Raw genomic sequence first — 72,089 nt, 5'->3', positions numbered from 1 at the left:
CGGCAATTGCTTCCTGGAAACCCAACTGGGGTGTTATCTTGCACAGCCATCCCGAGTCCCACTAGATACATAGTTGGATCTCCTTCCTAATCCAACTGGTAAAAATGACATTTGTACATTTAGCAATAGTAATAATACTAATAATAGTAGTGGTGTAGTTCTTAGTGCTTGTACATATGATATGTGGACTTTGTACTTTGATGGTTAGAAAATGCAGGAGGACTCTAGAGTTGGTTGCATTTTATTAGACCCGCTACACAGAAAACATTTGATCTCTCGCCGCTTGTAATTTGAGTGCACAAGCAACACTACAGAATATGAAGCACTCATTTTGGGCCTGCAAAGAGCCATCGACCTCAACGTTGTGATCCTAAAGGAAATAGGTGACTCATAAATTGTGGTGCGACAAGTACGCAATACCATACATTGTGTGTCACCTCATCTTAGAAGATATCAACAAGAGGTATGGTGTTTGATTTCACATTTCCAAGCTTTTAATATCATTTTTGTTCCAAGAATGCGTAACGCAGTTGCGGATGCATTAGCAAATGTCGTTGCTAGGTTGTCACCATTTAAGGACAGTTTTTCTGTTGAAATTATTTATAGGCCATTCATCCCCGATAATATCACTAATTTACACATTTTTTATGATTACCAGCAAATACTATGCTTCATGGAGAACATTGATGTGTTCAAAGACGCAACGATCGATGAGGACGAGCACGAAAAGGCATTGCAGGAAGCAGCTAGTGTAAGTAAAGGAAATCTCATCCCAAAGGGTGTGGTATCGTTGGAAAAGTTGTATGACTTGCAAAATCACTTTTGGCGACCTGTTAATGCTAAAACCCATAGTTCCACGTTGTTGCACGAGAAGATTAACTTGGGAACAGAAAAAGATCTGAAGTACGTCAATCTTGGTACTTGTTATACACCATAAGAGTGGTAAGCTTTTATCCGCCAATTTAATCAGTACCAATATGTGTTCGCGTGGATGTACGATGAGCTTAAAACTTATGAAAGGCGAATCATCCACCATGTGATACCAATAAAAGAAGGGTTCAAGACATTCCAACAGAAATTGATAAAAGTACATCCAACGCTTAAGCCTCTTATTCAGAAAGAGTTAAGGAAATTATTGGATGCCCGTATCATATACAAATTGTAGCACTCAACTTGGGTCTCAAATTTAGTCCCAGTAAGAAAGAAGTCCGTGGAAATTCGCTTCTATGTCGATTTCCGAAATCTCAATCGTGCCTCGAACAAGGACAACTACCCTGTGTCTTCCGTAGAACAAATACTACAAAAATTATCAGGGTTAGAAACGTTTTCTTTGCTAGATGGTTACTCAAGAAAAATGAAGTTCTGGTTTTAGAGCCTGACAAACTTAAGACCACCTTTCGCACGAGTGGGGCACATTCACATTTAGGCGAATGTCATTTGGGTTAATCAATGTTGCTGCAACATTTCAACGCGTTATGGAAATTTATTTCTGCGGGCTAATTGGACAGAGCGTAGTGTTCTATCTTAATGACATAACAATATTCTCCAAATAGAGTTCAGACAACATATGCCACTTAAAGAAAAAATTTGACCAATGTCACAAGTACGGGATATCCTTAAATCCCAAGAAAAGTATCTTCACGGTGTCCGAGGGTAATCTCTTAGGCCACATTATTTCCAAAAGTGGGATTAAGGTAGACCCAAACAGGGTCAAAGAAATCACACAGATTCCCTTCCCAATGAACAAAAAGGCCATGCACTCCTTCTTGGGGAAAATTAATTTCCTCCGCAAGTTCATCTCTGACTACGCTCAAATTGTTCAGCTGATATAGGAGATGGTGAAGAATGATGTAAACTACAAATGGGATAAGAGGGAATAGGGTGTGTTTTTCGATATTAAATAAGTTATCGCAAAAGAACCCACATTGTACATCCTAGACTTCAATAAATATTTTTTCTCTACACCTTTGCTTCTGACACTTCTCTCGTTGTTGTACTCACCCAAAAGGATGATCTGAAAAATGAGCGTCTTATTTCTTTCATGAGCGTGAGTATGCAAGGACCCGAACTTAACTATCCCACCATGGATAAACAATCTTATGCAGTATACAAGACAGTAAAGCACTTTGAGCCCTATTTGAAAATTCATTGCATCATATTTGTTCTACAACTTGGAGTCAGATCACTGCTCGTCAACAAGACTTAGGTGAAAGGAGAGCGAACTGGACAATTGTTTTCAAGAATATGATCTAGATATCAAGGTAGTTCATACAATCAAGGGCCATGGTCTTTGTCGACTAGTGGGAGAAGTTGTGAACACAAAGGGAGAAGAAGAAGATCTTTTAGGACGGGAGCAAGAAATTGAGATGTACAATGTCAAGTGAGCCTCCCCCACTACTAGAACAAACTCTTGGTATGCTAATGTGTGCCAATACCTTGAGAACGAGATTGTGCCCTCCCACTTTCCCACATGGCAGAAGAGGGCACTCATACTTAAAGCATTATCCTACTAGTTGGTTCATAAGGTGATTTTTAGAAAGCACCGCAACATAGTACTGCTCAGGTGTTTGAAGCACATGATTCAGAAAAGGTATTGCATGATCTCCACAATGGACCAACTGAGGGACACTTTTTGGGCAACACGACGACGCATAAGGTCATGTAGGCCAGTTTTACTAGACTACATTATTCAAATATTCTCATGCTTACGCCTACAAGTGTCTGGTCTGTGAGAGGTGTTTCGACATAAAGAAGAAGTCAGTCGCCCCATTACATCCCATTGTAGTGGAAAAACCTTTTCAACAGTGGGGCTTGGATCTTACTGGAGAAATATTTCCGCATTCATCAAAGTAGCACCGCTACATCCTTACTACCATAGATTACTTCACACGGTGGACATAAGAAATTCCGCTCAAACAGGTGAATGTTCAGGAAGTCATAAATTTTCTTGAGAAGAACGTTATTTCCAGGTTTGGCATTACTACTTAACTTGTGTTCTACAATGCAACATACTTATCATCACTAATACTTTACAATTTTTCATTGGAAAATGGTATTATATTGAAGCATTCATCTAATTATTATCTGCAGGGGAATGGTCTTGTTGAATCCACGAATAAGAACCTAATCTGCATCATCAAAAATACCATATTCTATGTGCAGCGACACTGACACTCCGCTTTGGTAAATGCCTTATGGGCTGACCTATTCATGCTAAAGCTTTTCCTAAACACCTCCACTTACTTCCTGGTATATGGAAAAGAATCCATCCTCCTGCCCAACATCTACTTGCCTACCCTTCAACTCTCACAAGAATCCCAAGGCAAGTTGTGTCTGTTAGTGCAACGTAGGATGGACACCCTTCGCAAGCTACAAGAAGAAAGGTTAAAAGTGAAAGAAAAATGTTCACTTCATCAGAATTGTATCAAGAGGTGGTTCGAAAAGAAGTCTGAAGGGAAGAACAACTTTAGTGTGGGTGACTTGGTCTTGAAGTGGGACAAAGCCCATGAGGACAAAGGCAAACACACTAAGTTTCAATCCCTGTGGATTGTACCATTCATAGTACACGAAAGGCTTGGCCAACACACTTATCATATTCAATCACTTGAAAAGAAGATTTACTCTCTCCATGTCAACGGCCAAGACTTAAAACATTACTTCCAATGAAGATATGGGGTTGTTCCCTACACTGTGTACATAGTCTTTTATTTCTTCTTTACTTGAGTTTTGTTTTTTTTGTCTTGTGAATAACTATTGTGCATGTATAATTTGTGGCTTCTAAGTATGTGTAGGTCTTAACCCCGTAGAGAAATTACCTGCATACGAATCCTATAAACAAAAAATAAACAATGCGAGAGCATAACACACAAAACACATATACACAGAGATTTTCCCCTGGATCCCAAAACCGGGACTACCAGCTTGATTTTTCATTATGTTCCTTTCAATGTTACAATACATATTTATGCATGCCGAAGCATCCAATACCATGGATCGAAAATCATCGCGTCCAAAACCATGTGCGAAAAATCAACCTAATATAGGGTCCAAAAAAGAATTCCCCAGGGACCCTGTAAAGGGGGGCTACCCACCCCCCTCAAATCCCTGGGGACCCTGTAAAGGGGGGCTACCCGCCCCCCTCAAATCCCCTGTGACACCCCCCCCCCCCCCCCCCGCTGCGCAATTGGTGCAACAAGGGGGGGGAAATCGGTCAACTATGTGGGCTAGTCGTGGAAAGAATATAACACAACCCAACATTCTCCCACTTGTTGTTTTCTTTCCATAGGAGAGCTTAGTCATTTATCCAGCCTTGCAACGCCCATGGTTTCTCTACACCAAGAAAAATTCTTAGATCTCACAAATTTTGTCAATGCATCTGCAGTAATCTTCAAAGTGTCCACCTTTACCAGCAACACCTTTTTGTATTCTATCATATCCCTCACAAAGTGATACTGAACATCAATGTGCTTTGTCTTTGAATGGTAAGCAAGGTTCTTTGCCAGGAAAATTGCACTTTGGTTGTCACAGTCTATCCTTATAGCTCCCTATACTAACCCCATACTTGAACACAATCTTTGCAACCAAACTGCTTCCTTGCTTGCATGAGTGGATGCCTTGTATTCTGCCTCTGTAGTTGATAGTGCCACTACAAATTGTTTCTTACTCGTCCAACTGACTGCACCTCCAAATAGGTTAAACACATACCCACTTGTAGATCTTCTTTGATCTAGATCTGTAGCCCAGTCCGCATCAACAAAGACACGGATATCTAAAACTCTATCCAATCCTAGTATTCGTTGGTAGCACAAACCATAATCACTAGTGCCATGCAAATACCTGAAAACCTGCTTCATTGTTATCCAATGATCCTTCCCAGGTTTTGACATAAACCTACTCAATACTCCCACTGCATGTGCAATGTCTGGTCTAGTACAGACCATCGCATACATCAGGTTACTGACTGCACTTGCATATGGAACACGAGACATATCCTCTTCCTCTTCTTGTGTCTTGGGACACTGTTCAGCAGATAACTTTACACCTATAGGAATAGGAACCTTTGTCGGTTTACTATCCTACAAATTAAATCTCTACAATATTGTCTCGACATACTTCCTCTGATTTAACCATAGATTCCTCTTTGCCCGATCTCTTTTAATTTCCATGCCCAAAATATAGTTTGCAGCACCAAGATCTTTCATGTCGAATTTGGAGGACAATTGGGTCTTCAAATCCTGGATAATTTCTTTGTCATTTCCAACCAGCAACATATCATCCACATAGACCAGATAAATAACATGGTCACCAATTAATTTAAAATACACACAGTGATATGCCTTACTTTTGGTGAAGCCAAGTCCCTGTATAAATGTATCTTTGATACCACATCCTTGGTGATTATTTTAACCCATATAATGACTTCTTTAACTTGCATACTAGTTATTTCTTACCCTTCACCGCAAAGCCTTTAGATTGCTTCATGTAGATCTCCTCTTCCATATCCCCGTGAAGAAATGTTGTCTTCACATCCATCTATTCTACCTCAAAATCAAAAGCAGTATCAACAGATAAAAGCAATCTAATAGAAACTACCTTGGTAACAAGAGAAAAATATCACCAAAATCAATTCCTGGCACCTGGGAATAAACTTTTGCTACCAACCAAGCTTTGTATTTCTCCACCTTTCCTTCTACATTTGTCTTCTTCTTGAACACCCATTTGCTGCTAATGGGTTTCCTTCCAGCCGGCAACTCCACTAGATCCCAAGCCTCATTTTTGTGCAAAGATGCCATTTCATCGACCATGGCCCCTTTCCAGAGTTTTCCATCCTCTGAATCTACTGCTTCCTTCATAGTTCTAGGATCATCATTAGTAACAGATAAAGAAAAATTTGAACAGAAATCAAATGGACTATACCTTTTTGGTTTCCTTCTTTCTCACACTGATCTTCTCACACCCAGAGTTTGTGGCTCTTTTTCTTCTAATTCCTCCTCTGATGTAGAGTCTGATTCTTCCTCCTTAAGATCAAACTCTATCTTCTCAGGTTCCTTTGGTTGGACTTCATGTTTAATAACATCTTTCACCTCCTTGAACACCACATCTCGATTGTACACAACCTTCCTTATTACTGGGTTCCAAAGCTTATAACCCTTTAAACCATACTTAAACCCAATAAAGATGCACTTTTTAGATTTGCTATCCAACTTGGTTCTTTTCTCCTTTGGAACATGTACATATGCATCGCATCCAAATACCCTCAAATGTGAAAGAGAGGGTTTCTTACCAGTCCATATCTCTTATGGAGTCTTATCTTCCAACACTGATCAAGGTGATCTGTTGACTAGGTAACATGTTGTCTCCACTGCCTCTGCCCAAAATTCCTGTCCTAACCCGGCACCACTGAGTATGCTTCTTGCCATTTCCATCAACATCTTGTTCATTCTTTATGTAACTCCATTTTGTTGAGGTGTGTATGGAGTAGTCTTCTACTGTGCTATACCACACTTCTTACAGAATTCTTCAAATTCCTCACTGCAAAACTCTCCACCATTATCTGACCTCAACACCTTTATTTTCTTCTCTGTTTGGTTTTCCACCAGAGCCTTAAATTCTTTAAACCTGTCAAAGACTTTAGATTTCTTCTTAAGGAAATATATCCATGTATTCCTTGAGAAGTAATCTATAAATGATACATAGTACACAGACTCACCCAGTGATGGAACCTTCACAGGTCCAAACACATCACTGTGCACAAGCTCTAGTATCTATTTCGCCCTCTTACCACCAGAGGGGAAACTCACCCGATTCTGCTTCCCATATACACAATTTTCACAGAAATCAAAATCCAGAGAGCTATTACTCATACCTTATACCATACCTTTACCATGAAGTATTCGAATGCCCTTCTCTCCAATATGTCCAAGCCTTTGATGCCACAACATGGTCTTCTCTCCAGAGACCACTATATTTTCTACTCCACTTTCAGAAACCACAGAACTGTTGCACCCATCAAAAACAGTGCTACCTTGCAGCTTGTACAGAGTTATAATCCGAATTCCCTGCATCAATACCAGTGCTTCCTGAACCATCTTGCAGGTATCCTTCTCAAACATTGTTTTTACACCTGCATCATCCAGATTGATTACAGAAATCATATTTCTGGCCAATGCGGGAATATGCAGAACACTAGGAATTGTTCTAACCCTTCCACCTTGCAACTTCAACTTTACTTTTCCATGACCAACGATTCTAGCCTTCCTATCATCCCCTAAGAAGACATCACCATCATCGTATTTCTCATACTCACAGAACCACTCTCTATGGGGAGTGAATTGAAAGGATGCACCTGAGTCAATCAACCATGCCTCATGATCTACATGTGTACTTGAAGAAGCCAAGTACACATTCCCACCTTCATTTGAGGTGGTTTTCGCCTCTGCAGAAGGAGCATCATCAGATGCCTTTCCTTTGTCAGAAGCTTTAGATTTACAGTCCCTTTTGTAGTGCCCTTCCTTTCCGCATTTCCAACAAACCACCTTTACATGTTTTCCTAGAGATTTAGATCTTCCTCTAGATTTAGATCTCCCACTTGATGACTTATTTTTGTTTCTGTTCTGGGACCGTCCTCATACAGACAAGGCATCACCATTCTGGTTCTTCATATTTTTTTTGTCTCATCTCCTCCATCAACAAGGATGAGACTATTTCATCAAACTTCAAGACAGTTGCATTGCTACCTATTGCAATAACCAGACTATCCCACGAATCTGGTAGAGAACACAACAAACTGATGCACTTACCTTCATTTGAAATTTTAATATCAATAGATAAGAACTGACTTACCACAGTATTAAATGCATTCATATGCTCTATCACCAAGTTTCCATCTTTCATCCTCAGGTTATATAGCTTTTTCCGTAGGAACAATTTATTTACCAGAGACTTAGATTGGTACAAAGTCCCTAACTTGTCCCACAAGGCCTTAGATGTAGCTTCCCTGATACATTCAACAATATTGAATCTAAGACACACAATTGTATTATGCTCTTTGCCTTTCGATCTAACTTCTTCCATTCTTCATCAGACACTCGCATTGGTTTAGTACTCGTATCTACCGCAATCCACTGATCTTTATCCACGAACAGATCCTCCATCTTGAGTTTCCATAACTCAAAACTCTGACCATTAAATTTCTTGATCTCTATATTTCCACTGCTCATCATCTTCTTTCACCACCAGAATCTATCTCGCAGATCTCCCTCTGAACAGGGTCTACCACAGGCCCGAGCGAAACCCCTCAGCAACAAAGGCATCCCCTTGAAGCCAAAACAGCTCTAATACAAAATGTAAGTTTTAACCCCATACAAAAATTACCTGCATACGAATTCTATGAACAAAAAATAAACAATGCAAGAGTATAACACATATACACAGAGATTTTCCCTTGAATCCCAAAACCAGGACTACCAGCTTGATTTTTCATTATGTTCCTTTCAATGTTACAATACATATTTATACATTCCAAAGCATACAATACCATGGACCGAAAACCATTGCGTCCAAAACCATGTGTGAAAAACCACGCACAAAACCATAGGGAGGTCCGCCCAATCTAATATAGGGTCCAAAAAAAAATTCCTCAGGGCATTGTCCCGAACCCCATAGAGGGGGGTTACCCAACCCCCTGTGACCCCCCCGCTGCGCAATCGGCACAACGAAGGGGGGGCTCTGCCCCCCTTCTAACCCCCCAGTTAACTATGTGGGCTAGACGTGGAAATAATATAACACAACCCAATAGTATGTGTGTGCCCGAACTCTAAAGAGTCTTGTGACACTACAACATTTGGCTAACCTTTTTTCCATATTCCTTGTGTTGGTTATATATTTTTTCCTTTGAAGTTCCGATAGAAAATATGATCTGTCCGTAACGAGATTTTTGGTCCAACCATGAACCCATTTCTATTCCAGAAACCTCATGCCTACACTCGGTCTTTATGTTTCAGTGTTTTCATGCTTTCCAATTAGTAGAAGTAGAGAAGGGAAAAAATCTAAACGAACAAACCTAAATCAGACGTCTCTATATGCTTCTCTGAAGGAACAACCTCTTATGTTCTCAATAATTCGAGATCCCTCTCCCGCCCCAAAATAAATAAGTGTCGATGCACATTTATACTTAAAACAAACACATAAAGGAGAAAGAAGAGAAAGGCTTCCTATGCAGAGAGGTGAAGAAAGCAACTCCACTAGGTTACTCTCTAGACTCGCTGGCAATGGAGCAATGTTTGTGTTTATGCGTGACTTCATCGGGGTACTATCTAGGCCTGCTAGCAGTGGAGCAACACCAGAGATGAAAAATTATACTTGGAAAATCTTAATCTCGCAAGCTACACTACCCTTCCCAACTCGAAACATTGTGATATTGCTCAATCTTATGTTGTGTTCAACCGAGAAGGCATAAAGGGGACCATGTACATTCATGGGGTAAGTGGGGAGACCAAAGTAATATGCGTGATGAATCAATACTACCTGAAGAACTGAGGCCTTGCACAAAAGAAGTTAACCGAGATAGAGAAGTTGGAATTCAACCAGTGTGTCGCCAAGTGTTGTAGCTACTACAACACCCTCCAAATTTTTTGCTTACACTCAATTTCAAAGCCTTCCTTGGTATTGTACATTGTTGTCTCAAACATCGAAGCTTATTTCATGAGCTTCCTTGAAGTGTTTTGTCCCCTTTTACATGTTGGGTAAACTGTCATATTTTTGCATGTTTGGTTGTCGCGCAATGTGTGAAAACCTATTTTGATGGTTTCAAGGGTCTATATTTTTTATATGAGTTTTTCTAACAATGCAAACATCTACCGCACTCATTCACAAAGTTCTGAGCATTGTTTCACAAGTGTCGTCACAGTTATCCCAAAGTCTATCTTAAGTGTCACACTTGTCATAACTTGTCGTAAATTTGTGGCATGGAGGGAAATGTTTTGTTCATGTGTTTGGATTTTTGGGTTGTGTTATATTCTTTCCACGTAGTTAACAGGGGGTTTGAGGGGCACCCCTAACCCCACTTTATGGGGTCTGGGGCAACGCCCCGGAAAATTTTGGTTTTGGACCCTATGTTAGGTTGGGCAGACCCACCTATGGTTTTGTGCATGAATTTCGCACATGTTTATTGGACGCGATGGTTTTCAGTCCATGGTATTGGACGCGATGGTTTTCGTTCCATGGTATTGGATGCTTCAGCATGTATAAATATGTATTATAACATTGAAAGGAACATAATGAAAAATCAAGCTGGTAGTCTCGGTTTTGGGATCCAGGGGAAAATCTCTATGTATATGTGTTTTATGTGTTCTGCTCTCACATTATTTATTTTCTGTGTTTTAGAATTCATATGCAGGTAATTTCTGTACGGGGTTAAAACCTACATTTGGTATCAGAGCAGATTTGGCTTCAAGGGGACGCCTTTGTTGCTGAGGGGTTTCGCTCAGGCCTGTGGTAGACCCTGTTCAGTGGAAGATCTGCGAGATTGATTCTGGTGGTGAAAGAAGATGGCGAGTAGTGGAAAGATAGAGATCAAGAAATTTAATGGTCAGAGTTTTGAGTTGTGGAAACTCAAGATGGAGGATTTATTGGTGGATAAAGATCAGTGGATCGCAGTAAATCTAGGTACTAAACCAATGGGAGTGTCCGATGAAGAATGGAAGAAGTTGGATTAGAAGGCAAAGAGCACAATATGACTGTGTGTCTCAGATTCAGTATCGCTGAATGTATCAGGGGAAGCTACAACAAAGGCTTTGTGGGACAAGTTAGGGACTTTGTACCAATCTAAGTCTCTAGTGAATAAACTGTTCCTGCGGAAAAAGCTATATAACCAGAGGATGAAATATGGAGACTTGGTGACAGAGCATCTGAATGCATTTAATATTGTGGTAAGTCAGTTAGCATCCGTTGATATTAAAATTTCAGATGAAGATAAGTGCATCAGTTTGTTGTGTTCTCTACCAGATTCGTGGGATAGTCTGGTTATTGCAATAGGTAACAATGCAACTGCCTTGCAGTTTGATGAAATAGTCTCAGCCTTGCTGACAGAGGAGATGAGACGGAAAAATATGGAAAGCCAAAATCATGATGCCTTGTTTGTATGAGGATGGTCCTAGAACAGAAACAAAAATAAGTCATCGAGTGGGAGATCTAAATCTAGAGGGAGATCTAAATCTCTAGGAAAACATGTAAAGGTGGTGTGCTGGAAATGCGGAAAGCAAGGCCACTTCAAAAGGGATTGTAAATCTAAAGCTCCTGGCAAATGAAAGGGATCTGATGAGGCTCCTTCTGCAGAGGCGAAAACCACCTCAGATGAAGGCAGGGATGTGTACTTGGCTTCTTCAAGTACACATGTAGATCATGAGGCATGGTTGATTGACTCAGGTGCATCCTTTCACTTCACTCCCCATAGAGAGTGGTTATGTGAGTATGATAAATATGATGGTGGCGATGTCTTCTTGGAGGATGACAGGAAGGCTAGAATCATTGGTCGTGGAAAAGTAAAGTTGAAGCTGCAAGGTGGAAGGGTTAGAACACCTCCGGGTGTTCTGCATATTCCTGCATTATCCAGAAATCTGATTTTTGTTAGTAAGTTGGATGATGCAGGTGTAAAAACAGTGTTCGAGAAGGATACCTGCAAGATGGTTCGAGGAGCACTGGTATTGATGAGGGGAGTTCGGATTGGAAATCTGTACAAGCTGCAAGGTAGCACTGTTGTTGATGGGTGCAATAGTTTCGTGGTTCCTAAAAGTGGAGCAGAAAATCTAGTGGTCTCTAGAGAAAATACCATGTTGTGGCATCAAAGGCTTGGACATATTGGAGAGAAGGGTCTTCGAATACTTCATGGTAAAGGTATGGTAGAATGTATGACTAATAGCTCTCTGGATTTTGATTTCTGTGAAAATTGTGTATATGGGAAGAAGAATCGGGTGAGCTTCCCCTCTGGTGGTAAGAGGGTGAAACATATATTAGATCTTGTGCACAGTGATGTGTTTGGACCTGTGAAGGTTCCATCACTAGGTAAGTCTGTGTACTATGTATCATTTATAGATGGCTTCTCAAGGAATACATGGATATATTTCCTTAAGAATAAATCTGAAGTCTTTGATAAGTTTAAAGAATTTAAGGCTCTAGTGGAAAACCAGACAAAGAAGAAGATAAAGGTGTTGAGGACAGATAATGGTGGAGAGTTTTGCAGTAAGGAATTTGAAGAATTCTGCAAGAAATGTGGTATATCACAGCAGAAGACTACTCCATATACACCTCAGCAAAATGGAGTTGCAAAAAGAATGAACAAGACATTGATGGAAAGGGCAAGAAGCATGCTTAGTGGTGTCGGGTTAGGACAGGAATTCTGGGCAGAGGCGGTGGATACTGCATGTTACCTGGTCAACATGTCACCTTCATCAACGTTGGAGGATAAGACTCCACAAGAGGTATGGACTGGTAAGAAACCCTCTCTTTCACATCTGAGGGTATTTGGATGTGATGCATATGTACGTGTTCCAAAGGAGAAAAGAACAAATTTGGATAGTAAATCTGAAAAGTGCATCTTGATTGGGTATAAGGATGGTTTAAATGGTTATAAGCTTTGGAACCCAGTAACAAGGAAGGTTGTGTACCGCTGAGATGTGGTGTTCAGAGAGGTGAAATATGTTATTAAACATGAAGTCCAACCAAAGGAACCTGAGAAGATAGAGTTTGAGCTAAAGGAGGAAGAATCAAACTCTACAGCAGAGGAGGAATCAGAAGATGAAGAGCCACAAACTCCGGCTGTGAGAAGATCAGTTTGAGAAAGAAGGCAGCCAGAAAGGTATAGTCCATCTGCTTTTTGTTCAAATTTTGTTTTGTCTGTTACTGATGATGATCCCAGAACTATGAAGGAAGCAGTGGATTCAAAGGATGGAAAACTCTAGAAAGAGGCCATGGTTGATGAAATGGCATCTTTGCACAAAAATGAGGCTTGGGATCTGGTGGAGTTGCCGGCTGGAAAGAAACCCATTGGCAGCAAATGGGTGTTCAAAAAGAAGACAAATGCAGAAGGAAAAGTGGAGAAATACAAAGCTCGGTTGGTAGCAAAAGGTTATTCCTAGGTGTCGGGAGTTGATTTTAGTGATATTTTTTCTCCTGTTGCCATGGTAACTTCTATTAGATTACTTTTAGCTGTTGTTGCTGCTTTTTATTTTGAGGTAGAACAGATGGATGTGAAGATATCATTTCTTCACGGGGATCTGGAAGAGGAGATCTACATGAAGCAACCTGAAGGCTTTGCGGTGAAGGGTAAGAAAGAACTGGTATGTAAGTTAAAGAAGTCTCTATATGGGTTAAAATAGTCACCAAGGATGTGGTATCAGAAATTTGATACATTTATACGGGGACTTGGCTTCACCAGAAGCAAAGCAGATCACTGTGTGTATTTTAAATTAATTGGTGACCGTGTTATTTATCTGGTCTTGTATGTGGATAATATGTTGTTGGTTGGAAATGACAAAGAAGTTATCCAGGATTTGAAGACCCAATTGTCCTCCAAATTTGACATGAAAGATCTTGGTGCTGCAAACTATATTTTGGGCATGGAAATTAAAAGAGATCGAGCAAAGAGGAAGCTCTGGTTAAACCAGAGGAAGTACGTCGAGACAATATTGCAGAGGTTTAATATGCAGGATAGTAAACCGGTGAAGGTTCCTATTCCTATAGGTGTGAGGTTATCTGTTGAACAGTGTCCCAAGACATAAGAAGAGGAAGAGGACATGTCCCATGTTCCATATGCAAGTGCAGTCGGTAGCCTGATGTATGCAATGGTTTGTACTAGACCAAACATTGCACATGCAGTGGGAGTATTAAGCAAGTTTATGTCAAAACCCGGGAAGGAGCACTAGACAGCAGTGAAGCGGGTTTTCAGGTATTTGTGTGGCACTAGTGATTATGGTTTGTGCTACCAAGGAAGACCAGGATTGGATAGAGTGTTGGATATTCATGGCTTTGTTGATGCAGATTGGGCTGGAGATCTGGATCAGAGAAGATCTACAAGTGGGTATGTGTTTAACCTATTTGGAGGTGCAGTCAGTTGGATGAGTAAGAAACAATCTGTAGTGGCACTGTCAACTACAGAGGCAAAATACATGGCAGCCACTCATGCAAGTAAGGAATCAGTTTGGTTGCAGAGATTGTGTTCAAGTATGGGGTTAGTACAGGAAGCTATAAGGATAGACTGTGACAGCCAAAGTGCAATTTTCTTGGCAAAGAACCCCACATATCATTCAAAGACAAAGCACATTGATGTTCAGTATCACTTTCTGAGGGATATGATAGAAGACAAAAAGGTGTTGCTCGTAAAGGTGGACACTTTGAAGAATACTGCAAATGCATTGACAAAATCTGTAAGCTCTGAGAAGTTCTCTTGGTGTAGAGATACTATGGGCATTTCAGGGCTGGAAAAATGAATAAGCTCTCTTGTGGCCCCCCTTGGAAAGAAAACAACAAGTGGGAGAATGTTGGGTTGTGTTATATTCTTTCCACATAGTTAACAGGGGATTTGAGGGGCACCCGTAACCCCACTTTATGGGGTCCGGGGCAACGCCTCGGAAAATTTTGGTTTTGGACCCTATGTTAGGTTAGGCGGACCCACCTATGGTTTTGTGCATGATTTTCACACATGTTTTTTGGACGTGATGGTTTTCGATCCATGGTATTGGAAGCGATGGTTTTCAATCCATGGTATTAGACACGATGGTTTTTGGTCCATGGTATTGGATGCTTCGGCATGTATAAATATGTATTATAACATTGAAACGAACATAATGAAAAATCAAGCGGGTAGTCCTGGTTTTGGGATCCAGTGGAAAATCTCTATGTATATGTGTTTTATGTGTTCTGCTCTCGCATTATTTATTTTCTGTGTTTTAGAATTCATATGCAGGTAATTTCTGTACGGGGTTAAAACCTACATGGAGGATCTATGTTGTCGTGTTGTCAAAATATTGTAAGTGTGTGATCATAGTTAAAGTTCATCATCATTCACATTATCTCGTCGATCCCACACTTAGCCATTTTCGGAAAAACATCCCGACTAAGTAACCTAGTTCACTATGCCTCTCCTAAGTTGCGCACTACGTTGTGTTAGTCCTATAGTTTTACCTTGCTACTTGGCACTATGTAATGCACAGTTCCTGCCTCTCAAGACTGTTGCATTGCACAGTTTTTGTGCCCAAGCCCCGACCTTTACCTCCAAAATTGTGTAGTCATGTCCCCATCCTGGCTTAAACTATGCAATTTGCATCCTCAAGCCTCAATCTCGTCCCCTAAGCCCCTGAACTGCATAGATGTGCAATTTTTCAACCTTCCTTGACTCCCAAAACTATGCAGTTACCTCTCCTAGTGCCCATTCTCTTAGCATGTCCCACTGGCTCCAGAAACTGCGTAGTATTGACCCCTCAGGGCTACACTGCTACATCCTAATTGCCACAGATAACTTCATGCGGTGGACAAAATCAATTATGCTCAAACAGGTGAATGATCAGGAAGTCATAAGTTTCCTTCAACAGAACATCATTTCCAGGTTTGGCTTTCCTACTTCACTTGTTTTCGACAATGCAACATGTTTCTAATCACTAAGACTTTATGATTTTGCATTGGAAAATGGTATTATATTGAAGCATTCAACTAATTATTATCTGCAACGTAATGGTCTTATCGAATCCACGAATAATAACCGAATCCACATTATCAAAAAGACTGCATTCTCTAAGTAGTGAAACTGGCACTCTGATTTGGTAAATGCCTTATGGGCCGACCGACTCACGTCGAAGCCTTCCCTGAACACCTCCCCTTACTTTCTGGTATACAAAAAACAAGCAATCCTCCCACCCAACATCTACTTTCCTGCCTCCAATTCTTACAAGAATCCCAAGGCAAGTCATGTCTATTAATGCAGCGTAGGATGCACACCCTTCGCAAGCTACAAGAAGAAAGGTTAAAAGCAAAAGAAAAAAAATCACTTCATTAAAGTCGTATCAAGATGTGGTTCAACAAGAAGTATGCAAGGAAGAACAACTTCAATGTGGGTGAATTAGTCTTGAAGTGGAATAGATACCATGAGGACAAAGGCAAACACACTAAGTTTCAGTCCCTCTAGATTATATCATTCATAGTACATGAAAGGCTTGGCTAGAACACTTATAGTCTTCAATCACTTGACAGGAAGATTGAATCTCTCCCTATCAACGACCAAGACCTAAAAGACTACTTCCAATGAAGAGAAGGGGTTGTGCCCTACACTATGTAGATAGTATTTTATTTCTTCTTTGCTTGAGTTTTGTCTTTTTTTTCATCTTGTGAATAAGTGTTGTGCATGTGCAAGTTATGGCTTCTAAGTATGTGTGTGGCCAAACTATAAAGAGTCTTGGGACACTTCAACATTTTTCTAACCTTTTTTCCATATTCATTGTGTTGGTTATATATTTTTCCAATGAAGTTCTGACAGAAAATACGATCCGTCTGTAAGGAGAGTTTTGGTCCAACCATGAACCCATGGCTATTCTGATAACCTCATGCCTACACTCGGTCTTGATGTTTCGGTGTCTTCATGCTTTCCAATCAGTAGAAGCGGAGAAGGGGAAATTCTAAACAACGAAACCTAAATCATAGTTATCTATATGCTTCTATGAAGGATCAACCTCTTATGCTCTCAAAAAGCCAAGATACCTCTTTCGCTTCAAAATAAATAAGTGTCGATGCACAATTCTCTTTAAAATAAATACATAAAGGCAAAAAAAGAGAAGGCTTCCTATGTAAAGAGGTGAAGCAAGAAACTTCGTTGGGGTACTTTCCAGGCTCGCTGGCAGCAGAGAAATGTTTGTGTTCCTCCTTGACTTTTTTGGGGTACTTTCCAGGCCTACTAGCAATGGAGCAACACCAGAGACAAAAAATTATACTCTGAAAATCTTAAGCTCGCAAGCTACACTACCCTTCCCAACTCGAAACATTGTGATATCGCTGAATATTATGTTGTGTTCAATCAAGAAGGCATAAAGGGGACCGTGTCTATTCATGGGGTAAGTGGGAAGACCAAATTAATCTGCACGATGAATCAATACTCCCTGAAGAACTGAGGCCCTGCACAAAAGAAGTTAACCGAGATAGAGAAGTTGTAATTCAACCAGTGTGTTTCTAAGTGTTGTAGTTGCTATAACACCCTCCAAAATTTTGGCTTACACTCAATTTTGGAGCCTTCCTTAGTCTTTTACATTGTTGTCACAAACATCAAAGCTTATTTCATGAGCTTCCTTGAAGTGTTTTGTCCCCTTTTGCATGTTGGGTAAATTATCGTCTTTTGGCACGTTTTGTTATCGCACAATGTGTGAAAGCCTACTATGATGGTTTCAAGGGTATATATTTGTGTATATGAGTTGTTCTAACTATGTAAACATCTTTCGCACTCATTCACAAAGTTTTGAGCACTGTCGCATAAGTGTCATCAGGGTCGTCCAGAAGTCTATCTTAAGTGTCGCACTTGTCATAAAGTTGTCACATGAAGGGAAATGTTTTGTTCATGTGATCGAATGATCTATGTTGTCATGTCATCAAAATATTCTAAGTGTGTGATCATAGTCAAAGTGCATCACCATTCACACTGATCTCATTGATCCCACACTTAGCCATTTTCAAAAAAACTTCCCAACCAAGCAACTTAGTTTCACCGTGCCTCTCCTAAGTTGCGCATTGCACAGTCTTAGTCCTCTAATTGTGATCTTGTTGCTTGGCACTGCATAATGCACAGTTCCTACCTCTCAGGACTGTTGCAGTGCGCAATTTTTGTGCCCAAGCCTCGGCCTTGACCTCCAGAATTGTGTATTCATGTCCCCAACCCGACTTAAGTTGCACACTTCTCATCCTCAAGCCTCAAGCTCATCCCCTGAGCACTTGAACTACGCAGTTGCACATTTTTGTAGCCTTCCTTGACTCCCAAAAATGTGTATTTATCTTTCCCAGTGCCCATTCTCTTAGCTTGTCCCACTTTCTCTAGAAACTGTGCAGTCTTGACCCTCAAACCTACCTGAACTGTGCACTATGCAGTCTCAGGGTTCAAGCTTTTCCCCTGGCTACTGGAACTATGCATTGCACAGTCACTGAGTCCCTGATCCCAACCTGTCACTTGTTCTGGACTCAGTCGGTGGATTAGAATGCATCATCTTATACTAGGGAATTTTCATATTGATGTCATATCGTCATGAGTGAATTGCAGGAACAAGTACCTTATCATGTCATGACAAGATGACGGAGAAGGAGAAGGAGGGGAGCATGCTTAAATATTTTCTTATAAAGGAACTTACAAGTTGATCAATCAAGAGAAAGTGAAGGGACACTAGTTTGCGACCACTATCCAAGGCTTGAGATCATTAAAGATTCGTCATCACGAAGCCATGCAAAGGTGAAAAGAAAGCATCTTCAAGAAGACATCCAACACCCAACAACAACAGTCACTTGACATTTCCACATCATTAAGCACTCCATATCAATAATGTCATGTCATGAGTGGTCATATTCCACATCACCATTGTGGATCATGTATATTGTATTCAAAATGTATTGTAAAGTGAATGTTTGTAAGACTATTCTGCGTATGGTTGTATTTCATGTTTTCTTTCACATGTGCTAATATAGTTGAACTATTTCGGTTTCTTTAGTACTTATCTTATTGAGAATGTGTTGTAATGGTTGTCATTGTTGTCACATCCTTGTGGACTATTCCGCATGATATTAGACAAGTCTTTCTTCATTCGTTGGTTGTAACGACTGTCACATCCTCTGTGGACTATTATGTTGGATGTTAGACGGATCCTTTTAGTTCATGTGTGTCTCTTCTTGTGTGGTACTACTACCTCTCACTTAGAGGCTCACTTTTCTACCCTATCTGCAGTAAAAGAACCTCGACATATTTACAACTAAACACTCACCAAGCACACCTTCTTGCTTTTCAAAGACACCATTTAATCTCTCTCTCTTGCTGACAGTCAGATCCAAGGAAAATGTTTAAGGATTCGGCAACCTGGCCTTTATACCAGATGGGACTCTTACACCAAATGGTGTGAGTTCTAGTTGGGACTTCATTTCAGGGAGATCCCCTTAATGTTGGTGGGTCCAACATGGTCAACATCTTGAAAAATGTTTTGAAAACTATATTGAAATTCATATTTTGGTTACATGGTTCTCGAAATTAATTTTAGATATGAACACAAATTTATTTATGATTTTTCTCAAATGTAGGGACAAAATATGAATAATATCAAATGTTTAATTCTTCAAATTCCAGCTCATTCCATATTGCTAATCAAAGTCCTTCCTAGAGTTCTCCCTTTCTATCTCAAGTAAGTTCAAGTTTTATTTATACTTTGATTATCTAATTCACGTTTTTTAATCCATGTCAACTTGAATAAAAATGTATCCAAATTTGCAGGATCCTGATTCAGAATTGAGTTCAGATGCAAACAATATTTCTCCATTTTAAAAACGTTGGAAGCTTTTATCAAGAGTGGCATGTCGCAAGCAGGTGGTAGATGAAAATGTACAGCCTCTTCACCTTGCCAACTGGAACATGGAATTTTCCAGCCACAATCCTGGATCAATGATGGTAATAATTGTTTGGTATAATGTAATTTCAACAAACCAATTGCATTGACGTGCTTACTAATATCATTGATATTGTACTAATGACGTTCAATATGTTTTGAAATTAGGATTCTGGTGATGATGAGATACCTACCTACCATCTTCCGGTGCACCCCGCTACAACGAAAACTCGAGAGAAGGTTGCATTAAGATCAAGAATCAGAGAGGAAGCATACAAAGAATGGTTGAATCAACCACCTATTCAATTCCCACTATGTCCATATTCACCAATTATGAATGACTACAACAATAGTAGTTCTTCATCACAAGTTAGAAATGGAGGCACTCAAATAGAGGTTGATATGGATGATTACTTGCGTTAAACGACTGCCATGGAGGCAATGTTGTTAAATGCATTCTAGAACGATGAGTTAGGGCATGATGCTCATATCATTGTTACCTTATTCTAAACCCTGAAATCTGCTTCCACCAACCCTCTCTTTGGACCTAGTGATAAGTCAAAGTCTACTCAGTTGGGGACAATGATGTTGTTGTATAACTTGACAACAAAGTTTAGCATGTCAAATGCATGTTTCTTGGAAATGTTGAGGTAATTCACCTACATTATCAATAAAGTCCCTTATATTTTGAGAAATCTTGTCACACAATCAACACTAAAAATGGTTGATTTTACGAATGTTAAATATTGAATTTGTACAATTATATTCCTCACCAACTGCAATTATTCAAAGATAAGGTTCTTCCGAGTGATAATGTCTTGCTGGATAGTTGTGAAAAGGCAAAGCAATTGTTGAAAATGTTGGGTGTTGAGTACATATCATATCATGCATGTCTAAATGATTGTATTCTATATAGAGGAGAATATGCAGAAAAATAAACATGTCCAAAATGTGGGCATGACAAGTACCATAATTCCAAAAAAGTGGGTAAATCACATGGTCCTCCTCATAATATATTGAGGCACATGCCTATAATCCCAAGGATTCAAAGGATCTTTCATTGCAAAGAATTAGCTATGTTGCAAGGATGGCATGCCTCACACAGAAGTGAGTTGGGAGTTATGTGAATCCCAACAAATTCAATAGCCATGAAGCATATAGAGGATACATGGCCTGAAAAATTCAAGGATGAAGTACGAATTCTATGACTCAACATAGCCATGGATGGTGTCAACCCATATTCCCTCCAAAACACCAACTATTTTGTTTGGCCTGTAGTAGTGATCAATAATAATATCCCCCATGGTTGTCTATGAAAAATGAACATCTTATGTTGGCTCTCATAGTCCCTAGTAGAATACAAATGAAGAATAATAATGTCTACTTACAACCATCAATAGATGAATTAAAGGAATTATGGGAAGGGATACATGTATACGATGTATCAAGACCCATCACAACAAAGAGGAGTTTTATGTTGTATGGCATATGTTCTTACACCATACATGATTATCCAGGCTTTGGTAAATTACATTTTTATTGATTTGTTTATATATGTAACAATATTGTTTCACATATTAATTTAATTCGTTGTAATTGTTTTGATGTTCATGGTCACTAATGTGTCAGCCTGTATACAATAATTTCGCAGGTCTTTTAACAAAATGGTATCATTGATGAAAATGTTGTGTACCTTCTCTGAAGGCTAGGTGGTCCAACCACCTACAAAAGGTAGCGTGTGACTACTCTAGGGTATTCCTAATCTATACTAAATATTATTTCATAAAAATAAATACCATAATGACAACCATCTAACAAACATAAACATCATATAAGTTACACATTCAAATTCACTATCATCATCTAACTATATACAACTCTAACACATATAAACGTCATTAGCTAGCACAAAAATCTAATAATCTAACAAGGCATCATCATCGTGATCACATCTAACAAAACATAAACAATGTAATCTAACATCATCACCACACAATCCTCAAATTAATATACATCTCATGTCAAATAATTGCTATCATATACACATCTATTTGCACGCACATTAAATGAACATATCTAACATGACCTAACAATATACACATCAACACTAATTTACGTACATAAACATGAACAAAAAAAATTCTCTCTCTCTCTCTCTCTCTCTCTATATATATATATATATATATATATATATACATATATACATATACATATATATATAGATATACAAACAAGACAAATAACTGCAATCAAATATTTGATACAACAAACGTAGTAGTGGAAGCCTTGTCTATGGCAGAAGATGATGGATGGTCAACTATTGCCTCAACGTCTGTCAAACTCTGACGCAGAGGAGGAGGTTGCTCGTCTAAAGTAGAAGATGATGGATGGTCAACTATATCCTTAACGCTTATCAAACTCTGAGGTGGAGGAGGAAGTGGTTGGTCTGCTCTATTAGAAGAAACATGAAGCACTTCCTCTAGCTCTAGCATTTTCTCATCAGGCAAATGATGAGGAGGTGTACTACACCCTGACCATGATTCGATGGGGTAGTACTACCAAAAGCATGATCACCACCCTCATCATCATCATCCGATGAGGTAGCACTACGTGAAGGCTCATTTGACGTATCTGGCGTTGCATACCCTGCATCCCTCATCGCTCTCAGTAGCCTACTAGCTCTGACGATATGACACATAAGAGTCATCATCTTATGTGTACAATCCCTCGAGAGATCTTTGAACCTAGGATCTGCGTTGATGTCTTGAGCCCTTGCAGGGTGGACTCCCTCCTCAACCAAAACTCTAGCCAACTTATTGTAGTAGTCCATCCTCAATCTCATACCAGCCCTATGGGCCCGGTTTCCCACGGCCCCCTAAGGATGTGCATCACCCTCTTGGGCCTCATTCATCTCCTCATATGCTCCCTCCGGTGGGGGAGGAGGCATGTCCTCAAGGAATGTGTCGATGTCTACAAAATATATGGTACACAAAAATAATTATAGAATTTCATTAAATAATTTAATAAAACAAGTTAAAAATGTGCTAGAATAAATTTTATTCTAATTAATTAAGACAATAAAATGAAACTAGATTAATTTAAAGAAAACTCTAATATTACCTCTACCATCTGCAGGCTCATCCGGTGTGAAGAGGTGTTGGGACACTATCTCCAATCAATACTCGAGTACAAAAACAACAAAAAGATAAACGTGTGGTCACCCTCATTGGCCAGTAGCGCCAGTGCCTGGGCAGAAACCCTGGAGAGATACTCCGACAGGCCCCTCTTGGGCATCATCTGGCCCTACATGCGCATCTGCGCCTCATTTATCATCCTAGGAGGGAAATGGTCAAGTGTAGGCCTTGTTTCTAGACAACCTCTCAAAAAATAAACAAAAAAACTTTGAAGAGAAACACAAGCTCATCCTCCCATGTATCATCACAAAACATATATCTAAATCCATACAAAACTGCCTCAGAAAAATGGTAGACCATCTGATACATCGTGGTCCTTGAATCAAAGAATCGACATAATACAAAAGAGGGTAACTAATGTGTTTCCCATCACTAATAAAGTGTGCAATGGTGGTCACTAATAATGAGTTGCACCTAACCTCCTTTTCAGTAAAATAAGAAATTCGTAGTTATCCACCACACACCTAAAAATCTGCTAGACGAACTGCATGAGGCCCAACATATCTCTAAGAGTATGCAAGTTTACTCTTTGTTGCAACCCCATGGGGGACAACAGGGAATTAGGGAAAATACTTACCTCTACTGGATAGGCCAGTGATAAAATATATGTCCTCCTAAGAGATCCTATACCATGCCTCAAGGCCGACACAAAAACCCTACTCCTGGACATTGCACCAGCGAATCAGATGTGTCAACAAGATAGAGTGCGCCTTCAGGGATGTAGCCTCTTGTTGAGGCCTTGAAAGTCGTTGCTTCAACATAGGGGGGAAACCACCCGATCCTGACCTTAAGACAACTCCTTTTCTGTTTAGGTGGTGGCTCCAACTGGGGATAATGGGACCAAGTTCCCAATGAAAGGTTATTAAATGGATGTGTAATTCTTATAGTGAAGTGAAATAGATGGATTTGAAGTAATGAATTAAATGTAAAACATATGCATTAATCTACTCTATAACCTGGGATTAGTTTAACATTTATCTGGATGCAATCTATAATGATTTTCCTTAGTAAGTGACAATATAGATTGCTCAAACACCAATGGAAATGAAAATATTTCAAGATGATTACTTTGATTAAATAGTTAATCAAAATAATGTGTATAACTCATATCACATTCAGAATATCAAAGCAAATTACTTAACATGTAAAAAAAAATATACCAATGGTAGCATTATCATAAATGAATACATGTAACATTGTTCTTTAAATACCATGTAATAAGAAATCTGAAAAGATAAATTCACTATTTTTTTATGAACAAAACAGAGGTACATTGATAGAAATACCAGATGCACGTTGCTCAACTCATAAAAGAAATAACAACAGTTTATTCCTTCTCACAAAGATGATTCTAGGAGTACAGTAATGCAACTTCTCAAAATTCTTTATGAAAATTCCTAAACAATGTTCCAGTCGTTCTATTGAGAAAAGGATGAAAGTACAATAGTGCGAGATTTCGTAAGCCTTTCTTCATAAAATTCAGGACCTTTATTTCATACAAAAAGTAAGCTTAAATAGCATAAACAAAATGAATCTATTGTGTAGAGCGTTGAGGGCATTTAAACAGATCCCTTCAACAATGCTTAAAGGAAAACAATTTTTTGGTAGTAATTTCTGAAAATGATTTGTTGTCATCATCAACTTCATTTGTTCCATCGAATTCTTTGGATGTATGTCTATCTGTTTGAACTTATCAGCACAGTTGTCCTCCTCTATCATGAACCTGAACATAGAAAACAGGAATCGATAAGATAAACATAAATGAGATGATAAGCGAATTTTATTTGAAACAAATCACGTTTTGCAAGAAATCAGGAAAAACGTAGAGCACAATAAATCCCAACATAGACATCATGGAGAGGAATGTGGAGTGAGGAAGTGGACTTTACGGCTTATCGCAATCGGAAATCGAAGTTTGGGGTAGATCATAAAACAATTGCAATCGGATTAGAATCAGGGGCAGAACTCAGAAAGATCGCAATCGGTTTAGACCGGGAGTATTTCATACAAGATCCCAAAGAGGCCTTTTTTTTTAGTTGCTTATCGCATATCGCAATACACATGATTTATTGCGGGATGGCATCTATGTGACCGCAATACACATGATTTATTGCGGGATGATGTCAATTTGACATGGCAGATGACACAGCAGGTGGCATGGCGATGACATGGATCTGACGTCATTGATGACATCGTATCGCAATCAGTCATGAAAGATCATATCGCAATCACACTTGGTATAAGGCTTAACTCTTTGGAACTTTGCGATTGCGCGGACATGATATTTTATTGAATTACAATGCATAATCACGTCGGGTCTAGGCTTAATCACATATTGCAAAAGAGATAAGTAGAGGGACTTGGGCAATGGTTCTTGCGATCGCGCGCACACGGGATTTTAATGAAGTGAAGTTGATTTTTCCATCGGGTCTGGGCTTAATCGCAATCACAATCGATTAAGGCTAAGACTTAAGTTCTTTGGAACCTTTTGAGATTGCCATGGACGCGGGGACTTATGAATTGGAATGTATATTTTCCCGTCGGGTATAACCTAATCGCAATCACAATGGAGTTTGGAAGAGGGGTCTTGAGCCTTTGGAACTTTGTTTATTTGCGATGCAGGGGAGCGGGATGAGTCAGAGTTTGTTAAAATTTGACTTTTGGGAAAAACTCCGATTTATTTTGTTATTTAATTAAATAACCCATAATGTTTAATACTTAAGCCTAAGTATAATTTGGGTCTCGGGGGCTATTTAATTTGTTTTTTGGGATAATCAAGGTTTAATACTTGGGTTTTAATTAAAAAGCCTAAGTATTAAACTTTGATTATAAGATTTTATTAACAATTTTTATGTTGATTTTTTCTATTTTTCTATTTTTTGTTTGTTTTAGAAAAATCAAAGGTTTTTTAAAATTAAAGGGTCCCTATTTTAATATAATAAATTTCATAAGAAATTTATAAAATAGAAAAATGGGGGTTGTTGAATAGTACAACAATTGGTGATTCACTAGAAGAACCAGTTATCTCTGATAAATGAGATTTTCCAAAAATTCAATAAAAATAATCTAAGAAGTGAAAACTACTTTTCGAGACATTTATATAAATAAAATTACCCTGACTATAAAAGTCATTAAATTGAAATCTCTTTTAAAAAACTTTTGTGAAAGAAAAACACCTATTTACTTGTATTAGTCATTAATCATTTTATAAAAATAAAGTAGGGGGCCTTTTACGGCTTAGCTTAAAATGTACTCATTTGTCACAGGTAGAGCCACCGCTACCAGCAGGCGTTCATAGCCTCGATAGAGTTACCTTTTAACCAACAACAATCCAGTACCCAATCCATTTAATAGTGTAGTAGTTAGAGGGTTTTTTTTAATGCTAAAAAGCCATTGTCCTGGTCTAGTTGCTAGATAACGACAATGTCATTCACCGATAATAATCAAACAGAACAAGCTGGCTCCTAATGCGACCCCTTGTCTTATAATTAAAAATTGTAAGCCATTACCCTAATTTGGTGTTCAGTGTGGTAATGTCAGTTTAATTGGTTCCCTATGAACATGGTAACCAGACTCGTGGTGAGACCTCTTATCTTTTTAGATTTATTATATTTTAGAGATACACTCTAAAAATTCCCTTTTTAATGGATGGGGAGGACTAATGAATCCTTAAGGGTTTTGGATGACAAATTCGAGTTGAAATTTCTAAAGTCGTAAGACGACCTTTACTTTTTAAGGATAACTTTTTTGACTGAAACTAGAGTAAAAGGATATCATTTTTTGAAGTTTTTAAAGATTTTACAACTTCATGGAAAAGATTTTCAGAGTTCTATAATTTTTATCTAATTTTCAATTTTGGTAATCACTTCTTAAAAATTCCTACCTTCAAAATGAAAAATAAAAATAACTTCAGGAGATGTTTGAAAAGTCAATAGAGTACTATTCAACATTTTATTAACAAAATCGATAAAAGGAAAATAAATTGCAGCGGGATGTACAATGGGAGTGATTTTTTACAGATTTTATTCTTTGTTCTATTTTTTTGTAAACCTAAGAAAATAATCTTTTTAAGATGAGCCCATTTACAGTGAGAGAATCTCTTTTTCCTAATAAATCTTGAAGTATAAATGTAGATGGGTTTATCTGTTCAACAATCTGAAATGGACAAAGACATAATTTTTTAAATTTGGTAGGTTTCCCTTTTTCTTCATGTGCTTTGTCCCACTTGAGAACTAGATCTCCAACTTGGAAGGATCTTTGTGTGGCTGAACTTGCATCAAAAGAAGCTTTCACCATCTGTTGATGTTTTGTGTGTGTGAGTTTGGCTTTTTCGCTTACTTCTTCTAGTTTTAGGATTTGTGAATTTCTTAATTGCAATGAAGAAGAAGGTGTTTCATCAATACTTGAACTAGGGCTAATGAAGGAAGAGCTAAATGTGATGGAATATTGGCTTCCTTCCCATAGACTAGGTTAAATGGAGAAGTGCCTATAGAGGCCTTCTGAGTTATCTTATCAGCACATAAAGCAAATATTAAAGCTTTGTGCCAGTTTCTTTGATTTTGATCTAAAGTTCTTTTGATTATTCTAAGGAGATTTTTATTAGTGGATTTTGCCAAACCATTTCCTGCGGGATAGTAATTAGCAGAATATTTGAGTTTAAAACCTCTCCTAATTGCAAATTCAATCATACTAGTACCTGAAAAATAAGATGCATTATCAAATATAAGTGCAGAAGGAAAACAAAATCTTGTAATGATAAATTGATCAATAAATTCAATAAAATATTCAGAATTGACTACATTTAGCGGAATTGCTTCCACCCACTTAGTGAAGTAATCTGTAGTAGTCAGAATATATCTATGATGTTTAGAAGAATGAGGAACAATCTCACCTATGATGTACAGTCCCCATTGTTCAAAAGGTTGTTCGATGTTGACTAGCTACAGAGGCGAGGCTGGTTTCCTTTGTCTTCTAGAAGCAGTTTGGCATGTTTTGCTTTTTCTTACGTAGGCGTGGGTATCTTTGGAGAGAGTATGCTAGTAGTATCTAGCATGTAAGATTTTGTGTGTAGTATTATCTCTTCCAAAATGTCCACCTACTGGTCCATCGTGAAGTTCCTGCAAAATTGTTTGTGCTTCAAACTTTTCTAAGCATCTTAACAATATGGAATCATAGTTTCTCCTAAATAACACGTTATCAACAATCTCATAATGACTTGCTTTTAATCGTAAAGCCTTTTTTCTTTTATAATTGAGTTCAAGAGGAGCATATCCATTTTTCATGTAAAAAATTAGATCAACGTATTGGGAATCAACATCAATTACACTTACCTCATAAATGTGTTCATTGTTACTTTTGTCCCCTTCAGCTAGTATGTTGGATTCTCCTGTAAGCAGCTTGTAGAAACCTTGCCCTCTGACAATTTTGGCTGGTTTTATTTCAATATCGTATTCTTGCAGAGCTATTACCCAATTTGCTCTCTTTTCTCCTAATTCTTTCTGCATTAGTAATTGCCTCACTACTGGGAATGGGACTATTACTTTCATGTGTGTTTTTAAAAGAAAAGGTCTAAAATGCTTTACATATTTATATACAACAAATTCTTTTCTTTTTCTACTTTTGAATAATTCAATTCAGCACCCTGAAAATTTGAACTGAAAAATGAGATGGGTGCTTCAATTTTATGATTATTAATTTGTGTCAAAACAGCAGCATAAGACGTTGAAGAAGCAAAAGTGTATAAGATGAAATGATCGGAGAAATTTGGAGTATTTAAAGAAGGAGCATCGATAATTTCCTATTTGATTAAATCGAATGCTTGCTTTTCATGATGACCCCATTTAAAAACTGTCTTTCTTAATCATTTGTTGTAATGGCAAAATAATTTGTGAGAAATCAGGGACAAACCTTTTGACAAAATTGATCTACCCAAAAAATGAGTGCATGCTTTTTTTGTTATATGTTGGAGAAATTTCTAAAATTTCCTTTATTTTATCAGCATCAATTAAAATTCCATTTTTTGACACAATGAATCCTAAAAGTTTCCCTTCACTAAGAGCGAAAAAAGGCTTTTTCGGATTTAATGAGATGCCATATTTTCTACAGCATTCAAAAAATTATTTAAAGTCCTGCAGATAATTATTTATGTTCTTTGAATAAACAGTGATGTCATATAAATAAACAACAACTATTTTATTTAACAGACCATTGAAAGCTATATCCATGGCTCATTGGAAAGTAGCCCCTGCATTTATTAAACTGAATGGCATTTTTTGGTATGCATAAGTTCCCCATTTGGTAATAAAAGTAGTATTTAGGCTATCATCTGGGTGGACCATGATTTGATTGTATCCTGAGAAATCATCAAGGAAAGACATAAGTTTGGAACCAGCAATTGATCGTAAAATCTGTTCCATAGTGGGTAGAGGGAAATTATCCTTTTGACTGGCCTTATTAAGATTCCTAAAATCTATACAAATGTGGATATCACCATTTTTCTTCCTAACAGGTACCAAGTTGGAAACCCATCTTGAATGCCTAACAGGAAAAATGATTTTAGCCTTAAGGAGTTTATTCAATTCTGTTTTGATTTGATTTTCTAAGTTCAGATGAATTTTCCTTAATTTTTGTTGGATAGGTTTATCATTAGATATCATCGGGATTGTATGTTGAATGATGGAAGTGTCAAATGTTTTGAGATCTTCGTAACTCCAAGCAAAGACATCCTTATATTTTTTTAACAAATGAATGAAGGATAATATTTCTTCAGACGAGAGACCAAGTCCTAAATTGATGTTCTGAGGTTTAAGATATGTCCCAATATTTATTAATTCAAATCTCAAAGTTGAACTCTTCAGTTTTGAATTAGTAACTCTTTTAAATATGTCTTTTAAATCATATAGATCCTCAAGTTTAACTACAGATTTGGGTATAGGATTATCCTCTATTTTATGTTTTAATTTATTGTGGTGTTCATCTTCATCAATTATTTGGTCATCATATGATTTTTCAGAAGTTAAGAAGCTTAAAATGTCTTCATCATCATTAAATACCCGCGAATTGGTGATATTATCAAGGATGGATGTTCTAAAGATTAATTCTACAGAAAATCTATCGGGACGCTAATCTTCGAATGGGATCAGTTTTGGTGCAATGTTAGCAAGAAGGTCAGTGTTGGCATTCTGAATCCTAGGAAAACCAGAAATGTTAAATGCTAAAAAATGTGAAGTGAGAGAATGAACCAAAGACTAATAATGCTTCAAGTGTGTAGAAATACAATGCATCATGTTTCTTACTTGTTTAATTACAATTTTTGAATCTCCATAAACTTGAAGGTATTTAACGTCAATGCTAATTGCTTTGTACATACCTTGGATCAATGCTTCATATTCTACAATATTATTTGCATTCGAATCCCAATTTGTAAGTCAGTATTGTCTTCACACCTTCAGGATTAATCAATATGCAACCTGCTCCTGCACCATCACTTGATTTCGACCCAACAAAATATAATGTCCAAAATAAATAAATAAATAATAGTTTTTCTAGCATATTTACACATCTGGAAAAGTCTGTCTATGAAAAATTTTCAATTTGAGAAGTTACAGAATTACTCATAAATGGTGACGTTTGTGCTTTAAAATTCTCAAAAAAATAATTCAGTAGAGTAGTTTCCAAGAATGTTGTTATTAAATGCTACTGCCTCATTTTCACCTTCGAAATCTGTTACTGAATGCTTCATGTGTTTTTCTTGGTTGATTCTAATTTGATTTGGCTTTCCATTAAATGGGAGCCATAAGTGAGACCAATCAGTGGCAAAATAACCGTGTAGTTTTTCTGACCAATCTCTACTAAGAATTAAACTGTAGAAATCTAGGATATCAGCAACAAGTATATCAATTATTTGACAGACTTTAGGATTCGAAGATAATCTAATAAGAATTGAATTCATTTCTCCTATGACTTTGAATTTTTTCCTATCGAGTTGCACAATGTGAACTGGAGTTTTTTGGGGTGATATGTTTAATTTTAGACAAACTGAATACAACATGATATTCGAAGAAGCCCCCGAATCTACCAAGCATTTATGTACATTTTTATTGAATATTTCAAAAGTCAAAATAGAAGGAGGAGTATGTGAGTTAGACTTGTCACCTATCAGAATAACATCAGAGGAATCAAATAATGGATGACTAGGAGGTTTACCCATTCTGTTAGAAGTTTTGCATACCACAACAGTAGGAAGAGGAGAAGCAGGTCCTGCATTCAATTCTTTTAGTAGAAATTTCTGTTGTTGTTTGAGTTTAGTGCGTTCATGAAGTGAAATGTTTGCTTTTATTTTATTCATATCCTCAACTATATTATACTCAATAGTATCTGAAACTACTAAGGTTCTAGGCGAAGATGGAGAATTGGATGAAGACGGAATTACTTGGGGGGAAGTGGAAGTGAATTTTTTAATAATAGCTTTATCTTTAGTAGTGGAAGTTGAAGGTTTCTATTTTTTAATTGGTTGTATAGGATCAACTGGACCTTTAATTCTTTTGCTAACAGGCAATGCTTCATATTCATTTTCATTGTTAGAAATATGAAGAATATATTCCCACATTCCATTTAACTCGGCTATTTGTTCATCTTGGGATTCATCAGCAGAAAATGTTGCTTCCTCCTCATCTTCATCATCAGTTTCTGCATTAGAGATCATGTTTGGAGGTTGTGGATTAGGTGGTTGATTTCTTCTTAATGTTCTAAAAAGTTTTTTGGAAGAAGATTCGGCTACTTATTTTTTATCTCTACCATCTCAATAGACAAAGTTTTAAGGACTTGTTGTAAGCCTTCAAGATCAAAGGGATCTTTAGGTGCTTTCTTTTTAGCTTCATCCTTAAACGTAACTCTTTTTAATTTCTTGTCTTCCTGATGTTTTTTCTTTTTTAGAGAATTTATCCCCTTCTCTACATACACAACTTCTTTCATGTTTTCTGGCAAGGTATTTTTATTAGCTCTATCTACAAAATTTCTACGTTAGAAGGATGAGATGAAATATACCATTTGTATATCAACACCATGTCTAGAAGTAGCTGGGATTTTATTTAACGATTTGTTAAATCTGGAATTGAAATCTTTTATCTTTTCCCATGAATTTGTTTTTAAATTGGAAAGGTCATTGATAAGAGATGTGGTTGAGCGATCATCACCAAATTTAGTCCAAAATATCCCAACTAGTAATAGAATTGGATGGTAATGAGAAGTACTAAGACCCTGTTGATCTTGTAAGAGTGTAAGAGAATAATCTAAAAATAACTTCTTCTTCATCTACCTCATTGAGATTGATGGCTAACATATAATTATGAAGGTGCTCTTCAGCAGGTATCCCATCATCCTAATTGAATTTGGGAAGCCATCTTTCAGGATGCTTTGGTAGAGGATGAAGTGGTGCTGACATTTGAACATCTCCCAGATTGGACCATGGTCTAGCCGCCATTGTAACAGTTGGGGGGGTGGATGTGATGAAAGAAGAATTGGTAGTTGTGATAGTACTTCTTGAGGCAGCACTAGTTGTTTATGTAGACGAAATGGAAATAGATGAAGTGAACGGTAGAGAGAAAGGAAATGAAAAAGGAAGAAATGGAGATGTTGATGAATAAGAGAATGAGGTAATCTCACTAGTAGATATTTTGGAATCTGATGTAGCAATTTTCATTTGGTGGGATTGAAGTGGAAATTCAAATGGCGAGATGCCAAATTTTTCACTTTGGGACCAAGTTAAGGCGCCAGTTCCTTGAAAAATAGAAGTTATTCTTCCTTTAGAATCTCTGGATGATTCAAGCTTTTCTACTGAAATGGAGACATCTTCCAATTTCTTTATCAAAGTTGTAAGTTCTGGTGATTCTGGAGTATAATCCACAGGGATTACCTCAGGAAGTATTCTAAGATACTGGGAGGAGATTGTACAACTCCTGATCTAAAAATAGGAAATTCTGGAGGGGATCTAGAAGTTGTAAGAGATTTGGAGGGAGAATGACCCTTGGAATGGCCTTTTGTTTTTGGATTGGACTCACTTTCCATTCATAGTCTACAGTCCCTCCTTCTAGCACCAAAAAGTTTTGAGGCCTTGAAAATCGTTGCTTCAACGCAGGGGGAAAACCACCCGGTCCTGAACTTAAGACAGCTCCTTTTCCATTTAGGTAGTGGGTCTGACTGGGGATAATGGGACAGTTTCCCAATGAAAGGTTATTGAATGGATGTGTAATGCTTATAGTGAAGTGAAATACATGGATTTGCAGTAATGAATTAAATGGAAAACATATGCATTAATCTACTATATAACCTGGGATTTGTTTAACATTTATTTGGATGTGATCTATAATGATTTTCCTTAGTAAATGACAATATAGATTGCTCAAACACCAATGGAAACGAAAATATTTCAAGGTGATTACTTTGATTAAATAGTTAATCAAAATAATGTGTATAACTCATATCACATTTAGAATATCAAAGCAAATTACTTAACATGTAAAAAAAAATATCAATGGCAGCATGATCAGAAATGAATACATGTAACATTGTTCTTTAAATACCATGTAATAAGAAATCTGAAAAGATAAATTCACTATTTGTTTATGAACAAATTATAGGTACATAGATAGAAATACCATATGCACGTTGCTTAACTCATAAAAGAAATAGCAGCAAATTATTCCTTCTCACAAAGATGATTCCAGGAGTACAGTAATCTAACTTCTCAAAATTCTTTATGGAAATTCCTAAACAATGTTCCAATCGTTCTATTGAGAAAATGATGAAAGTACAATAGTGCAAGCTTTCGTAAGCCTTTCTTCATAAAATTCAAGACCTTTATTTCATACAAAAAGTAAGCTTAAATAGCAGAAAACAAAATGAATCTATTGTGTAGAGCGTTGAGGGCATTTAAATAGATCAGCTTCGTTTGTTCCATTGAATTCTTTGGATGTTTGTATATCTATTTGAATTGATCTGCCACTTATCAGCACAATTGCCCTCCTCTTTCATGAACTTGAACACAGAAAACAAGAGTCGATAAGATGAACATAAATGAGATGATAAGCGAATTTTATTTGAAACAAATCACGTTTTGTAGGAAATCAGGAAAAACATAGAGCGTAATAAATCCTGACACAGACATCATGGAGAGGAATGCGAAGTGAGTAGGTGGACTTTATGGCTTATCGAAATCAGAAATCAGAGTTTTGGGCAGATCATAAAAAAATTGCAATCAGATTAGAATCGGGGGCAGAACTCAGAAAAATCGCGTCGATTTAAGCCGAGATTATTTCATACAAGATCCCAAATGGGTCTTTTCAAATAAAATCGCAATTGGAATGGGCAGGAGACAGTGAAATGATGATCTTTTTTTATTTACGATAGCCGCAAACGCGAGGTTTTTATAAATTACCTTGTATAATCCTATCGGGTTCGGGGATTATTGTATATCGTAATACACATGATTTATCGCAATCGCAAATCGAAGTTACAAACTATAAGAAGTGGTTGAAAGACTTGTGATTTGCGATATGCGGGATGACGTCATGGTGACATGGCAAATGAAGCGGCAGGTGGTGTGGCGATGATGTGGATATGATGTCATTAATGATGTCGTATCACAATCGGTCATGAAAGATCATATCACAATCGCACTTCGTATAAGGCTTAACTCTTTGGAACTTTGCGATTGCGCGAATGGGATATTTTATTGAATTACAATGGATAATCCCGTCGGGTCTGGGCTTAATCACATATCACAAAAGAGATAGGTAGCGGGACTTGGGCAATGATTCTTGCGATTGTGCGGACGCAGGATTTTAATGAAGTGAAATTGATTTTCCTGTCAGGTCCAGGCTTAATCGCAGTTGCAATCGGTTAAGGTTAAGACTTAAGTTCTTTGGAACCTTTTTCGATCGCCATGGATGCAGGGACTTATGAATTGGAATGTATATTTTCTTGTCAAGTCCGATCTAATCACAATTGAAATGGAGTTTGGAAGAGGGGTCTTGAGCCTTTGGAACTTTGTTTATTTGCAATGCGGGGGAGCAGGATGAGTCGGAGTTTGTTAAAATTTTACTTTTGGGGAAAACTCTGATTTATTTTGTTATTTAATTAAATAACACATATGTTTAATACTTAAGCCTAAGTATAGTTTGGGTCTCGGGGGCTATTTAATTCGGTTGTTTGGGATAATCAAGGATTAATACTTGGGTTTTAGTTAAAAATCCTAAGTATTAAACCTTGATTATAAGATTTTTTTATGAATTTTTATGTTGGTTTTTTCTATTTTTTCAGTTTTTTATTTGTTTTAGAAAAATCAAAGGCTTTTTAAAATTAAAGGGTCCCTATTTTAATATAATAAATTTCATAAGAAAATTATAAAATAGAAAAATGGGGGTTGTTGAACAGGACAACACCTCCTCATAGTACTTGAGGAGGCCTACATTCCTCAAGAGTGCTTTTGTAGTTACACTAATAGGCGAGGGTATAAATCCCTCTCCCTCTTTGGCCTCCCAGGGTCGGACCACATTGTATTGGTATACCATTTTCTCCTACTCCTACTGCTACTTCCTTTGTTGATGTCCCTGCTACATGATTGACATATAAAATACATCAGCATCATAAATAAAACACAAAACTTTTTTATTAAATGAAAAATGTATTTATAAATATGGAAACATAACTTTCAATTAAAAAAAGATCTTCGGTGTGCCCAGAAAACAGTGATGCACTGACTTCGATTGATATCAAACACAATTTCACTAAATACAGTGCGTACATACATATGACGGACAACTTTTGGTTCACATATTTAAATTTTCATTGCGGTGCATCTCAAACTTATGCACTAGTGTGCACGTATAACCCTTTCGCACTAGTACGGAACATTCACGTTATTGAACATATCAAACTATTTTTTTTAATATTATTTTTACAGTGTGTTTGGTAAATATAAACGCATCGGGCGTAACCTAAAAATGTACGCATCGACGCACAATTTATAGCCTTTTCGATGTGTTTACATTTACAAAACGCACCGCAAAAATCACAGTGTGTTAGGTTCACTCACCAAACGACGATGCACCTTGTAAATTTATAAAGTGCACCACTATCGATGCGAGAAAAAGCTATCAAGCAGACCACATAAGAATTTTTATTTTTTTTCAAAAATACTAGATTTTTTGAGCTAGTTTTCAATTCTAATCCGCAAAAAAAATAATAATAATAATAATAATAGAGAGAAACATAGACATTGCCTGAACATTTGCTCGACGTTGAGGAGACATTGTTGACACGTAATTGAGAAATACAAATTTCACCATTGTTTGAGAAAATTGGAAAGCCACGCAGTGAGCACGGTACGAAAAGACTGTGAGCAAGAGAATCACGAATGTCAGGGTGCTTGCATTAGGCAAGAGTGGCGTCGATGCTTCAAATCTCTACAACACTTTAGATGGTACAAATGAAATTTATGGCTAGGACGTTTTCTTTCTTTATTTATTTAACCCTCATCTGGTGCAATATTATAACCACAAATATGCATCTGATATCCAAGGGCACCTTCTTCTTCTTCTTCTTAATTAAAAAAACTATTAGCTGTGCTTTTTTAAGACGCCCCGGGGCGTTCTAATACATGTACTGCATTGGTGCTTTGTTGCACTATAGCACCACATTTTTAACAAATTAAAAACCGTCTAGTGGTGCTCTTTAGAAGACACACCAAGTCATTTTAATATATGAACAACATTGGTGCTTCGTTGGAATACAACATCGCATCTTTTTGAAAATTAGAAACTATAGTGGTGCTCCTTCTAATTATGCACCGAGGCATTTTACTACAAGAATGGCATTGGTGCCCCGAGTGTATATAACACCAACAATTTTCAAAATTTAACCGTTTTTCCAGTGCTATCAATTATTCAAGTAACGGTGTGTGCTATATTGTTCATGCACTAGGTCATTATAGTATTGGTTTAGCATTGGTTCGTCGTCATAATATAGCACGAAACTAGTAAAAATGAATTTTACAACCAACATTTTTTTAAAATTTAACCCTTTTCCAGTGCTATCGAGTAGTATATGCATCGGTGGTCTTTGTTATTTAGCGCACCATTTTATTTTATTTTACATCCGCTAGCGACCTCCACTACAAATGGATTTTTGGGTTATTTTTATAGGGGCTTCCATAAAAACCTCCACTAGAAGGTATTTTGCTTGTAGTGCTTACACACTATTAGATATACTATTGGTGTTATAAGGATATGATATCAGTGTTATAGTGGTAGCTGCTAGGTTTGATCCTGGGTCTTGACCAAATTACTCCAAGAGTTACTCATTCACCATGGTAAAAGAAAAAAATAATGCAGGGTATGAGTCCATGCCAAGGTAAAGTCTTGTGGGATATTTTTATGCACTTCCAACACTGGAAAATAAACTAAGTCCTAAAAAAAATGGATAGTTCAAATACTTTTTATTTTTGGAAATTGGCCCAAAACTTTAATGTGAACATAAAATGTAAATAAAAACTTTGGGTAAAACGCAATACTAATAATAATGAAGATCAACAATTTGTGGATGAGATTGTTCTATTTTGTCAAGTCTCCCTTAGGGAAGTAAGAAAGATCAAAGATATCCTACATGGGTTTATGTCAGCTTTTGGAACCTTGGTTAGTAATGATAAATCAAACATCTTCTTTTTCAACACTCTGGTGAGTATCCAAAACTTTCTTGCTAGATCACTTGGTTTCGGTATAGGTTCCTTTCCTATCAAATATTTGGGCATGCCCCTGGCGATTAACTCCTTAAAAACATCATGTTGCAAAAGAACTGCTTCAAAAAGTTCATATTGAGATTAGTGGTTGGGCCTTCAGGTCTCTCAACTTGGTGGGCAGGATTGTCCTCCTAAATTTTTTTCTTCAATCAATACAAATTTACCAACTATAGGGTATAGCCGCTCCAAAATCCTTATGCAATGCTATGACAAAAATATTTAAAAAGTTTTTATGGGGAGGAGCTCGGAAATTAAGGAAATGGGCTCTAGATCGTGGATCAACCTCACAAAACCAAAGATGGTTGGAGGATTAGGTCTTAGAGATCCGTATACTTTGAATCAAGTGATGAGAGCTAAACTTTGGTGGAGATGGCTAAAGGGAGGTCTAGACTTATGGAAAAGTATCTAGACCAGAAAATATGGTATGTGATGTCTCTAGAGGATATATTAAGATACCAGGACACCCCCAAGGGATCATCAATATGGAACTTGGCATCATGTAACAAAGATCTCGTAAACCAACACTTTTTCTGGGGAATCAAAGATGGGAGAATTGCATTCTTATAGCAAGACTCGTGGCAACAGAGGGAGAAATTGCTAATTAGACAGGATTTAGGGGATATATTTTTGTTCACTAATAATCATAATCATTATATAGTGGACCAATTTTGGAATCCCTTACAACTAGACTCAGGATGGAGACAGTGGAAGGAGCATCAGTATTGGCCAAATCCACCAGTGTCTGACCAATGCAAAATATGAACAAAGAACTACAATATAGGGAAATTGCAAAATAGGATGGCCCCGACATCCTTCGCTGGGGTTCCCACCTGTTTTCGAACAGATTGTCACGATAACGCTCAGACCGGGGGCTGTCACCCTGATCCCTGATATCTCTGTTTAAGCCGTCTCCCGAGGCTAAGGGGGGTAGACCCTATGGGATAAAGGATGACCAACTGTGGACCAGTTGGGTTGGGAGACACAGCAAGTCAAATTAGCACTTGATTGATTTTAGAAGTTAATGTACCAGTGCCTTATGGAGTTAATGACTGAATAATTGTTTATCAAATGCTGCAGAAATATGAACTCATTAAAAATAATTTATCATCAAATAACTCAAACAAATATTAATTTTACCAAATGCGAGATAATCGATAAACGCTCAATGGCTTAACAATATTCTAGCAATTAAAATTCAAAAGATTAAATGCTTTAGACAACCACGTAATTTTAAATGCTAACTAGTTATCACTTTCATATAGCTAATATTCAAATGAACATTTAAGCATGTTTAACCACATAAAAATGATGAATATTAATCCCACATCAAAAATATATTAGCCTTAGTGAAATACACCAAAATTTGGAAACGTGACACCACCAAAGGCAAATTCAACATCAAGGAGGCGTAACATCTAAATACCGAAGATAACCAAAATCAGTATAATCCTATACGGAAAAAGATTTGGACAAGCCGACTATGGCCGAAGTTTGCTTATTTTTTATGGCTAGTTTGTCAATGACGAATCCTCACATGGGATCAAATTTAGAATTCCAAGGTCCATCAATATGTTTCTTATGCGACAAACAAAATGAAGATATGGAGCACCTCTTGAACTCATGCTCTTTTGTAGATCAACAATGGCGGCAGTTAGGCAACCTTTTTTATTTCTTAGACAGGGACCACCACAGTAAGGAATCTATAGTTCTTTGGAGAAAAGGCCTATTCTCAAGCCTTGTCCTTAATTGTGCTTGGTAAATTTCCCTCATATTCCTCCTCTGGGCTATATGGAAAGAAAGGAACAAAAGGAACCTTAGGAAGGAGTATGGAATGAAATCACCCATAATATTCGAGAAACAATATTGGCAGAAAAATGGCATTCGGATGATTCGCAGGTTGCACCTCATGAAGGAAGGATCCTCACCCTGTTGAATCTTTCTCCAAATATGATTGCTTCGAACTCTTGGAAATCCTGGTAGCTCCTTTGTTATCCCCACAATACTTCTCTTCTCCCCCAAGTGGATTCCTAAAGTTAAAATTTGATGGCGCTTGTAAAGGTAACCCTAGAACTGTTGGTTTCAAAAGTCTCTTATGCGATCCGCAAAATCAGACTAGATTTATATTTGCAGTTGATTATGGTTTTGGGAGCAACAATGACACAAAATTCAATGTAGTCAAGCAAGGCCTCATTATTGCTAAAAGTGCAGGGTATAAAAAGCTGGTGGTAGAAGGTTATTCTAAACTGGTGATTGAGATTATTAAGAAATTGAACCAAGGAACCAACTGGGAAAATCTTAGCCACAATTGGCGTATTGCTCGTCTAGTGCAAGACGTAGGATATCTCCTTCATAATTTTGACTACATCATCCCATCTCATGTGCGAAGAGAAGGAAACAAAGCAGTTGATTTCCTAGCAAATTGGGGTTGCTCAAAGTTGTGTCAATCTTTAGAGATCACATGGCCACCCCAATCAATGAGGGAGGATTTGAATACTCTAAATTATATTATGGAACAAGATATTAGAGAAAGCCATCAATATAACCAAGATATGGATCGGCATCCCCGATTGGGGTGTGAGCCAGAAGTTTTGGGATTTGCAAATGTCATTTTGTCATGATTAAGTTACCAGCGCAGCGATATATCACCCTTTGCATGCATAAGGCACATGGAATGGTGACCTCTCACATACATTTAATCAATGTGATTAAGGAAGGTGGCAAGGAGGGAATAACACCAAGGTTTTCGAGCATTTATGCTATGGTGGTAAGTAATCTCTATGCTCGTAAAGGAAACTCAGTTATACACTGGTTCATGGACTGTTTTAGGTTTGAGACAACGCTCCTTGTGGTTATCCACCAGGTTGTTGCCGAATTTCAGTCTGTTATGTATGTTCCTGTTGATTTTTGGTAGCTTGGGAGATACTCCAAGCATGGATGATCGAGGGTTTGGAGGATTGATCTCCACAAGTGGCCTTGTGGGCTTGAAACCTAAGCTTGGGGTTTTGCACCCATCAATGTTGGGGACAAAACCATGGAGATATTTCGACATGTGATGGATAAGGATGATAGTGCTCGTCAAGAAAAATCCGACATAGCAAAAATCATCTGATTCCAAGTTGTCATTGAAGGGTTATGAATTTTTCGAATGTTGAATGTGGGCATGGTGGCACAAGGTCAAGGTCGACTTGATGTCAATAAGCCTTGTGACTGGTTGTCAAGCCCTCAAAGGGAAATTTGATGCAACCCTTAGAAAAATTATAAAAGGAGGTCATGTGAGAGGCTTATGATAATCATCCAAGAGTGAAATATCACAAGATTAACTTTGATCTAGCTACAAACCTGAAGCAGCCTTAGTGAAGGAGAAAAAGGAGTTTGGTTGGGCCTTTTCAAGACTATTTTGAGGACTGAATGCTTCAAGAGTAAGGTTGAGGTCAAGGAGGAAAAGTCTAACATGTTTGTGCATAGATTAGGGTTGTTTCTTATCTTTGTTTGGGCTGCAAGTCTCCAAGTATGATTATAGAAGGATGGCAGTTCTGTTTATGGGAGTCATGAGGCCTAGAGAGCCTTAAAATATAGGCTACAATCTCAGGAAGGTACAATGTAGTTGTGGAGGCCTAAAAATAAGAAGAATGCAAGATTTTTGGGCAGACTTTAGGGATGGTAGCATGCCCTAACCAGCGCTCAGTTTTCATAATAAGTCATGGACAAGAAGGACAATAGTAAGTTGACAAACAAGAGTGGTTAGCCTTCTTTTTGCGATGTTTCACTAGGGTTGTAGATCTGGGGACATCCTAAGTGCAATCTCATCAAGAAAAACACCTTTGAAAATTACAGCAAAGATATGAGGCTAGAATGGAGCAAGAAGGGCGAGTTGGGAGGAGTTTCTCTTTGTTTTAGGGTGTGTACTTCTTGCAAAACTAAAGCCACAGGTGTGAGGAGAGGTGAGGGTAATTTTTTGCTTGTTTTAATGGTAATTATGCATTTGTTCTAGGCCATAATGAATTTTGTAGCAGACATCAACTTGTGGAGGAAGTTTAGAGGGCCAAAAGGCCTAGTCTAGGGTCTCCTTCTCTAGCCGCAACTAATGAGAAGCCAATGCAGTTAGAACATAGGGTGTGAACCCTTGGAAATATGTTGTGTTCCCTTGTTGTAGCTGATCTGTGAACTAGAGAGGGCCTTGTGGATGTACCCAAGGTCCATGACAGTGTGAAGATAGGATTGGTAAGGGCAGTGAAGGAAGGCAGCAAGTCTAGAAGGGCAACACGGTGCTTGGACAGTGGTTTGGGGTTATTTTTGTGTGCCCTAACAAGTCCTATGCATGCACAGATCCCAAGGACAAGAGAAAACCATCTGTATGTTGGAGGGTGTTCTCTTGTTGATGAGATTTGCTAGGAGGATGGAGTCCTAGGAGAGGACTAGTTGATGGAGTCTATTAGTAGCCATGTGTAAGGGTCTCCTAGATGTTCGGATGCCCTATCTAGGAGCATATGCCACAATGAGTATTGGTCAGTCATGGTCTGATGGAGGGAAACGTGAGAGCGGACCAAGTGTGGACATGCATTGGGCATTTATGGTATGTTGGAGGAAAGTGTGAGAGTGGACCATGTGTGGACATGGATTGGGCATTTATGGTATATTGGAGGATAGTGTGATAGTGTCCAAGTTGGAGCCCGGTGTGCACAATATTCATGGATCTAGATGGTTGCTAGAGAGGCAGTTGTTGAGCTCAAGGGTTGATGATCCATAGGACCAGTTGTTGAGCTCAAGGGTTGATGATCCATAGGAGCAGTTGAGCAGCCCTAGATGATGGGTATTCCTCCTAGCCCATGTTCATTGTGGGAGATGGACATCTTACAGTGATAGGTGGAAGCCTTCCGTGCTCTATTTTGTTCTTCATCGAACTAGCGCAAGAAGACCATAGTGGGCTGAAGTCGCTAAGTAACTGAGGAGCAGCAGTGGGCAGTTGAGGGTTGTTCACAAGTGGAGCTGTGAACAACTCGATAGGAGTCTCAATGTGTTATGCCCTTGATGAACTAAGGCACAAATAGTGAGAAAATTGATGACCAAGGTTCAGTCGCCAAATGGACTTAGAGCATTGATAGAGGAAGGAGCTATAGATCGAGAGCTGTAGGACCGGGCAAGTACAGGGTGTGACCGAGAGGAACTGAGAGAGAATGCTACATCAACCATATGTTTAGTGTATCTTGTATGGGAATATTGGTTGTTGATGGACTGACACCAAGCCCTAGTTTTGTGTCTTTTATCAATGGATGTATGAGGGCCATTATCCTTGGTACGGGAGCCCTACACTGTTGTATTATATGTTGATTAATACAACGAAGTTGGGTTGAAAAATGTAAAAAGTTGTTTATATTTTGTGCACTAGTAGATTTACTATTATTTATATTTCATTGTGCAAAGTAGTATCGTTGTGCTTCTTGGTTTGGTAGCGTCAGAGATTTAAGATACTATCCCAAACACCAAGATCGTGGAAAAACAACATGGTTTCAGAGCTTATTTGAGCTACTTTGAGGGGCATTAAACCAAAGTGTGCACAATAAAGAAACTCAGAGGGAGTTGTAGATGTCTAGATCATGGAGCAGAGGGTTCAGCTGAAGACATGGATATGTGGTCTTGACAGGTTACATGGCGGGATGGGTTGGGAGTTCTGGTGGATTGGTGGTGAACCTAGAACACTTCAATATGTTGTGTGGCAAGTTGCAAATCGTGGGCTTCCTTTGTCTTGTCATGGATAGGTGGGACATCTTGAGGGTTTCCTTGGCATGGACGAGATAAGGTTGATCAAGATGACTTCATTTGATGGACTACAGGTTGGCATGCTAGAGTCTTCATCGGATCATGATGTTGCATATATGAGATTAGAGGGATTTGGACGAGTGATATTTGGTTGAGGATAAGTGCTTGCAGGATTGAGCCAATGGAGATCGTGTAAGCTCAGAGGGAGCAGTCATATGGAGGTTTGGGATCTTAAGGTTGAGATGTGATGAGGTAGAGGCACTACTGAAATTATTGGGTTCATTCTACAGAGCATGTTGCAGTGATGGAAGTTAGATGGGCTAGTGTCGTCGAATGATGGTTACTTCCTAGTATTGGAAGTACCTCCCTCGCTAAGAGGGAGTGTTGATCTTTTATAGCTTGGGAGGTACTCCAAGCCTGGAGGATCGAGGGTTTGGAGGAAGGAGCTCCACAAGTGGCCTTGTGGGCTTGAAACCCCAAGCTTGGGGTTTTTCACCCATCGATGTTGGGGACAAAACCATTGAGAGATTTCGACATGTGATGGATAATGATGATAGTGCTTGTCGAGACGAATCCGACGCATCGAAAATCATCTGATTCCGAGTTGTCGTTGAAGAGTAATGAATTTTGGATGTGGGCAGGATGGAACAAGGTCAAGGTCAGCTTGATGTTAATAAGCCTTGTGACAGGTTGTGAAGCCCTCAAAGGGCATTTCGATGGAGCCCTTAGAAAAAAGTATAAAAGGAGGTCATATGAGAGGCTTATGATAATCATCCAAGAATGGAATATCATGGGATTACCTCTGATCTAGCCATAAACCTAAAGTAGTCTCAACGAAGGAGAAAAAGGAGTTCGATTGGGTCATTTCAAGACTGTTTTAAGGATCAAATGCTTCAAGAGTAGGGCCGAGGTCAAGGAGGGAATATCTGGCAGGTTTGTGCATATATTAGGGTTGTTTCGTATCTCTGTTTGGGCCACAAGTCTCCAGGTATGATTGTAGAAGGATGGTAGGTTTGTTTATGGGAATCGTGAGGCCTAGAGAGCCTTAAAATCTAGGCCACAATCTCAAGAAGGTACAATTCAGTAATGGAGGCCTAAACAGAGGAAGAATGCAATATTTTTGGGTAGACTTTAGGGCTGGTATCATGCCCTAACCAGAGCCCAGTTTGCACAATAAGTTGTGGACAAGAAGGACAACAGTGAGTTGAGAACCAAGAGTGGTTAGCCTTCTTGTTGGGATGTTTCACTAGGGATGTAGATCTAGGGATATCCTAAGCGCAATCTCATCAAGAAAACACCTATAAAAATTACAACGAATATCTGAGGCTAGCGTGGAGCAAGAAGGACAAGTTGGGAGGAGTTTCTCTTTGTTTTAGGGTGCATACTTCTTGCATAAATAAAGTTGCAGGTGTGAGGAGAGGTGAGGGTAATTATGTGTTTGTTTTAATGGTAATTATGCCTCTGTTCTAGGCTGTAGTGAATGTTGTAGTAGAATTCAACTTGTGGAGGACGTTTAGAGGGCCAAAAGGACTAATCTAGGGTCTCCTTCCCTAGTCGCAGCCAATGAGAAGCCAGCGCAGTTATAACAGAGGGTGTAAACCCTTGGACAGAGGTTGTGATCCCTTGTTGTAGTTGATATTTGAACTGGAGAGGGCCTTATGGATGTGCCCAAGGTTAATGACAGTGTGAAGAGAGGATTGGTAAGGGCAACAAAGGAAGGTAGCAAGTCTATAAGGGAAACAAGGTGTTTGGACAGTTGTTTTGGGTTGCTTTTATGTGCCCTAACCAGTCCTATGCATGCACAGATCCTAAGAACAAGAGAAAACCAATAGCATGTTGGAGGGTGTGCGCTCTTGTTTATGAGATTTGCTAGGAGGATGGTGTCCTAGGAGAGGACTAGTTGATGGAGTCTATTAACAGCCATATGTAAGGTTATTCTAGATGTTTGGATGCCCTAACTAGGAGGGGATGCTACAATGAGTATTGGTCACTCATGGTCTGATGGAGCGCAGCATGAGAGTGGACCAAGTGTGGATATGGTTTGGGCATTTATGGTTTGTTGGAGGATAGCATGATAGTGTCCAAGTTGGAGCCCGATGTCCACCATCTTCATGGATCTGATTGCTAGAGAGCCAGTTGTTGAGCTCAAGGGTTGATGATCCAGAGGAGCAGTTGATCAGCCCTAGACTTGTGTGTGGGGAAGCACTTCTACAGCAGATGATGGGCACTCCTCCTAGCTCATGTTCTGTTGACACCTAATCCTCATGATTGAGTGAATTTATGTAAATAATTAAATTAGAAATGTGAATAGTCATCGGGAGATGAACTGAACAGTCTCTCCCTTTTTTATATAACAAAGACCTACCTAATGGAATAATACACGAATCATTTTTTGCCTTATGGAGTCACTGCCTGGCCTGACATGGTATCAGAGCCAGCTCCTTTTTTAGCTCTTATATCCCTTGTAACTCCCTTGTCTGCTCTCCATATAGCTAAGTTGCTCCTCCATATAATTAGCTACTCCTGACATGTTCATTGTGAGATGGACATCTTGTAGTGATAGGTGGTATCCCTCCGTGCTCTATGTTGGTCTTCATTGGAGAAATGTAGGAAGACCATAATGGGCTAAAGTCGGTGAGTAGTTGAGGAGTAGCAGTGGACAGTTGAGAGTTGTTCACAAGTGGAGTTGTGAACAACTCGACATGAGACTCGATGTGTTTTGCCCTTGATGGACTAAGGCACAACTAGTGAGCAGATTAATAGCCAAGGTTCAATGGCGAAATGGACTTGGAGCATTGATAGATGTAGGAGTTGCAGATTGGAACTGGGCAGGTACAAGGTGCGACCGAGAGGAGTTGAGAGAGCGCACTACATCATCCAGATGGCTAGTGTATCTTGTATGGGAAGATTGGTTGTCGATGGACTGACACCAAGCCCTATTTTTGTGTATTGTATTAGTGGATGTATGAGGGCCATTATCCCTAGTACGGGAGCCCTAGGTTGTTGTATTATATGTTGATTAATATAACAAAGCTGGGTTGAAAATTGTAAAATGTTTTACATATTTTTTGCACTAGTAGATTTTCTATTATTTATATTTTGTTGTGCAAATTAGTAGTATCGTTTTGTTTCTTGGTTTGGTAGCATTAAAAATTTAAGATTATATCCCATACACCAAGATCGTGGAAAAATAACATGGTTTCAGAGCTTATCTAAGCTACTTTGAGGGACAGTGAATCAGAGTGTGCACAACAAAGAAACTTAGAGAGAGTTGTAGGTGTCTATATCATGCAGCAAAGGGTTTAGTTGAAGACATGGAGATGTGGTCTTGATATGTTACATGGTGAGATGGGATGGGAGTTTTGGTGGATCGATGGTGAACCTAGCACACTTCAGTATGTTGTGTGGTGGGTTGCAGATCATGGGTTTCCTTTGTCTTGTCATGGATGGTTGGGACAGCTCGAGGGTTTCCTTGGCATGGACGAGATCAGGTTGATCAATATGGCTTCATGTGATGGAATACAAGTTGGCAGGCTAGAGTCTTCATTGGATCATGATGTTGCATATCTGAGATTGGAGGGATTTGCACGAGTGGTATTTGATCCAGGAGGATAAGTGATTCCAGGATTGAGCTAGTGGAGATTGTGCAATCATAGAGGGAGTCTAGCCTAAGAGGGAGCAACCCTATGGAGGTTTAGGATCTTCAAGTTCTTATGTGATGAGGCAGAGGCACTACCGAGATTCTCAGGTTCATTCTATAGAGTATGCTGCAATGATGGATGCCATATGGACTAGTGTCGTTGGATGATGGTTACTTCCTAGTCTTTGAAGTACCTTCCTCGCTAAGAGTGAGTGTTTATTTTTGGTAGCTTGGGAGGTACTCCAAGACTAGAGGATCAAAGGTTTGGAGGAAGGAGCTCCACAAGTGGGCTTGTGGGCTTGAAACCCAAGCTTGGGGTTTTTCACCCATTGATGTTGGGGACAAAACTATGGAGAGATTTCGAAATGTGATGAATAAGGATGATAGTGCTCGTCGAGACAAATCCAACGCATTGAAAATCATCTGATTCTGAGTTGTCTTTGAAGAGTTACGAATTTTTGAATTTTGGATGTGGGAATGGTGGCACAAGGTCAAGGTCAACTTAATGTTAATAAGCCTTGTGATAGATTTTCAAGGCCTCAAAGGGAATTTCGATGGATCCCTTAGGAAAATTATAAAAGGAGGTCGTATGAGAGGCTTATGATAATCATCCAAGAGTGAAATATCACAAGATTACCTTTGATCTAGCCATAAACCTGAAGCAACCTCAGCGAAGGAGAAAAGGGACTTCGGTTGGGCCTTTTCAAGCCTGTTTTGAGGACCGAATGCTTGAGGAGTATGGCCGAGGTCAAGGAGGGAAGATCTGGCAGGTTTGTGCATAGACTAGGGTTGTTTCTTATCTTTGTTTCGGCCACAAGTCTCCAGGTATGATTGCAGAAGGATGGCAAGTTTGTTTATGGGAGCCATGAGGCCTAGAGAACCTTAAAATCAAGGTTATAATCTCAGGAAGGTACAGTGCAATTATGGAGGATTAAACAGAGGAAGAATGCAAAAATTTTGGGCAGACTTTAGGGCTGGTATCATGCCCTAACCACAGCTCAGTTTGCACAATAACTCGTGGACAAGAAGGACAACAGTGAGTTGAGAAACAAGAGTGGTTAGCCTTCTTGTTGTGATGTTTCACTAGGGATGTATATCTGGGGACGTCCTAAGTGCAGTCTCATCAAGAAAACACCTTTGAAAATTACATCAAATATCTAAGGCTAGCGTGGAGAAAGAAGGATGAGTTGGGAGGAGTTTCTCTCTGTTTTAGGGTGCATAATTCTTGCATAATTAAATCTGGAGGTGTGAGGAGAGGTGAGGGTAATTTTGTGCTTGTTTTAATGGTAATTAAGCCTCTGTTCTATGCTACAGTGAATGTTGTAGCAGACATCATCTTGTGGAGGAAGTTTAGAGGGCCGAAAGGCCTAGTCTAGGGTCCCCTTCCCCAGTTGCGACCAATGAGAAACCAATGCACTTAGAACAGAGGGTGTAAACCCTTGGATAGAGGTTATGATACCTTTTTGTAGCTGATCCATTAATTGGAGAGGGCCATGCAGACGGGTCCAAGGTCCATGATAGTGTGAAGGTAGGATTGGTGAGGTCAGCAAAGGAAGGAAGCAAGTCTGGAAGGGAAACATGGTGTTTGGATAGTGGTTTGGGGTTGTTTTTGTGTGCCCTAACCATTCCTATGCGTGCACAGATCCTAAGGACAAGAGAAAACCAACAGTATGTTGGAGGGTGTGACCTCTTGTTGATGAGATTTGCTAGGAGGATGGTGTCCTAAGAGAGCACTAGTTGATGGAGTATGTTAGCAGCCATGTGTAAGGGTCTCCTAGATGTTTGGATGCCCTAAATAGGGGCAGATTTTATAGCGAGTATTGGTCACTCATGTTCTGATGGAGGGCAATGTAAAAACCCTAGTGAAAATTTCATGTAATAAAATTTAATAAAGGCAAAATAAGACCACGGTTAAGGGACACTTATTCCAAGCTGAATGTTGGGCAAAGAGGAGGAAATTGAAGGAAAATAATGGAAAATGAAGAAAATAGAGGTCTCGTTAATAAAAAGGCTTATGAGGATCATTTGGTAGCCTTTTTTTAGTTCAAGTTTGGAACTCTCTCATTATTCTCTCTCACTCTCTCACTCTCTCTCTTGGTCACTTAGAGTTTTCTTAGAGCACTCTAGCTTTGGATCAAGGAAGGAAAAGCAAGCAAAGGGAAAGGAAGGAAAGCAAGGATCAAGGAAGAAGAGGAGGATCAGGCAGCTTCAGCAGGAATACTTGCAGGTATCCTTTTTCATGTGTGATTTCCTAGCTGGTTTGGACATGCATGGCTTTTCATGTTAGTGTATGGTTCTCTTGTTGTCGGTGGCATGGTTTTGCCAGGTTATGACAATGGTTTTCAACCTAGCCTTGCCTTTTTCTGGATGCCATGGTATGTTGGGATTTTTATCTCGATTTTGAGCTTTGGTTTGCTAGATGGATTTTGGAATCTGAGGCAGAGGTGGTCTCAAGGTTCATTCCCAAAGGCCTAGGAACCCCTTGACTAGTTTTGGCATGATACATGGTAAAGCCTAAGGGAGAAGTCTCTGTTTGGGGCCTAGTGATCCAGGTTTGGATTGTGATAAATCCTAAGAGACTAGTCTCATTTTAGCGCTCAGTGATCCGAGATTGGATTGCGGTAAGCCTAAGAGACAAGGAGATGAAAAATTCCCCAAGGATAGTGATGTATTCCATATGGCATTCCAAGTTTGGTTTTGTTGTGATCGGAGCACCGATTTTGGTGTGATCATGGTTTGATGAGGGTGGAGGTGCTTTAACCTTTGGATTCCCTTGGTTATTCTATAAGATGCCACATTCATGCTTGGAATATGGCACAGGGGTGACTGGTTGAAATATAGATTTGATTCAGCCATGTCTATGATTGGGTGGTACGTGGAAGTCCCGAACCTAGTCGGATTTGCCTATGATTAATAAAAGCTAAGTTCTCTTACTTTTGCATTAGTTTATACGAGGATTTAATGGTTGTCATATCTCTAATATTTATATGGTTTTATGCTAGTTATAAGCATGGTTAAATGATTGGTCCATGTCATGGTTATTTCATGTATTTACTTGTAATTGTTAAATGGATGGATGCAAGACCTAATTGATGATATAATAGTTTAATGAAGACAGAGGTGATCCTTCTGGTTATGTTTCATAAGTTATTTTAGTCATTTATTCTTTTTCTTGTATCCTAGACCTGTAGGTTGCATTGATGTCAAGTGTTTGACAAAATGTCAGCAAAGGTTGGGGATTGTCATGCCTAGTCCCGAGATTTATTTTTGATTTGTTTATTGTCATCATGTCTTTGATGGATTATGAAGGTTGTAACAAGTTTTGGGCCGAGCCTAAGATTCTAGGCTAGAAAAGTGGCTCAAATCTCGGGGACGTTGGCACACAGGCCTGTGAGAATGACTTTGGCTTTTGGTCATTGTCTTGCCTATAACATGAGAGCAGCTAGGGGTTAAAAGGTTTAAATAATCAGTGGGACTCATAGATAGGATGTCTGAGTGGTTGACATGTCCCTTGAGGGTGTTGTTATTGATGTGGATGGGTTTGTTTGATATGTTTTATCGGTTCCATTTCCCTAAGGTCACCAAGGAAGTTGAATCCCTTATAGTAGCCTCTCTCATCGCATGTTTACCCCAGCTAGCTGGTTGCTTAGGTGGACCTAGGACGAGGGGGTGTTACAAATGGTATCAGAGCATCATTGTGCTCTCCTTAGGTGAAGGTGCTCGGTCATGCATGTATGTCAGTTGCATGTGTGTCTCTTACACTTGCATTCCATGTGCTTGTTTCATTGGATCATGTTGATCATGATATTATTAATCTTGTCATGAGGTACTTGATGTGATTTTGTGGGATGCATCGTTGGAAATATATGACTGGTTGTATATGGTTACATGTCACTTACATGTTGATTATATGTCGCTTGACTACATCCTTGTATGTCAGGTGCATTCTTCAATATTTTGATTACATGTATCAGTCTTGTAGGTCGATTACAAGAATTGATCACTTATGCTCGACTACATGCATTCATACGCATGTGTAATTGATTAGGTGTTACACAGTAATTTGTCACTGCCTTCCTGTCAGTCTTCCTACTGTGTCGTGAGTCTAAATCAATCATGCTCATGCTCTCTAATGTTTCCAAATGACCCATTTTGCCAAAGTTCTTCTATCATCGCGACTGTTGTAAAAATAAATGCGCTGATGAGCGCGCCAAAACAGACCTAATGCGCTGCCAGCGTGGAAGTACACGTGATTCCCGCGCTGGTCGAATTTCATGAGACAGCGCGTCTGTTACTTATATCTGATCGCGCTGATATGACTTTCTTTGTTATTCAGATGCGATGTCAGTGCTCCAGTGCAGTTAGGCACCCGCGATGATCCAATCTGGGCGAGTTTGTTCTAACATCCGGCCTTCCAAATGACTCTAGACCTGGTTGTTGGCCTTGTAAATGTCGCCCTCCCTTCTCTGGCATGTTTGTTTCGTCATTTGAGCCACCTTCCTTGGATATAAGCTCATCCTCCCACCATTCATGGAGACTCCTTCTCCTATTTAAGCCTCCACCATTGCCATGAGCTGCTAGTTTGGAATTCATAGTGTTTGAAGTATTGCTGATAGTGTGTGAGATTGATAGGTAGCTGGTGTGACAAGTGTGGGATTGCTAGAGAGCTTAAGGAAGGTTGTGAAGTGTTTTGATCTTGTGTAAACTTGTGTGAGAGAGAGTTTTGTCTTGGGAGATCTACCTTCAAGGGTGAATGCTTGAGGGACTTGCTGGCTGGACCCTCTTGAGAAGGATTTGACGTCAGAACTATGGTTGTATTCTTCTTTGTTTATCAATAATAGACGACTATCATTATGGTTCCACTCTTATTGTCTTTATGATGGTGTTTGAGTTATATCCTTTCTGACTGATATATAGTTGCATCTATTGAATTTTATGCTTGTGTTTGTATCGTTCTTTGCATGTGCAGGTGTCCGCGCACGAGGATCGTGAGGATTGTGACCAGCCGAGGCAAAGGAACGGGAGCATCAACTCTTCTACAAGTACTAGCGTTGGAATCCAAGTATTCCTTCATCATTGGTCTTTAATTTGTAATTAGGAACCTACGTGTTAGCATTGTTTGATTGTTGCTAGACCCTGTTTGGACTAGTAGGGATCGCCTCTGTCCGCAGAGGGGATTTACCTCCACAACATTAGGCATTATTTATGTGTGTTGATAGTTTCATGTGGCAATGTGTGCAATGGAGTAATGGTTGTTGTCATGCATGAGGTCATAACATTCATTGTTGATATGGCCTTGCATTGATGATTGGACCCTAGCTAGAATGTTGTTTATGTGTTGATACATTTATTTGATATATGTATATATGTTGTTATGCCGTAAGGCATTTTCCTTTGAAATCAACTTTCCCATTGGGTTACATGTACATTTCTGAGCCTTTGATTTAAGTGTTAGACGATGAAAATAATCTTACCTATCCAATTGATTAGACCAGTATACGATGCGACCCAACAGATCGACGCTTTCCCTCGCTCGGCGATACTCTATTCCAGGACCCTGGATCTGTTGAAATCGACTTCGGGAAACCCTTCATATCAATCATAAGGTAGAAAATCATATTTTGACCCTCAGAACATACCCAGTCTGTTGTAGGACCCATGAGATGATTCCAGTAGGTGTCGCTCAGCCTTAAAAGGGCTTGGATTATCACCACTAGATGCCTTGGACTGTCACAGGTCCACTTCTGGACTTCGGTCTGTCGCGGGATGGCTACAGGAATTGCGATCTATTACAGAATGGTTGCTCGGCATCAGAGTAGGTATTTCCATTTTAGTTTGTCTCAGAGTATCAAGGATTTTGAAGCAAAAGCTAAAGCAATCGGTAGGGTTAAACATCCCAACATTGTTCGCCTTCGAGCTTTCTATTGGGGTATAGAGGAAAAACTGCTGGTTTATGACTACATTCCACATGGAAGCTTGGCAAATGCCTATTATGGTGGGTTCTGTTATCACTCAGGTTGTCCTTAAAGATCCTTAAAGGATACGGCCGAGGTAACCACAAACCAATCTTTGGACTGTAGGTCCTAGCCTACCTGCAATCAGAGAGGGCTCTCTCTTTATAATTTTTGTTTTGGGTTGATTTTAGGCTAGTTATGATTTTCTTGGGTTCTGTTTTGATTTTGGTGGGACGGAGGATTCTTTCAAACAGAGTTGGGATGCATAGTGTGAGAAGTTCAAACCATTGGGCATGGAGTCGTGGATTAGGCTTGCTGTTGCGTTTTCTTGGTCACAAGAGGAATACAGAGCAGGATAGCTACACATAAAACAATATCTAGCTAGAATAAAGATGGAACGAAGGTCAGTGAATGAAAGGCAACTAAGTAGCTCTCATTATGCTAACAGAGGGAAGGTGAATGAACATTTATATAGGAGCAATCAAGGATTCCTAAACAACATTCATATATGAAGGAACTAGTGTAAATATGAGCGAATCAGTATTCATATTTAGGACTAATTCAGAGGAAAACATAGATAAATCACAGAAATTGAGAACAGAATACAACTAAGTGAGCTCTGAACTATTCTTTCTTTCTGCTATTTAGATAGTGAAACCATGATGGCATAAAACATATAAACTGTAAACATAGATAAGAAACACTTATTGGGCTATGTAGAAGCGTTAGGATTCCATAGTCACTCTTCAGACATTAAAACACAACAGTCGGTTCATCTCCCAAACATTCCAGTGATCTTTGATTATAGAGACTCTCAGAAAATACAATGCAAGTCTAGAGGAAGTTATCGACCAACCAACCCTTAAAACAGTGCAGAGGGTGGTTTAAATAGAAAATATTTACAAACATCCCTTGAACAGGTGTCAAGGGAGAAAATATCTCAAAATATCTATCAAAACAGATTCAAAAGAGATTTGTGCAATAATTGCTTCTAATGCTAAGTTGTGCTGGAAATAAATGCAATAAAATATCTAAAACAGGTGTTCATGAGGGAGCAGCCTCATCAAAATGGCTCTTTAGGGTTGCGCATGGTCTTGCAGCTTCAAAAATGGACTAAAAGAGTTCCTTGAGCCACGCGCTATCCTCTGTGTGATAACTGCGCATTTAAGGAAGCAGCGTTGCTCCAAAATATGATTGGGTTCATTGTGTTTGCCAATATCTGCTTTGAAAACCCTTTACTTGTGCCTTCAAGTGGTCCTGCTACCTTAAATGGCAAAAATTGAGAGTTGGTGAGCCATTACAGCTCAATGATGCTTTGCTATAACTACTGGGGCCTTTCTGCCTTCATCTACTTTGAACCGCAATACTGATACTGTCTGTCGCTTTCCCGATACCCTTTGACATGCACTTGAGCCTTCTCTTTCCTCTGATACACTTTACGCTGTCAAATCGCCCCTTTTCTGCCTTTTAATGCAAAATTAACTGCTGCAAAGGTTCCCCGTGGCTATTGGAATGCTATCGGCGCTGGCCGATCAAAAATGGTACTAAAAATGATGAACAACTGCTAACTGGCGGAAGACTGGATGCTGGAGGCACGCCGAGGCCAAAATCCTGCAATTTGGAGCTATTTCGGGCCTGGAGCGATCAAATATGGACTAAAGAATGCCATGTTTCTTTTGGAGGCGGGGCGGGCACGGGCGCCGAACTGTTTAAAAGAAAATGGCCCTTTTCCCTCTTATAAGGCAAAAATTGCTTTAAACGTGAAAATCCATCAAAATTGGGGCGGGAGCGATTACTGTTCATAAGATTGAATGTTGGCCGTTGGATCCGGCGCGGGCCGATCCAACGGCTGGCGCTAAATCGCATCGGGGCGGACCATTGGTCCCAACACATAAAACCTCCGAAATGTCGTGGACCCGAAATGCTTTTATGCCCTTTCTTTATGGAGATCGGGTCCGGCCCATCGGAGCTTTCATATCGGCGGACTTGGTAAAAATGGGTAAGCGGACCCGATATGCCTTTATGCCGCGCTTTATTACTTTTCGGCTCCGCTGGTCGGAGCCATATAGGAGTGATGCGATTAAATATGGGTCGTTGATCTCTGGGCCTGAATGGGCAGCTGAGATTAACTCGGCAATTTGCTATCGGCGGGGTCATGGGGTTGCCACATAGAAACATCGAAACCCATTGGACCCGATAAGTTATACAGGCCCTCTTTATTTTATTTCGGGTCCGACCCATTGGTGGAACCCAAATCGGCAGTTTTAACAGTGGAATGGGTCCGCGGACCCGAAAACCCTTAACACTGCATTTGATAACTCATCGGCTCCGCCAAATCGGAGCAGTATATGGGGCGATGCGAAGTGGGGGGCCGCGCGACAAGATCTGGGCCGTCAGATCTGGGGCCCGATCCAACGGTCCTGGATCCGTCGGCGAATCGGCAGTCGGAGGGACCAGAGGGCGGCACATATGGAATCGTCGAACTGCGCAGACCCGATATACTATTACCGGTCCACTTTATGTGTTTTCGGGTCCGGCCCATCAGCACTATGCCCCATGCCTTGAGACTTAGCCATTTTCGCTTATATATGCCACTGCCCCCTCCCGATAGCGATATCGCATCGGAGGGGGATCAAACAGATCTTTATCTCATCGGAGCACGCTTTTTATGAAAAGGCAAGGCAAATGAATTCGGAGGGGTTATATATGATGTTTTAAACATATGATTGCCCCCTCCCGATAGCGATATCGCATCGGAGGGGGTCCAAATGAAACTTTATTATATCGGACCCATGTTTTTGTGAACTGCCAAGCCTTTTGGGAAATCGGAAGGGTTCCTTTATAGTTTGGCATGGATTCTAAGGCATCGGAAGGGGTCCGATAGCCAAAAAAGGGAGGATTTTATCCTTTTTTGAAGGTTTTTCATGGTTTTTGCATGGTTTTTGTATTATTATGCCTTGGAAGGTGTCCAAAGGCACTTAGGGGGAAAGTGATGTGGTTTTGAGAGGGGTTTAGTGGCCAAAGAGGGTTTCATGCCTTATAAAGGCAAACCAAGGCCAAAGAGATGATTTTTATACATATGAAGGTAAACTATGCAAAGGAATGAGTCCTTTTGCATTTGGAAGATAGTTAGGGGGGTGATGAAGGGTTCTATGCATCGGAAAGGGTCAAAAATGCATGAGAAGATGGTTTGAGGGGAGAAGTGAGGATTCTTGCTGAGTTTTAGATAAACTTAGCAATTTCCAAGGATGTATATGGTTATTTTCAACCAGGGGGAGGGATAAATATATAGGGTAGTTATATACATAGTTTTAGTAGGGGAAGGGGAAATAGATAGGGAGTTACATAATAAAGTTAGTAGTTAATATGATAATGATGAGAAAAAGCGCTAAGAATGATGTCTTAGGCTATTAATGGGGGAAAATGACTGATAGAAGAAGTGTGAACATTCCTTTAGTGAAGCAGATCTTCACCAAGGCAGATGATATGGAGAATGATGAAATTAAGAGGTATCAAGCAGATCTTGACCTCTTTAGGGGAAGTTAGTGAGTGATTTGGGGAAAGAGGAGGAAGGGGAAGTTAGACATGCCTCGCTTGAATTCCTCCAACTGAACAATTGCCTTCAACTTGTGATATGATAGATATAACACTTGACAATATGAAATGGATCACAAGCCATGATTCTGCAACCACGAAGCTACCTACCCGACCTACTCACCTAGCATTTTCTCTTCTTTTTGGTTTGGGTGCACTTGAACTAGCATACCCAACTTTTTGTTCTTTTCTTCTTGTTGTCCTCCTATCTACAACTACACTTATTGCATCCAGGGGCTCAGATTAAGCTATTGAGCACCCTTGTTTCTCTACCTATCTACAAATCTGCCAAGATTAAGCTGTTTGGACATATAGTTATTCTCTATATTCTACAACAAGAAATTGAAACCTAGGGAGACCAAGATTAAGCTGTTTGGACCTCCCTTAGCTGAAAACTCATCAAAATGGTTCAACTCATCAAAAATGATACACAGCAGTGGCATTTAGACTAGCACACTCTCATGGATACTTCTCTGGCCATCTATAGCAAATATGGAGCATTGCAACAAGCAAAGTATGACATATTTGGCATGTAAAAATGTCGATCATGAAAGATGATTAACCTGCTGTAGCAGGAGGCTAACAGGTTCTCTTATTCTCTTTTTTCCATTTCATGTATATCGGCAGGAAATCTCGTTCAATTCATTTCGGCATGGTTGTAGGTCGTCTGGAATAGCTTCGAATCTGAATCCGAGCCAAGATTTAACAGAGTCCACTGATCCGGATACGACGAAGCGCTCTTGTATGTATTCGGTAATGACAAAGGTGATATAGAAGCCTCGAGCATATAAAATCTTAGAGAGTTGCATCATGGCGTGAATGTGACCCTGAGCAGGGAGCCTCGCAAGCCCTCATTGCCTATGAGGCCTGTGTGCGTCTTTGTCTCCGGGCATGGGTCAGTGGTCGCATGGAAGCTCCTGAATTCCTTCATAATGGGTACATTGTTTTGTGTAATGCCTTTGGGTAGGTTATTCACAAAATTGTCTTTGTTGATTTCTTTTAATTGTCATGTAGTTCGGAAAATGCAAATTCTTTCACAATGAAGGTAATACTCTGCATATTATTAAGTAATTATGTAAATTGAAATGTCTGCAACTTGTATAGACTACAGCAAATACTGTTGCAACCAGAGGAAGAACTGTTGAGAAATGATTCTGCAGATGCTACCCTGGAAGGAACTGCTCCTAAGCCAAAGAAAACTATTGGAAAAATTAAGGTTCAAGGTATAGTAGCATCTGATTCTTTTCATGGTTATTTTGTATTGACTTGATATGGATGCATCAATAATAAGTACAGTTGATTTGTTTTTATTCCTTATTTTCTAAATGGCACATATCTCGTTCTTCTTGAAAGGTAGTGAAAAAGAAACAAATAGATGTAGAGAATAGAGATCTATTGCGCTGTTGTAATTTCCATCAAATTTTTTCCATTAGGTAGGTTTGGGAGTCTATAGTTGTTTGATTGCACTTGAAATAAAGCAAGTGAATGTAAAACACCTCATGATTCAGAAAAACAGTTTAAACTGAGCTTTCAATACATTGTTTTTTATGCAATGCGTAAAGTCAATATCATGCCAGATATGCCATCCAGATGCAGTTTTCAGTCTTGTAGGTCATCCTTTCTAAATATGGAGTCCCTACGCTCCAGATTTTGCATGGAGCACAGGAAGAGAAACAAAGAAACATGCCAAAGCAGTGATGTTGTTGAAAGGACTACACATAGTGAAAAAACTTACATGAAATCATGTTGTTTGCGTTGGATATGTGTTACCCAGAAGAACATTGGAGACGAAGCTCTGGCAATGTCAATGAGCTGACAGTAGGATGAGCTTGAGAAATTATTAAAAATTAAAATAAAATAAAGATTTTAACAAAGCATTCAATCGATATACCAATTTCTCTGTTCTTTTAAATGTTTGCATCTTTCCCACCATAATGAAAGAGGGAGAGCGCATGCAGCCAGCTACCCAGGCATGTCAAGTATACAAGTATCAGTTATTGCCCTGTTATTCAATCTCGCCATCTCTCAATGCTAGTTATGTTTATGCTGCTTCTAGAATTATTTAATCCAGTAAACAAGAAGGTTTTTGCACTGCAACATCCTTGTTGTATGAGGCCCAATATGTATGTGCATTTATAAATGGTAGTGGTAACTAAGAGCTTTGTTGGCACTTTTTCATGTGGGTACTGAAGTAGATATACTCATAAGGCACTTTGTTGATATTGTTAGTAAATTATTTGTTTGCAGTCATGGAAGCCATAGGGGCACTAAACAAGAATAACAATACCCTCTGGCTGGAAATGGGTGAAACAGTTGGGTGGGAGGGACTTAGAGCTCTTTTTGGAGGGCAGTTCTTTCGACATACACTTGCAATTGGGCTTAATTTGATCTTTCTTGTTTCTGTCATCCTTGAACTGTGTTGGACAAGGTGTAAATTTCTCACACCTCGGCCACCTACACCTCCTGTTCCATTTAACAGCTTTTCGAGTAAGTTTAAACTGGGGATTATGCAAAAGCTGGCTTTAGGTGGTTGTATTTTTCTGTGTATATGCTATAGCGTTCTCGGGATATGGAGCCCTCTGAATTGGTGGCTGAAGGAGAGGCCTGAAGGTTTTGAAAATGTAGGCGAGTATATTGTCCAGGCTCTGACTTGGGTTACAATGTCAGCTTATGTTCATCGCTCCTTCAGAAAAGAAGGTAAACAGAAGTTTCCACTTTTATTGCAGTTGTGGTGGAGTCTATCATTCATTCTACAGGCTTTCTTCATCGTCCTCGACATTCAACGGTTGACAAAACAAAGAAGCATTGTTGTTGATATCTTTGTTGAAATTATCGTTGTTCTCATTTTGGCTTGCTTGTGTTATACTAGCTTTTGTGCCAGAAGTGGTGTAGAGTCCTCCTCACAGACCATTCTAGAACCTCTCTTGAAAGACAATCCCCAAAAATGTGGAAACATTAACGCAGTCTCTACTTATGCAACAACCAACCTTCTCAGTCGGCTGTCATTTTCTTGGATGAGTCCTTTGCTTGCTGTTGGTTATAAGAGCCCTTTGCATATTGATGATGTACCCCAAGTTGCAGAGGCGGACAGGACAGGCCAATTATACCCTAAATTCAGAGCTCAGCTAGAGGCCAAAGGTGATACAGGCTTATTAGCAAAAGCCTTACTCCTATCTTTTCGGAAGGAAGTACTTTTGACTGCATTCTTAGCAGCACTGGAGACTTGTGCATCATATGTAGGTCCATGTTTTATAAATGCCTTTGTTCAGTTTCTAGGTGGAAAGAAACAGTTTGAAAGTCAAGGCTATGTGCTAGTTTGTGCTTTTTTTGTGGCAAAGGTATTAGAGTCTTTGTCACAGCGACAAGGGTTTTTCAAACAACATCAGTTAACTTTACGGGTTAGAGCAACATTGACAGCTATTATATACAGGAAGGGCTTGTTGCTTTCCAGTCAGTCAAGACAGAAGCATACAAGCGGAGAGATTATCAACTACATGAGTGTAGATGTTCAGAATGTTTCATGTTTCTGTTACTATATGCATAGTATTTGGATTTTCCCTCTTCAATTTGTTCTGGCCTTCATTATTCTATATCAGACGTTGGGCTTGGCAGCATTTTCAGGGTTGGCAGCCTCATTTGCAGTTATGTTGCCAAATTTCCCACTTGCAAAATTGCAAGAAAAATTTCAGGAGAGAATAATGGAAGAAATAGACAAAACGATGAAGGCCACATCGAAGACATTAAAAATTATGAGGATCTTAAAATTGCAGGCTTGGGAGACAAGATTTCTTCGGAAACTAGAAATTTTGAGGCAGGCAGAATATAGTTGGCTACAAAAATATGTTTACGCATCATCGATCACAACATCTGTTTCCTCTGTTGGACCAATATTTATCATTGTTGCAACTTTTGGTACGTGTATGCTTATAGGAGTGCCTTTGACAACAGGGAGAATTCTTTCTGCACTCGCAACCTATGGGACACTTCAGGGAGCTATGGGCATGCTTCCTGGCTTAATCCCTCAAATTGCTCAAACTAAAGTGTCAATAGATCGCATTGTGGCCTTTCTGCAAGAGGAGGAGCTGCAACACGATGGGGTAGAAAAGGTATCAAAGGAGTCAACAGACTTCGCGATTCAAATCCAAGGAGGGATATTTTCTTGGAATCTCGATTCCTCTAGTCCAACTATAAGAGGTTTAGATGTCCAACTAGAGAGAGGCATGAGGGTTGCAGTATGTGGAACTGTTGGTTCAGGAAAATCAAGCCTTTTATCCTGCATATTAGGTGAAATACCAAAAATATCAGGCTCTGTTAGCTTAAGTGGTACCAAAGCATATGTCCCTCAGTCTCCTTGGATACAAAGTGGGAAAATTAAAGACGTTATTCTCTTTGGAAAGCAGATGGATACTATTAGATACAATAGTGTACTTGATGCTTGTGCATTGAAGAAAGATCTTGAACTTTTTCCTTATGGGGACGAGACAGACATTGGAGAAAGAGGGTTAAATTTGAGTGGTGGACAAAAACAGAGAATACAGATTGCCCGTGCTTTATATCAAGATGTAGACATTTATATTTTTGATGACCCTTTTAGTGTTGTGGATGCACATACCAGAAAACATATTTTCCAAGTATGTTTCTCTTATCCTTTACATACTGTAGGTTTGCTGAATTAATTAGTTTTAACGTTTTGATGGAATGATGAAGCTCTGCAGTAGCACTCTGCAATTCCTTCTTTGATGCAACTCCATCTAGGTGAATATTGAATCGGGTTAGTTGACATTTATTGTTTTAATGGGCTAATACCTTTCGTGAGAGAGGAGGAAATCATTTGATTCTAGTGGGTCAGTAACAAGCTCTCTATTTCTTGGCAGGCATCAACTGATCAGAGTGCAGTGGACACATTAATTCCTTCTCAACTAGGAGAATTGGCTTTTGCATTTATACAACTTTTGGGGATCATTGCAGTCATGTCTCATATTGCTTGGCAGGTCTTCATTGTGTTTATACCAGTGGGTGCAAGTTGTATATGGTATCAGGTATTCTCTGTATTTCTCAATAATAATAAATACGAACTTGCAAATTTTAATTTTCTCAGAGGAACATAAATTGGCGATAAGAGAGTTTGATTTCTACTTCAAGGTTTGTTGTAGGTAGATCCCATAATCTGATTGAAAAGGATGTTATCAAATAGATTAAGTTGCATCAGGATTCTATCATGACAACAGTTTATCTGTATTTCTTTGTTTCCATGCTTTTGGGTTTTTATAGTAATAAGAGAATTCTTGTAACTCCTCTGACCTTCCTTGCATGCAGCAATACTACATAACATCAGCTAGGGAACTGGCTCGGCTGGCATCAGTTTGTAGAGCTCCAATCGTACAACATTTTGGAGAATCAATCTCTGGAGCAGCCACCATTAGAAGTTTTGACCAGGAATTTCGATTCATGGAAAGAAATCTCGAGTTGATTGATATATATATGAGACCTAGTCTCCACAATGTTGGAGCCAATGAGTGGCTTGGCATTTGGATGGATTTTCTGTCAAATCTTGTGTTTGCATTCTTTTTGGTGTTCCTCATTCACTTGCCTCAAGATGTAATTAGCCCAAGTAGGTACAGAAGCACTATCTTGGCTTACAATTATTTTTCCTAAACTGATCTCAGCAGACTAGACATATTCTTTATAATGAAATATGAAAGTAAATGAAATGGCACCTTAACAGGCACTGCAGGGTTGGCAGTAACATATAGTCTAAGTCTGAACATGGTACAAGCCTGGGTAATATGGTGCCTTTGTTATGTGAAAACCAACATGTTGTCAGCGGAGAGAATAATGCAGTATTCACAAATTCCCAGTGAGTCACCAGTGATTATAGAGAATTGTAGACCAAACTCCAACTGGCCATCTAGAGGAACGATAGATCTAACTGATTTGCAGGTTAGAACTCAATACAAATAGAATCTTTTTCACGCATTCAATGCTAGTAATTTGCATGTCAGTTCATCTATAAATTTGATCCATACAATCAGGTGCGTTATGGACCACATCTTCCGCTTGTCTTGAGAGGTCTTACATGCACTTTCCTTGGAGGCACGAAGGTGGGAGTTGTGGGGCGGACAGGAAGTGGCAAATCTACTCTTATTCAATCCATTTTTCGCATTGTGGAACCAACAACAGGCAGAATTGTCATTGATGGAGTCGACATCTCATCCATAGGCCTCCATGACCTAAGATCCAAATTAAGCATTATTCCCCAAGAACCAACAATGTTTGAAGGCACTATAAGAAGTAATTTGAATCCTCTTGAAGATTGCTTGGATGATGAGATTTGGGAGGTTAGTTTTGCTTCATATTCTATAAGCATTAGTATCAATTTTAGCGCCAATTATTCTTGCCTTGAAGAATATAGATATTTCCCTGAGGATCTTGCTGTAAGTTTATTGTTTATGAATCTACTTCGATTTTGCTTGTGCTTTCAGGCTTTGGACAAGTGCCAACTTGGTGAGATTGTACGAGCAAAAGAAAAGAAACTTGATTCCTCAGGTCTGTGTGTCTTTATCACATTCAATGGAAGTCCTGAAGGAGAAAAATAAAACCTTTTTAAAGTAGCTATTTATGTTATTTGCTTTCCATCTTAGTGCTCATGTTTTGTTTATTTTTTGGTGTCCTTGAGACCTACCTGGTCTCTAGGACCCCTTTTTTTAGAATGAAAATTGAGAATCGAATTTAATGGAATGATCTCTTGTACAGTGTCTGAGAATGGAGGAAACTGGAGTGTGGGTCAATGCCAGCTTGTCTGTTTGGGACGGGCACTACTAAAACAAAGTCGGATACTGGTCCTTGACGAGGCAACTGCCTCAGTTGACACTGCAACTGATGGGTTTATTCAGCAAATAATTCGCCACCAATTTTCTACCTGCACAGTCATTACTATAGCACATCGGATTCCATCTGTTATTGAGAGTGATATGGTTCTCCTATTAAAGGATGGTATAACATTTATAAGTTGTTTATTTTCTAGTGTTTTGTTACAGTTACTATTTTTTTGGACACATTTCATTTTTTACTTACTTTGTATTTGTTTTGAATCAGGACAAATTGTTGAGTATGACACTCCATCCAAACTACTCAGCAACAAATTTTCTGCATTTGTAAAACTTGTTTCGGAGTACTCCATCCAATAGATATCTTAACTAGAGCTTTGGACATTGGTCATATTGGGTTTACAATAGAATGGAGAAAAATCTTCATTTCCCTAAAACTCAAGCTAGATAAATGTACAATATAGAGATACAATATAGTAGACTATGAGCTACCATGTAAGCTCATTATTTTCTGATAATATTCTATATTTAAGTCCTTAAGAAGAGTTCAATAACTCCTATCAGTGACTTTGACTGACTTTGACAGTTATGATTTTTCACTTGTTATATACAAATGGAGTTTACCCTTTTTCCTATGTAACTTTTATCACTTCAACAAGGTAATCAAGGTAATATTGGAGAACTCCAGACAACTTGGATTTGTACAGGCAGTGCAGTTGGATGTAAGGTGCCTCTAACTAATTTGTCTTTTTTTTTCCTGCTTTGATTCTATTATTTTGAGTTTCACATCTGCATTTTTTTTGTTTCTATTTTAGTTCTGACCTCTATATGTAGTAATACTATGCCAATTCACATCAACATTTTATTCTCATTTCTACCAAACAAGCTATGATATACTTGTCAAGGTTCATAGGTCTTGTTATTTATAGGTCTTAATAATAAGTGATGGCTAATTGTTAATGTGTTTTTTTCCTTCATGCAATGAACCAACTCAATTTTATTCATAATATTTTGCAGTTATAAACTTTTAAAGTTACCTAATATTTCAATGAGTAAGAATTTGAGAATTCTACTATCTAACCATCAAATATGCCCAAAAGAGGGAAAAAATATAAGAAAAAATGAGAAATGTACAAAATAGACAGGCTTTTTGTTCTTTAAAAGCAATTTATTTTTTATTTAATTATTTTTTTCAATAATTTTTTTTTTTTTTTGTAATCTTTTCTTTTGAATAATGATGAAAATATTGGTTTGAGTGGTTGTTTTAACTAATATTCAGTTTAACAAGTTTTTTTTTTTTTTTTTTTTTTTTTTTTAAATAAAAAGATATTCTACATCAACTTCAAAAAATCTTCTAATTCACCTAGTTGAGGTAAATTTTCATTTTTATCAGAGTTAAAACTTCACTTTAGCTATGGGAGGAACTTGCACACATTTTTTTTGGCACAAAAATTAAATATGTTCTTTTAAAAAGTTTCATACTCCATTAAATGTTTTAAATTCACTATGATAAAAGTTCAACACATTCACTATGATAAAAGTTCAACACTGACTGACAAAAGTATAAAGTGTCTTTTTTAAATGAAAAGTATAAATTGTCTTGTTTAAATGAAAAGTTTAGAATGCACGTGATTGATTATAAGAGTGGCTCTCAAATTAAAATTGAAACTTTGAAAATAGTTCCATGAGAGTACAGGGAGTTATCTCCTTTGTATGAAAGTATAGGGAGTTATCTCCTTAGTTTAATGTTCTTTCCATGCCAATTAAAATGTAATGAGGGATCATTCCAAACTTTCTATAGAATCCATACTATGATTTCTCCCCCATTTAAAACTTTCTCATCATTACTAATGGTTTAGGTTTTAGTGGAGTGAAATTTGGAACTTAAGACCATTGAAAGATCAAATGTGTTAAATTTGGCAACTAGGGCCAAATTCCACCTTGGGACAATTCATTTGATGGAGATGATGATTGCATTAAATTTCACTTTATGAGAGAGACCAAAATTCATATAAAAATCATCGCATTTGGACAAGCAGAAGTGTGAGATTTTGAATTTATGCCCACACATGTGCAAATTGTTCAGGTTGGCCACATCATCATGGAGGCTCATGAAGCCCAATGGACATGACTCTTCACCCATGAACTCTCAACTCATTTGGCATCATCATCAACACTCGTATTATTCTCTCTCGTACTCCCATTGGTTTGTACAACTATTGGGCTCTCTTTTCTCTCACACGTGTGACACAAGTCAAGAACTGGATTTTAAGACACCTGAAGAAGTTTTCACTGGTAAGAAACCTGATGTTTCTCATTTTAGAATATATGGATGTCTTGTGTATTTTCATGTGTATAAAGAGAAAAGAAACAAGTTGGAAGCATCTGGGAAGAAAGGTATATTTGTGGGCTATAGTGAGAATTCAAAGGCATATAGAATCTATGTGCTTGGACAAAGAGATGTGGAAGTTAGCCATGATGTCACCTTCGATGAAGATATTGCCCTTGGGAAGACCCAAGATCTCCCCACTCCAAGGAAGGACAATAATGATGATGTTGTGGAAAAATAGGATGAACCTCCTTCAGATGAACCTATGCCTGATGTTGAAGGCCCAATGGATCCCATTGATCCACCACCTAGTGATACCTATACCTCAAGGAAAATATCTTTCTGGCTCAAAAATACTCTCGAAGATGCTGAAAGACATATCGCTCCAAGAGGGAAATTCTGTGAAAGTAAGAAGCCAAATAGGTATCAAGGGTACTTAGTTGCTATGAGTATTATTGTTCAATATGAGCCATGTATGTTCGAAGAAGCCATAAAGCACCAATTCGGGAAGGATGCGATGAATGAGGAATATGAATCTATCATGAAGAATGATGTCTGGGACGTGGTTCTTAGACCCAAGGACAAGTCTGTGGTTACTTCTAAATGGCCTTACAAAATCAAACATGGATTTGATGGGAGTGTTGAAACAGATAAGGCCAGGTTCGTTGCTTGAGGCTTCTCTCAAAAGGAAGGAGTGGACTATGACAAGATATTTGCACCGGTTTCCAATATACCACTATCCGATCTATTATTTCTCTCATTGCCTCTCAAGGATGGATCCTACACCAAATGGAGGTTAGGATTGATTTCTTACATGGCTTGCTTAAAGAGGAAGTCTACGTAGAACAACTTAAGGGGTTTTAAGTACAAGATCGAAGGACACACTTGTGTAGACAGAATGTGAATTCAAAATTAATCACATATTGTGGTCCAAACATCATTCAATTACCCTCAAAATAGTGCAGGTTAACCACACAGAAATAACCCTGAATTTGTGTGAATAAGAAACTTCCTCAAGGCCGAAATGTAGGTGATACGTATCTGCAAAAGAAAAAAGACTGGATTCCTTTCAGGTAGGTGTCTTTCCAGGCAGAAAAAAGATTGGATTCCTTTGTTGAACTGACTTGGCCATCACCACCTAAGTCATTTTGGGCATTTTTGGCCTTCTTTTTATTATTGTATGTATCAGTAGCATTGATGTTGTTTGCTTTATCCTTGAAAGATTGCCAAAAAGAATGCAGTTACACTGGTAATGAACCTCTGACCCTGCGAACAACAAGATGACCATAAGGACCATGGCCATCAAAAAACCCCACAGAAGATTGAATCATCTGAAACAAAATCCTGTGAATGATAACAAAAGAATAATCAGAATATGAACTTTTTATTTCCAAATTAGGATAGAGCAAAATTTTGCTAAAAAATTGGATATCATTTGAACTGAAAAAGGAAAGGATAACTCTGAACATGAAAATGTCAGAACATTTCATTTATGAACTCTTGAGAAAAGAAAATTCACAGCATAAATGCCAATGTCCAAGAGTTGCATAGTAGTCCTTGCTCCATTCATTACTAAGGGCTAGGATCCATGTCGTACTAAATAGTGCATGCACATTGTTGTTAGGGCATACATGTAGATTGCATATGTTACATTCGACATTCTAAATAAGTACCCTCTTACATGAGGAACAAAGTGTTGTTTATTTTATGTTCAAAACCACCACCAAATAAGAGTAACTAATTCAAATATAAGCTACCAAACCAGTTTCAAATTTCTTGCAGCAGTTAACTACATAAAATTATACATATAAAAAGCTTACCATACAAGTACTTATCCAGAATATGAACCACGCGATGACTGGTTATTTAGAATAAATGCATGAAGCAGACCCTGAGCTGAATGGGTTTGCTCTGGAGTACCAGATATTCAATCACTTCATATGATTGTGGTCTCACTTCAAGTAAGTTAACTTTTGCACCTGATATTTGTAGAAGGTAAATAAGATCTTGTTGATGAATATACTCATGAGAAGAGCTCTGAGACGATGCAGATACAATAAAGGATTGACCAAATCAAATCAGAAACCAAGAAGATGGTTTGAACAAATGGACAACCAAGTGGCATGTGCACATATTTAGAACTCACAATGCCTGCCACCATTGAACATTCTCTCTTGTCAATAATCCTAACAAGGAAATTTGAGCAACACCCTTCCCTGAATTTGCGATAAGAGGTGCAATGGCATGCTCAGTTATGACAACTTCAACTGTTGTTTTAATAACAAGCCCATCAATTGATCTGATACACACAATGAGTGAAAATGAGTCAATCTTACCAAAAACTAATAAGGATAACTTGAAACTACAACCCGAAAACTAATTAAAGAGATATTGATCTTATCCATACATTCTAGATCCTTTTGGCCCCCCTTGTTTTCTTGCTTTCTCTTCATACTCGGGTAGATTCCTTAATGATGTCAAATTTGATTGAACTGTGCAACAATAAGATAATTGTTGGGAATACTTTCTGTAACCTAATTGTTGGCCATGTATGTATCAATGCTGTTAGACAGTAAAAAACAGAGTTTCCTTAATGATGTCAAATTTGATTGAACTGTGCAACAATAAGATAATTGTTGGGAATACTTTCTGTAACCTAATTGTTGGCCATACTTTCTGTAAAATAATCTAATAAAAATAATAAATAATTTTCACAAAACCGCTATTCTTGATCATTTTTGTTGCAAATTCAATTGCTTGCCAGTGTTAAATACTTACAAATGGAAAAAATATAGGAATAGTGAAAATGATGAGCACATTTTTATCACAATTTGCGACCTAAAACCAGAGAACCATGTTTAAAATTTAAAAGTGATAGATTGTGAAGGAAATAAATAAAACATAATTCCGATTATAACAAATTAGCTGTAAATTTTTGTCCGTGGAAGATTTATTTGCATAATGAAAAAGGCAATATGGGAGATTCCAATCACGTTCCAAGGCATTTTTTAAAATGTGGATGTGACAAAAGGTTGTTGTGGAAGGCGCTATTTGTATATGGGAAATTTCTTGATCATTGTGTATAATCCTAATGTTGATAGATATGTCTACTAAGTGGTTCCAGCTAATGGAGCTTTGATTTGAGCATTCAATATATTTTTATTCTTTATCAAAGTATTCTTTTGTTGTATTTGTGTTCTTCAATTTATGCCTTACGGCGTTTCCTTTGCAACATCTGGTGCAAATTCTAGTTATGATTATGTTATACATGTATCACACTGATTTGATGATCTTGTAGACAAGGTAACTTCCCTGAATTATGGTAAGGTAGGTTAGTTTATTGTGATTTGGTTTAGCTAACATAATATACTTGCAGGAAAGAGATCAGATGGATAGCAAGGTGCTAAACTACATAGAATCTCCCTATGCATCATATGGGCAGCGTGGTGTGGGGCACTCTTCTAACTTGTAAAACACATGTCGAAGAGGTACTATGATGACAAAGCTAAGGATTTTTGTGAGTTGCGGATGGGTTCTATGACAGATGATGAGTATGCTAGCAGGTTTTTGGAGTTGTTGAGATATGTGCCTTACATCAGGGAGGAGAAGGCCAAGGTTCAGAGATTCATCAATGGACTGCCAATTGTATACAGAGCCAAATTGAGTTCAGTGAGACTAAATCGTTGGAGTAGGCCATCCGAAAGTTGAAGCGTTGTTATGAGCAGTTGGAGCGCAAAGTTGAGCCTAAGAATGACTTGAAAATAAATGAGAAAGCTAAAGGAAAATGACCACCAAAGAGAGGAAGACCTCAAGATGCAAGTGAGAAAGAAAATGTAGTTCCTTACAAGAGATTCAATATAGCTGAGAAGGGACGTGGAGAGCAACAAACTAGAGGCGATGGTAGGGAACCATTGCAATGTTAGATATGTGGTAAGGATAATCGTAAGAGGGATTATCCATAGTATCAGAGTGGTGGTAGATCCCAGATCTACAATGCTCAGGAGGTGCATATAGTTGATGATGTTTGTCATAGCATTCCTCGGATCTATGCAGTTCTGGACAACATGCAGGTGGGTCATCAAGCATCGATCATTGAGATGGACGGTAAGCTTTGTGATCAAGTTGTTTTTATTTTTATTGATTCTGGATCTAACTATAGTTATATTAATCCTGACCTGGTGGATAAGTGTGGTTTGAGAAAATAAGTGCATGCAGAATCTTGGTTGGTACACTTGGCTACAGGTACAAAGAAGCAAGTTCACCATTGGGTAAGAGCTTGTGCATTTGAGTTAAATGGTGTGCCTACAACAACAAATTTGAATGTATTGCCATTGGGATCATATAGTATGCTTTTGGGTATGGATTAGCTATACCTTCATAGAACCAAGGTGGATTGCTTCGAAAAGGCCACTGAGTGTGTGGATGATAATGGGGAAAAGAGTACTTTGTCGGGGAAGAAGAAGCCTACATCAGGGAGGATGGTTACCACTATGCAGGCTAAGTGCAGTTGCAGAAAAGGTTGTGTGATGTTTGTAGTACACATTTCTAGTGGAAAGGGTAAGGAGGTTGAGGATGCAGATGTGTTAATCAAATACCCAATTTTACAACAGTTTTAGGATGTATTCCCTGACATTACAAAGTTGCCACCTCACGGGGAGGTATACTTTTCTATTGAGTTTGTGCCAGGGGAAGCTCTAGCATTAAAATCACCTTACAAGATGAGCACACCTAAGTTGGTTGAGTTAAAGTTGTAGTTGAAGGAAATGTTGGACAACAGGTACATTAGGCCAAGTGTGTCGCCTTGGGGTGCGCTAGTGTTGTTCATGAGGAAGAAATATGGTACTCTTAGATTGTGCATTGATTATAGGCAGTTGAACAAAGTAATGATCAATAACAAGTACCCATTGTCGAGGATTGATCATTCGTTTGATCAGTTGAAAGGAGAAGAAGTGTTATCTAAGATCGACTTGAGATCGGGATACCATCAGGTACGCATCAAGGAAGGGGATATCTTCAAGACTGCGTTCAGGACTAGGTATGGGAATTATGAGTTTGTTGTCGTTCCATTCAGTTTGACTAATGCTCCAGCTACATTTATGTGTTTGATGAATATTGTATTGTGTCCTTATCTGGACAAGTTTGTTATTGTATTCATTGATGGCATATTGGTATATTCTAAGAATTAGGAAGGACATGTCAATCATTTAGCAACAATGTTGAGATTGCTAAGAGAGCATCAGTTGTATGCTAAACTTAGCAAGTGCAGCTTCTTTCAAATTGAGGTACATTACTTGGGGCAAGGTCTCTCCAAGGATGGCATAGCAATAGATCCAGAAAAGATAAGGGCTACCATGGAGTGGGTAGCTCCTAAGAATGTGGATGAGGTGAGATAATTTATGGGATTGGCAGGTTACTATAGGAGGTTCATCAAGAACTTCTCATGCATTGCATATCCTTTCACATCATTACAACGGAAAGGTAAGAAGTTCGAATGGACAGAAGAATGTAAGGCTAGTTTTGAGCAGCTTAAGCAATTGTTGACACATGCACTCTAAGTGCTAAAGATTGCAGATCCAGACAAGAAGTCTGTAGTGTGTAAAAATGCTTACAAGAGAGGACTTTATGGATTTCTCATGCAAGAAGGACATGTAGTGTGCTATGAGTCATGGAAACTGAATGAGCACAAGCAGATCTATCCAACGCATGATCTTGAGCTAGCGGCGATTATACATGCATTGAAGATGTGGTGGCACTATCTTTTGGGTATGAGGTTTACATTGACGAGCGATAACAGTGGGTTGATATATTTGTTTGATCAGCCGAATATAAATGCCAGGCAAGTTAGATGGTTGGCTACCCTTACTGAGTTCGACTTCGCGATAAAATACATCAAAGGGAAGGAGAACTGAGTTGCAGACACTCTTAGTGGGAAGGTACATGTAAATCATATAGCAACTATGATCTCTTATGTGATAGAGTTACAAGATAGGATCTTGCAGGCAGGACAATGGTATGACAAATACATGGAGATCATGCACATGCTACAGCAGAGCACAGGTACAAGTGCAGGTGATCGGGATGCAGACTATCGTCTCACGACAGATGGTTTGGTGAGATTTAGAGACAGGATCTATGTATTGAATTACAGTGAGCTCAAGAAGCTTATCTTGAGGGAGTTTCATGCCAAGCCATACTCGGGTCATCCAGGATATTAGAAGACATTGACAGCGGTGAAGAAGTTCTACTATTGGCCAAATATGAAGAAGGAAGTGGTAGAGTTTGTGGCTAGTGTTAGCTCTGCTATTCATTTGTGTGTTTGGAGGACCAAATGACCACCATGGTCGTGTGTCTTTACAAGGAGGGAGCTCACAGCACTTTATTTCATCCTTTCAC

General features: G+C 38.7%; 1 protein-coding gene across 1 annotated transcript; it reads left to right on the top strand.

The window, feature by feature from the left end:
* The first annotated feature begins 42,036 nt into the window (after positions 1-42,036).
* LOC149202587 (putative ABC transporter C family member 15) lies at positions 42,037-63,727 on the top strand. The gene is made up of 12 exons (XM_089401631.1): positions 42,037-42,168; positions 57,168-57,293; positions 57,376-57,503; positions 57,645-57,763; positions 58,788-61,171; positions 61,415-61,579; positions 61,857-62,151; positions 62,266-62,480; positions 62,573-62,878; positions 63,023-63,086; positions 63,294-63,533; positions 63,636-63,727. The coding sequence occupies exons 1-12, from the start codon at positions 42,037-42,039 to the stop codon at positions 63,725-63,727; spliced, it is 4,266 nt and encodes a 1,421-aa protein (XP_089257757.1).
* Positions 63,728-72,089: the final 8,362 nt, after the last annotated feature.

This window comes from Pinus tabuliformis, chromosome 2_1, assembly GCF_031772625.1.
Source record: "Pinus tabuliformis cultivar Carrire ecotype Pingquan chromosome 2_1, CPIR1, whole genome shotgun sequence".
Lineage (NCBI taxonomy): Eukaryota > Viridiplantae > Streptophyta > Pinopsida > Pinales > Pinaceae > Pinus > Pinus tabuliformis.
The sequence above is the reverse complement of the archived record's forward strand: the minus strand, read 5'-3'. Positions and strand labels throughout refer to the sequence as shown.

Bases quoted from the DNA above. Each gene is read 5' to 3' on its own strand.
- LOC149202587 (XM_089401631.1), top strand. From the start codon at position 42,037: ATGTGTAAGGGTCTCCTAGATGTTCGGATGCCCTATCTAGGAGCATAT. The intron at 57,504-57,644 runs GTAGGTTATTCA...CAACTTGTATAG, and splicing joins GTTTTGTGTAATGCCTTTGG to ACTACAGCAAATACTGTTGC. The intron at 61,580-61,856 runs GTATTCTCTGTA...CCTTGCATGCAG, and splicing joins CAAGTTGTATATGGTATCAG to CAATACTACATAACATCAGC.